The following is a 64,208-nucleotide window of genomic DNA, read 5'->3' as shown; positions in this document are numbered from 1 at the left end:
TTTGTCATTTGGATCATATATTACTTAATGCATTCTTAGAAGATGAACGGCCAAACAAAAAATACTTAGTATTTCTTCATGGATCCGCATGCCAAAAAATCTCCAAAATGCTTCTAAAGCTTTAATGTATCTTGCATCTAAACATTGTTTGATCTTGTCTTATTGGTTTTTAAATTACATTGTAATGCAATCATGGTCCTTGTAGATGTACTTGTGGATATACTTGATGGCATAAATAGATGTACATACTTGAATATTAATATGATAATTATACTTCCAAGATAGTTTTAAACAAAATAGAACAATATTCATGTTATTAACAACCATTTATTGAACTTTAATGTTCTTCTATCATTTCTTTGTTAATATTAAAGATATCCATTGATATCTATTTTTGTTTCTTCTATAATCACCTTTAGATACCTTTTTGTAAAATGACCATCTTTTATGTAAGGTGCTTGAAGATTTTGCATTCTACATAGACTATATACCATGTATTATAGAATAACTTCAAATAGCTTTCAATTATTGTCTTCATCAAGAAATTCTATAGAAACCATATGATCCATATGTTGAACACATCTAATCTTACTTTTTTTATGCAAAAAAATCAAGATGTGGATATAAAATAGATCTCTCTTTTGAAACAAAATAATATAATTATATGTAGTAACATGACCAAAGACAACTTCCTTCTTAATATCTTCCATAATTGCATATTTTTTGAGCTCAAATACTCATGCAAACAAATCTGACGAGTTATTTGTTTGTTATCCTTGAAACAATTCATTTTGGATTTTGGACCATCTTGGATTTGTTTTCATTATCATAAAAATATCAAGATACTGATAAAACTTTATAATTGCCATAGAATTTTGAAATATTTCTATTATATATCTTACATTTTCAATATGTGATGATAGAAGTAAGATTATGTATCCTAAATTATTAAATTCATATTCTCCTTCTTCAAGCCCAATACTTTGATGAGTTACAATAGCATCAACCAATCCTTGGTACAAATCAATACATAGATTACCTTAATTATATTATAGATATTAGAAATATGATTGCTTAATTGCTACCTATCTATCAACTATAAATTCTTATAATAGCTTTTTTTTCATAAAAAATTATGAAATATTTGGTAGGCCTTAAAAAAAGTTGATAAGAAAAATAATCCATTTGTATTAAACTATTGCATCTTTCAATCCTCTTATCCAGCACCTTCTCTTTCTTCAATAATATCCATCACTATATTTTGCACCCTCAAGTTAAGATGCCATATAGAAAAAAGAGAATATAATGGAAGAACAAATAAATAGGATGAACTTCATGAATCTTTTCTAATGGCCCATTACTACATAGGCAAATAATAATATCACAATGTGCATTATGCTCTAATCCATTTCTAGGCAATATAATAGCAATTTCTTCAAAAGTAATAAAAAGATTATATTGAAATCTATTGCTCTTATTCATGAAGTGCAAAGAAAGAACAAGATCAATTTCCACTACTCCTTTATTTTGTGCCTAAGATAGTATTTTATATGCATGTCTATATAATTCAATAAACGGATTATTTTTCTTCAAAAAATTTCCAATTTTCTACATAGGTTAATTCAATAAATCATAATTATGTCTCATTCTTGTATCTTATGCAAATAATATATTGTGGATATAGAATTGTGCATAAATTGGATTGATACTTTCTTTTAGTAACAATGATCTTGCTAAATAGTACAACTCTCTATTTATTCTAAAACTATATGGAGTATTTTTTTGAAGTACTGATTAATCAATATTTGTACCTAAAGATGTAAATACATATGTAGCATTGTATTGACCAATATTTTTTTTGAACTCCCTTGTTCTTGTATCCTAGTCCTTGAATAAGTATCTCAAAAGCAAAGGCAGAGAAAGTAGAGATGGTAGAGAAATTTTTCCTTGATAATAATATTGTCCAAATAATGGCAACTTCTTTGGCAATTGGACTAAATGTTCATTAAACTAATGTAATATATTACAATGAAGATACAAAACATTCATCTTCCTTAGATTATGTAATTATTATTCAAAACTTATAATTATTTTAGCTTTTCTTTGTGCTTTCTTACGTTCCTTATGTTGTTATTGAGCGATTGCTTTTTGATTTATTATTGAAGCTCGACCATTCACAATGCCATAGGTTTTACCAAACAATTGAAATAAGATTATAAGTGTCAAAGTTGTACCTCCATAAAATTCCAATAAAACCTTGTTATTTAAGTATTTTAGCAAAATTACATAGTACCTATAAAATAAAAATGAGCATATACATCTTAATTAATTAAATTATAATACCATAGTAGTTTAACAAAAATATTTTACATCGATTCATTCCTATTGATCTTGATTATATATAATTTTACAACAACTTGCTACAAAAAAAAGCTTCATTTTTCTAAAATTTTATATTTTATAAACCAAAATAAATAAAATTAATTTTATTTTATTCAAAAAATATTTATTAAAAAATATAATCTATATATATATATATATATATGTGTGTGTGTATTATGGATAAAAATTAATATATATATATATATATATATATATATACATATGAAGTTGAATATAAAAAATTTCATATAAAAGTAAGAAATAAAATTTCTACAATTAAGTTTTTGTATAACAATTCTTATTATATTTGACAATACTTCTAAAACTCCAATAAAACTTTGTTGCTTAAGAATTTTGTTTAAAATGAAGATATAATATGAAATATAATATAATAAATATAATATAAAAATTATAAATATAATAAATATAATATAAAAATTATAAATATTATAAATATAATTATAAAAATAAAAATATTAATACAAAAATATAAAATAATAAAATAAATTTATTTCTTATAAAATACCTATATAAATCCGTATTTAATAATGATATCTTAGCTTCTATTATAAAAGAGAGAAAGATAATTGTCGTAGGATGTGAAATGCGTGCAATGTAGAATCAAAAAAGTCAAGTACAAAATTCTTCTATTTATGGTTTTTTTATAGAAGGCTTGAAAAAAGTTATCATTCTCCCTTTTCAATCTTCATGCTTATATTCTAGAGTTCTAAAAAATAACAATTGCTCAAATTTCTCTTCGAATCAGATAGTAATTTAATTAACATTTCTATTACCAACAACTTATAGTTTGTAAGTTTAATTTTGATATGAATAAAAATAAATTTGATATGGTATAAAAATATCGCAAATGAATTTATTTGCTTATTTTGGTGCAAGATAGCCTAAAATATCCAATCCACAATAAAACTTAATATCAATCATAATAAAGACAATCAAATTTTAAGCTTAGTTTTTACCTATGAAATTTTTGCTAGCATAATCTTCACTCATGGTAGAATCACCGCCTTCAAACACCAATGTTCAAAGAAAAAAAAAGAAAAAAAAAGAAAAAAAAGCATTAAGTAGAAAATTTGATGAACTTTGGTATTTTCCAACTCTAAAATGGAAAACAATTGTGCTTAAGTCAAGAAGACTCACAATGTGATTGCAAGTCTACCTCTGAAATTCTAAAATATAAAACACAATGATAATTCATAATTTTTTACCATTATGTATAGAATAAATTTGACAAACTATATAATGTTTGAAGAAAGGAAAAGAATAAGAAATAAAAAGAAAATTTGATAAACTTTGATGCTATCTACAGCATTGTAATTTATGTATAGCGCAAATTCAAACAACTTACTAAACCTTTTCCGATGTATTTTCCTTTCATGTACCTATATAGTAATAAATTGATACAATATGATTACAGTATGAAGTGGATAAATCCAAAGAGGAGAAAATCAGTAAATTTAAATAAATACACTCTCAACATACTCTAGCAAAGAGTAGAGCTTGCAGAATAAAATGTCAATAGCTATGTTAATTATAACAATTGTTGAACTCTTGATAGATCTACTATACTTATATAGGCTAGATGCAAATGAAGCACACTAATTGACTCAATCATATTGTTCTTATCTAAAACATAAATCTTAAAGACATTATGAATCCACTTTGCTTTATTCACCGCAACTCAAACTTTGGTGATGTCTATAAGATTGTAATTCATGTATAGCATAAATTTGACAAACTTCAATGTTGTCCAACCAGCTATTGCTTTACCAATTTCTCTTCCACATTATCTACAAATAAGAGACTTAAAAAATTTGATAAATGCAACTATGTTTATCTAGTTGCAACCAAATTTGGATGTTGTGGTTTGGAAACATAAGTTCTAAATAATATCTACTTTAGAGCGTTCTTAAGTAAGTTTTGAACCTATTCTCTATAATAGATAGAAGCAACCATCACACATGCACCTCAATGTCTACAATATTTAATTGCTGAAATAGAATCATGGAATTGTTTTCCTTTCATAGATATCCAATAATCAATCTCAAAGTGCATTGAGATAGAGTTTGGCCACTGTTTTACTCACAATTATGACCACTCAAGTGGTGGCTACTTGCAATTTGCAAGAAGGTGGGAGCAATTGGAGAATAAAAAGAGTCCCAAAACACAATGAAAGAAAAACAAAAGAAGATCAAAATACAAGCATTTTTTTGATACAATGTAAGATGCCAAACTTTATCAATTTGATTCCATTTAAATTTAAATGCTTTAAATCTCATTGTTCATTTTGAACTTAAAAGCTTGATTGTTTATGAAGATCTAAAAAATGATTCATATATTAGGTCAAGCACACTAATTGACTCATTGATAAGGAATACACAAATGGTGAGGACTGCACATATAAGTGCTAGAGTATGATGAAAAGCTTATTTTCGATATCATTCTTGTTGTCAACCATCATGAACTTACAATTGGTGCTGGTTTTTGCTCAAAGAAATATGGATTAAGCTTTATGGTATTGCAATGATGCTGCTGAATAAATCACCATGTCCTAGAACAATTGGTCGAGTTGCCCACTCCATTTCTTTTGCTATATACAAAGCATCCAAAGCATATAAAAACCATCAAAAATTGTACTATGAGAAATATTTTATATAACCCTGAAATTGAACAAAAAAAAAAAAAAAAAAAAAAAAAAAAAAAACTTGTAAAATTGAAATAGTTGAGATGTAATCTAGAAGAAGCAAAGAAGTCAAAAGGACTCGTTTCTTTCATTACTTCGAGAGTCCAAACTTGCAAATGATGCAAAAAATCAAGAATTATTTCAATATTTAACTTTGATTCTTTTTGGTCAAGATTTTGCTTCTTTTCAATAATCTCTAGGATTCCCTACAAATTCATGCACAATAATGTCACACTACCATTAATTGTTGAATCAAGAATCTAGTGCTAATTATAAAAAAGATGCGAAGAGAAAAAGTTTCTTATCAAAAGATTTCTATTATAATTTTGTCAAACAACATTGCACATAATAGTAGGTAGATTTCTACTTACAATACATTTTTGAACAAAAACCATGATTTTATTAAGGGCATGTGAACTCTAAATAATATTAAGTTTTTTGATAAAAACTAAAAAAAGTGTATGTGGTGAATGAGAGCCACCACTTGTCTCCTTAAGCGATTTTAATATATAGATGATAGAATTATAAAAGTATAAGGGATTTTTAAAAAAATAATTAAAGTATAATTTTGTGTTCTATCTTTATATTAAATGACGTAGAAAACATCACACATATTTCTATATATATTATATGGTCTATTTATATTTATATTTTAAAATTAATATTCAAATTCATATTCTTTATTTTTATTTATTTGTTATAAAAAGGCCAAATCTTGTATAAGATTCCATAAGACATAGTTGTGATTTTGTAATTGAAATTTAAATTATAAAGAATTTTTTATATTATTTTGTGTGTTTTGGTTTAATTCTTGAATATAGAATAATGATAGTTTGTGAGGACAAATTTAACATCCTATTTTGTAGAATTTATGGTATGTCTTCTTTTTTAATGCTTCCAATATCAAACAAGTTTAAAATTCATATTATTTAAAGTTGGGCCAAAAAATAATATTTTAATATTTCAATTTTTTGGTGTACTATCTTATTGTAATAAAAATGGTATATCAAAAACATCATTGAAATATTTTTAAAAATGTGATGATTGTACATCATTTGTCAAATTTTTGCAAAAACATTGCATCCATGTATTCTTACACATCATCATAATTACAACATAAAACATTTATACAAGAAAAATATGTAAAAAAAAAAAAAAAAAAAAAAAAGAAGAAGAAGAAGATGAATCTGCATGTACTTTCCACAATGTTAATAAATATTTTTTTGATAAATTAATTATTTTTTATGTAGAGTTCTGCAATTTCACTAAAAAAATTTAAAAAACTGCACAATTTGGTGGAGATATTTCACAAACTTGAACAACTCAATTACCTTATTTTGATAACTCATGTGGCATAAATTGAAAAGCTTTGCAGACAGTCAATTTGGTAATTACAACAAGTCTCTCACTAAGCCCATTCTCATGTTCTTTTTTATGTAAATCCATCTTTTCCATGCCACCCTCGTACAAATAATTGATGAAAAATCAAATGAATTCCATTTCCTGCAAGATTAACAACAACGGAGGATTGTCTGCAGGTTTGGATGCCGACACAGTAAAGGACGCATGAAGTCGCTGGTACACATGTCGGTATACGAATTCTTCCCATGTGCTAAGACCCCTTGACCTCCACTGCAGGATGACTTCAATCGCTGATTGTATAAGGGCTGCCACTGAGTACAAGATGTCCGGCAAAACCCGTTCCAGAATTGACCGTGGATGCAACATTACCAGTGTTGTGACGATCTAGCGTGGCGTTTGCTCAATCTCGAAGTGGCTTGACCTTCTCTTTGAAACCTTGCAGGAGAGAGTCTCGATCTGCATCTTTTGTTGGAATCAAAAACTTTCCAATGCTGCATGGCCAATCGATGATTGAAGCTGATCGTACTGGTCTGAACATACTATAGGCCGATCCAAAATTAGTACAAGAGGGTAATTATAGTTGAATTCTGTCGACCACACGGTGTGTAGCTTCATCCAACTGCGCGGATTGCTCACTATTGTCGCAGGTTTCATTCCTAAAACATGGCGCTGTTTAAGGTGAATGATGTGCAGCCAGACTTGGCACAGCTCAACTATTGGATGAGTTGTGCATTAAAGATCGACGAGCAGGCGAAATTTCTGGCTGAGAGGAAGCGCATCGAGGCGTTCTCACACCCAGGTAAAATATTTGTTGATGGCTATTACTTGAAATCCAGGAATCCGCTCCTAGCGTCCGTTTATCTAGCCTTCAGGGATCACCTACCGCTCATCCTCACACCGGATGCGATCTGGAACACCATCATGCTGGGCGTGTCAGAGCATGTGAGTAAGGATCCCGAGAAGCACCGCCACGCTTTCGTGAGCCACAAGGGCAAGGAGACCCTCAAGGTGTATAGAGATGAATTCAGAAGAGGGGCCCTTGACAACGATTGGGGCGGCGTCGTCGCCGAATTCGCAGACAAGATCGCCGAAAAACTTAGTGGCAGTGCAGCACTCACTGCGTTGCACACACGCTTCACCACCATTGATGAAATCGCGCGTGTTGCACACGCCATAGTGTTCATGGATGCCGTCAAGGGCTACTTCGAATTCAAGATGTCTACCAGGTGCGGTATCCCCTCCATCGAGCTCACAGGCACAAAAGAAGACTGGCAGAAGCTCCGCGCGGCGTTGGTACTCTTGGACGACCTCGATCTCTCCGACTGGCGAGCGCAGCTTAACACAGTCCTACTCAATTTCGAGGACGCTTTCGACGACAAGGTAGACAAGTCGTTCTGGAACGACATTTTCCTAGAACATGGTGCCATGATGTCCGGAGGCGTCACAACAGTCTCTGGGTGGATTGGCACTTTATTTCTATACACCAAGAACGGATTGAACTCCGGAGCTCTAGGTATGCCCTCTGGTGCCAGAGACAATTCCAGCCGGCTGCCTCATGCATCCAGAAAATGGCGATCTCGAGTAGATGGCGGTCTCTCACCTCGTCCTATAAACCAGGCTTCAGAGAGTCGGTACCGCCAAGCAATTGATCCCGCCCATTTCCCGTCCGGATTGAGCGAGACGCCGTTCAAGTGGATCTACTTCGACGAGAAGATCGACATGTTGTTGCGAGGTGGGCTTGTCGGCGTAGTTGTGAACCAGGAAACACATGCCGTGTGTGCCCAGTTGGGCTGGCTCATCACCGACGCCAAGGCACCTGAAGGCGATCTTGACCTCGAAGTTCTACTTCAAAATCTAAGTAGTGATTTTTCAAAGTAATTCCCAAATAGAGCTGTGAATGTCTTAATATAGAATATTGAACTTATAGGATGTAAACTTGTCATATGGCTTTAAGTTTTTTATTTTATGACATTGTATATATAACAACCGATTACAATAGACTTTAACTTTAATTTTTTGATAAATAGAATATTAATAATCTTTTATAAAGACTAATAAGCTTGTTGGCATTGTTTGGCTATAATAATAGTATGTCTTAGATAGCTTGTTATTAAAAAATAGAAAATTATTGTATTTATTATACTTAATATAAATATTAATAATATTAATAAAGTATTTATTTATTTATTTATTTATTTATTTATTTATTTATTTAAATTTACTCAAATCACTATGAAGAACTTATTTGAGTAATTATATATATATATATATATATATATATATATAAAGCCAATAATGATTCAAATTTAACACTATGCAATGAAGCTTAGATTTTAAAGACTTGTAATTTAACTATTACTAGATCTTTTAACCTTTTAGAATATTTGTTTGTGAAGCCTATGCATGTAGAAACCATAGATAATTGTCTTTTGAAGATATTACCTATAAAACTATTCTTACAGAAGTAGTAATAAATGGTTATAATAATTTAGTAATATTTAATATTATTAGATCTCTTTCTAATCTAGTTATTTTAAGCTTATGATAGAAAAAAAGTATGAACTTTAGAAAGATTGGATCTCTTATAATTTTAACTTTTTCTATAGCATTATTAAGACTTTTACAAATCAAATAAAAATCACAAGTCTAGTACAACTAAATTCTTATTTGTAGTTGCAAGAGCTTTTATGCATGTTGCAAAAAAAGGGTTATCTTTTATTACTTATACAACATCTATTTCTAATAGTAGAAAGACATGAAATGTCATTTCAAAGTAGCATGAGATTTATTAAGATGTTTTTGAGAAGAAAAATATAAATATTTTTTTGAAACATTATATTTATGATTACTTAATTAATCTTTAATAATGAAATCAATTGCCATTTAGACCAATCTACAACTTATCACAATATGTGTTGGCTTCACTTCAAAAATATATTGATGAAAATTTTGCCAAAATTTTCATAAATCCTTCAAAATCTCTAATACGAGCTTCTATCTTATTTATGAAGAAAAAAACCAAATCACTACAAATATGTATAGATTATCAAAGACTCAATAGGATTATAATTAAAAATAAGTAACTTCTATCTTTGATATGAAAAATTTTTAATTAATTAAATTAAATGAAGATTTATATATAAATAAATCTATGAAGAATATATATATATATATATATATATATATATGTTTCAAATCAAATATGAACATTTTGAATAAAATATCAAGCCTTTTGGACTCACACTTATACCACATGTTTTTCAACATCTAATTAATGATATTTGTTTGAGATTTTTTAGATGATTTTTTAAATTTTTATCTACATATCAATTCAAATTATTTTTAAAATATAAAAGAGCATAAACTTTATGTTTGTTGAATTTTACAAACACTTAAAGATGCAAAATTATACATAAAAATAGAAAAGCATGTATTTCACACAATTAAACTTGATTTTTTAGGATATATCATTACAAATGATAGCCTTATGATAGATTCTAAAAAATTTTAGACTATTACAGATTAAAAGGTTATATAATAAATTGAAAAAATCTAATGTTTTAAAAAAAAAACAATTACTATTAAATCTTTATTGAGAAATTTTATCAAATTGTACCTCTACTTATATGTTTGTCTTATAAAAATAAAATTAAGTAGAATTAAGAAATCAAAATAGTATTTAAAGATTTCAAGATAACTTTCATTGTAATGTTAATCATATATTGAATTGATTTTTAAGGCATCTTTTAATAGGAAAAACCACACCAAGTTTTTTTTTAAGCTAAGATGTCATCACAAATGGCAATACATAATCATCTTCACTTTATAACTTTTTATTCAAGAAGAATTTTAACTAATAAGATCAATTACAAGATCCACAAAAAATAAATTCTTGCAATTGTAGACTCATTTTAAGAATGTCACTATTATTTGGAAGGTTCTTCTAATCTAATGATTTCTTATATAAATTATAAGAACTTTAAATATTTTACATTAGTATGTATTTTAAATTGTCTGTAAGTTCATGAGATAATGTCTCTGTGAGGATTTATGTTCAATATCACATATTGGCAAAGAAAAAAACAAGGTTTATTAAATTTTATTTTTTAATGTTTTTATCTTATATTAAAAAAAAAAAAAAAAAAAAAAAAAAAAATTGATCAGCAACAAACAATTATTTTGAAGTCAAAGTAATTTCATTTTTAAGTAATGAAATCAATATTAACAATTGTCTTAGGAGTGAATAATTTTAAAAAATAAATTAACATCCATTTTTAAGTAATAAAATCAATATTAACATTCTTACAATGGAAGATTTTATAAATTATTTATTAAAACTATATGTGATAATGAAGGCACAATTAACAAAAGCTCAATAACAACAACAAATCAACGTAGATGAATATTGCAAGAAACAACTTCAATTCCATATGGACAACAAAGTATAGTTATTTTATCATAATGTTAAGACTATTTTTTCTTGTAATAAGTTGGATTACCATAAACTTAAACTATTTTCTATCTTTGAATAAATCAATCTAATTGCATATTAATTATATCTACCAAAGTCAATGAAGATCTATTTTACATTTTATGTATATTTTTTCTAGCCATACAAGTTATTGGATAAACTAGAAAGAAGACAAATGCTACATCTTTCTATAAAAAGTGAACAACAATAAAAAATTAAAATAGAAGTAGACTTGGACTCAAAATATAATATCTTTTACATTGATACAAACATGATATTAGAGAATGTATATGGAAGCCATCAAAGAATCTTGTAAATATAATAAAGAAGGTTGATGTTTTTCACCAACAATATCCATTAAAATCAAGATGAAAAGACAAGATTTACTTTTTGCTATGATAAAAAATAATTTTAATAAAGATTCTATTCTATCTTCTATCATTATTTATGATTTTTTAGTATTTGTGGTATTAAAGAGATGAAGAATCAACAATCAAAAAATTTAATTTAAGAATTATTCTTAAAAACTTATATTAATACATATATCAAAATATAGTTTACAAAGATATAATATTTATTTTTCTATTTTTTTATTTTTATTCTATTTTATAATATTTTAAAAAAATATATTATTATGAAAATTAACATATTTTTAAAAATATCTATAAAATTTTTATATTTTATATCTTTGTAATGCCATAATGCCAAAAAATCCTCTTTTATATTTTTTTAAAAGACATGATTTGTTAACAAAATATTATATTACAAAAATTGAAATAATAAGAAATCTTGTAAAAAAAAATCAAGAATCATGGATATTTTTAAATTATTTTTATTGATTTGATAATAAAATTTTAATAAAATTTATATAACTAATTATAAATATACTAATATATATATATATACTTTAATTAATTAATATCTCTTAATCAACATTCTTAGGTTAATTAATAGTATTTGATATAATAGATGTTGTTCATAGGTTATAAGCTAATAACCTTGATTTTTTCACAATTAATTTTTAAAAATAGAATTTTCTAAATTATGTAAAAAATAAAATCTTAAATTTTCAATTCAAAGAGTGTAAGATCACATCAATCTATAGAAGAACTTTCTATACAACCATTGTCAATTTCTCAATGGATTCATCTTGTTGACAAAATCAACAAACCTTACTTTGTTTTTTATGTAAATATAATCTTTTTTTTCTCAAGTGATTAGCCACAAAATGTTATGACATTGTGTTGATTATTGCAACATGTTTTAGGTACATATCTTATTATGTTCCATGAGTTGCAATGTCCCAAATGGTTAAATCACCTCATTACTATTGCCAAATACATAATTTACTTCAATCAATCATCTTGCAATATAATACCTTGTCTTGGTTTTTTTCATTAATATCTTTACAAAAGAAGCAACATTAATAGTTTGAGATTAAAATGAGATTACAAATGATTGCAATCTCATTTCACTTCTTCTCCTTCCACCATTGTCATTGCATCTTTGTTTATCTCTATCAAATCTATAATGAGAATCTATGATATCCTCAAAATCTATTCAATTTTTTTCTCTCTAAGTATTCGAATTAGAGATAGATTTTAAGTTAGTCATAAATAAGATTACTCTGCAACACATCTTTGCTACTAACCTTTATCAATGTTGATACTTATACTGATATTGATTTTTTTTTAGCTCTTTATAATTCTATAATTTTCTTAGTTATAATACTAGTAAAGGGACATGAAGAAGGCAATAAAAAACTATAAAATTATATAATTCCACATAAATAATAAAACTTCTATCTACCAAGATTATTAATTAGGAAAGGTACCACTATATATATATATATATATATATATATAGAAAGAAAGAAAGAAAGAAAGAAAGAGATTTCAAAAATATTGTATTAGAAATAATAATAATAATAATAATAATGAAAGAAATTATTTTTTATTTAGATTACTTTTACATGATATTTTTTATTCTTATAAATCGCCATTTAAATTCTTATATTAAATTCTTTTAATAATATTTCTAAAATATATGTATGTTATTAATATAATTGTGTTTCTATAAAAGTATTATAAATTTTAATTTCCAACAAGTAATACTAGTGGAATGATATTGTTTTGCTATCATTCTTCCAAACAAAACTAAGCCTAAATAAATAAATAAATCATAAAGTCATAATAGATAGTATTTAATAAGTTAGTAATACTATTAAATCATAAGATGAGCTATTATAATTTTTAAGATGTTTTTCAAAACTACAAAAAAATAGATAATATTAAATCATAAATTATAGTATCTAATTAAATAAAAATATCTTAATAATTATATGATTGTTTGTTAACATACTATCATTTTTACTTATGGTTTTTTTATTTAGTATTTTTTTTAAAATAAATTAAGTTGGAATGATCAACAAAATGTCTCAATATATATAAACACAACTTTGTATTTTTATATCATGCATTGGATGAGGTTTTAGTAGATTTTGGTCTTGCTACAAATTATATGTTTTGTCACAATTTGCATCTTTTCATAAAATTAAAATAAGAATTACAAAATAAGTATATTTTTTGTATATCTATTGAATCAATTGTAAACAATCCAAAGAAAAATAAAGTACCAATTATATTCATAGCATATCAAGAATTAATCACAATATTGTTGCTAAACCAAATTAAATAACAAAAATAACATTTATTTATTAATTATAATATATAGCTTCTTTCCAAAACCTCTACAAATAAAATTTTGAGCAAAATATACCAATAGGATCTAAAATTTGAAACAAAAATTTTATAAAGAAAATTTTCATAGTCAAGTTGTTGTAGTAAGTAATATATTGCTTTAACAAACCATCTTCCAAATTTGAACATGTCAATAAACATTGCCTACTCTAGGATTATCCAAGGGTGACATTTAGAAAACTAATAAGTAAGCAAGCAAGGAGCAACAATTTAGAAAATTAGTAACCAAGGAGCAAGGAGTGACATATAATTTTAGATAATTTAGAATAAAATGCATAAAAAAAAACTAATAAATGTGATAGATATGCATCAATTGTACACATTAGAGTAGGAGAATGGTGTAGAGATTTTTTCTTGAGAAAATTCATGTAGACTAATGATTCAAGAGTAAAATCAAGAATTGTTGATGCCCCTTGTCAATTCCTCTACAACAGTATAAAAGAATCTAAAAATCCCTTTCAATTGCATCACTGCATGACTTCTGGGCTCACTGTTAATGCTATTATTTTGTCCTAAAATGATGGACCGTATTCCCCCTATTCCGCTAACAAATTACATACTCTAGTGATTTATGTGTTGGTTCCCTGCTGCTGACCCCTCAATTCTCTGCAAATTTTTCTCTGTTGCTATCTCTTACTCTTACACCCACTAATGTACACTGGTGTATTTTGTAATTGTAACAATATGCCTTAATTCAAGTTCAATGTCTCAAGACTACAAGGAAAGCAATCAATTCAAAAACTGGGACATCCCTAACTATTCGACAAGAATTAAATGAACCCCCCCAACAAATTTTCGTCCGTAACACATAGTTGTTGATACAATTCTCCTTAACTCTACAAGCCAAGATAGTGCAGAAATCTGGATGAGGCCACGAAGGCAAAATCTTGGACTTGGCAATCTGATCGAGTGTGAGAGAAAGAGGGGGAAAGAGACGATTACATAATTGACTACATTATTGTTCTTAGTGTACCTCTTGCTTTCTAAAGTTAAATCTGAGATCAAAAGCGCCTCAGTAAAACTCCAAGTCTCGTCAATGTGATCACAAGAAACCCCATGCTCAACGGGGTTGGGGTCTTGAAGCAGAAAACACAAGTGTCCAGATCGGAATGTCCGATTGGAACTAATGTACGTACATTCACCTAACATTGTTGGTCATAGAGATAGCAAGGAACGAACAAAACAAGCAACACATCAAAGTAGCCATAAAGATATGTATATATTTAGGTTGCATAAAGGTATTGCCAATGTTCAGTGTCTCCTCGAGAAGCCTCTACAGTGATTGCGTAGGAACTGACTAAAACTGCCTTTCCTACTGCAGTTCGCAAGGGTCCAAAAACCACCTGTATCCCGACTGCGCATCAGCTCCTCCTTCAGGAGGCACAAAATTACAAATTACCAAGCCGAACATACGTAAAGAAACTGATATCCAAGGTCAGCAGATCATACAGCTCTGAACATCCGCTCTCTTCAGATTATATGAGTGAACAGCTGCCGCCTCATTTAAACAAATAGAGATGTTAACTACGACATTACTCCAGTCACTGCACTATGTGTGGGAACGGCAACATGGGAATCTTGTAACAAAACTATGACAGTCAAAACTGGAAGTGACCTGGTATGCCGACATAGATACCACTCAAAAAAATACGCTGAAATCAAGACAAGCGAAAGCCTCCTTCGTACAAAGGAGCGTCCGAAGTCAACTACACCACATTTTAAGAACAACCAAAGAAGAAATTGGAAGGGCATCAGCAAGATCATGCACCAGGATATTAACCACCAGTGCGCATCTGAAGGTTCACTCAGATCGTCACTTGAAAGGGTCCTGACCTTGCTGCGGCCACAGTGGTGAGGTGCCTAGTCATGAAACTGTCTTTCGTTTCACAAGCTACGGCAAGCTCTAGCTTTGGGCGAAAAAGACTCAAGGCGTTCCCACCGTTCATAACCTCAGTTGAATTCTTCCCAGGCATTGCCCACGTATTCAAGTTCTTGGAGTCATCTGTCCGTAGACATTTTGAAGGCCACTCGCAACTGCCTTCCTCAAGCAAACCACGCTTGCCGAGAGTTGTTGGAGCAGCAACAGGAGCCTGCCCAACCGAGGCAGCACTAGGCACCATGGATTGACTACGAGGCCACACTGAAGCAGCCATTTGAGGAGGGTTATGCACATGACCCACATCAGCACCCCATTGTGTTGCTCCCGACTGCACAAGAGTGGGACTCCAAGACGACGTTGGGGGCAACGTCTGAATAGCATTCAAACTAGCCCTGACATCTGGAGTAGAATATGAGACACCTTGCGACGAATGAGAAATAGGGTGTTTGCCGCCCAATTCAAGATGATAACCATGAGGCCACTCACCACTGTGGAACCCTACAGATGCACCATTTCCAGCCCAACCGCTGCTGCTGGATGGGAGGACGAATCTGTACATACCAGAAGTCGCCTCGAGCTGTAACGCTGATGAATTGTAAGCAGATTGTTTTGATAACAGGCTATGAGTGTCCTGCGTTTGCCCGTTCAGTGAGGATCTACTGCAATCTTTGTCAAATCCATTTCCTGAAGGGCACCGTGCAAGCCTCTGCCCCAAACTGATGGATGCTGAATCAGAACTTCCCACTGTACTCGCTTCTACAGCTGCAAAATTGGCCAATGATGATGAGCAATAATTACTTCTACGCTTGAAAACGCATTGATGTCATTCAAAATAGTCTGCATAGTACTGCATGAGACCTCTCACAACAAAACCATAAGCACGAAGTTCCAAATGTCATGATTTGCACATGAACAACTGAAAAGAAAGTCTAGATGAAACAACGACCTGAAGGCATAAATCCTTGGCTGAGCGAGAACGACTGGAAAGGAAGGCGTGAATTTTGATGTAGCGAATATGGGGGTGAAATGCTTATCCCATTGTCTTGGCCGAACCCAGAGCTCCGCATAGGAGAGCCCTGTCCAGCCAGTCTTTTGGGCTGTGCATGCTTTAGGGATGAACCTGCTTTCTGACTCGTTGGTGATCCAAGAGCGCAGGACAGCAACTGGGAGGCAGAATCGCCGGAGTCACTTTGGATTGAGCAGTTAACAGAAGCTTCAGGACAATCCCGCTGCATTCCACCATGTTTATTCTTCCTCCTCCCGGCTCCCACCGGTACGTTCCGCAAAGTGCCTCCAGCAGTCCAGTACCGTTGGCAGTTTTTACAGAAATGACGCGGCTGGTTGATGTTGTAATTGTTATAGTAACAGAATTTCGTGTCCAGACTATCACATCGCGGGCAAGACACCACTTTGTCAGGTTTCTGAAGGTGCTTGTCATCACCCACAGATTGACTGTGATCCACTTCACCCTGGTCCTTGAGCTCATCTGAATGAGCCCCTTCACTATCACTAGGACCGAGAGAGACTCCCGTATTAAGAGATCTACTCCCTGAAACTAGTTCAGAAGACTTTAGAGGCTGCAAGAACTCGTCTCTGCTGCTACTTCTGGCAGTTCTGAGATTCTCGACAACTCCACCTTCGTTCTCATCCCTGAGGATCACACTGTCCCCTCCATCCTGAAACACGATATTCACTCAGGACATCATCAGTCAGTATCACACACTGATAAACGTACCGGTGAACAATGATACGACCAAGATCAGGAAGAGAAAGACGAGAACACAATCGCAGCGCTGGGAATACTCCCACACAGACTGACCACTCTCCTAAAGACCTAAGAATCACTTCTTTACTGAGCAGGTAACTTTAAAATCTCCTTTGTACCCTAAAACAAGGTAAATGGTTTCAAGCGTACTGAAAGTCTCACACTTGTGCCAACATGCTGACAACTCATGCTCCGAATTCACAAGCCCAAAGTCCCCGTTGCAGTACCCTAAACTCTACTCATTTCACATACAATCCCGGAGAGAAAAGAAAATGAGCTCGATCAAGAGAGGCCACATAGCAGGATATGCTTTGGCTACAGAAAAGAAACGGCATACCTGCTTGGATAACGGCGCTGTGCCTCGCGGCGGACTAGCACTCGTTGGTTTGAGAACTCCTGCATCGGCACCTGCATCAGCGCGGCTTGAAACCACGCCTATGGTCTGTCCAAAAAGTTTGATCTGGGGATCCACGGATGCCTTCGGGCAGCCTGGTTGTACACCCAGTGTCCAATCACAAGGGTGTGGCATACTTGCCTGCTCCACCACATCCAGAGCAACACCCTCACCTCCTAAAGGCAGCCTCTGGTAAACAAAGTCAGACACTGCTTGATCCTGCAAAATCCACCTACCCACTCCCTGACAAAACTTTGGATTCGCTGAAGGAAGTAGCAAACCTTCGCGTCTTTCACTAAGATTGTCGGAAGACATATATGCTTCGATTATTAGTCGTCGTCGTCGTTTTTATTCTCCAAACTCACCGTCCTAGTGAAGGGCTTCTATCAGCGGAGATCAAGAAACACGAACCAAGGTGATGTACTCAGCCAATAAGATCCTGGGGAACTTCCTTCTGAGTGATAATGGTAGCTGGCGACACAACTATATTGAAAACAACGTTACCAACAAAAGTGGTCCAGCGTCAATTCTCTAAGAAGGCAAATCTCTTCGCACATCTGCTTGTGCCTTCAAAATACTGAGGACCTGATCAGTCATTCGAATACTTGACTTCACCTTGGGCACCCATAGGAAGAAACTGAAACCTCTTGAAAGACGATCCCGAGATTACTTGTCCTTTCTGAAAAACTGTTGAATAGAGCGATTCTCCTTGGCTCTTCAAGATTTCAAGATGTCAGAGAAATCGCATTCTTCTCATTGTCTCCAATGCTCCTGGGACATAAACTCTACCTGTAATCTCGACTGAAAAGTACAGAGGGGCCAAAGAACAACTCGTACGTGTGCAAAATGAGAGCTTACAGAGATCCCCAAGGGAAAGATGGGGAGAATACAGAGTGCAAGTTCCTCTGATAAAATCAAAAAAGGGAGGGGAGCGGGGACCCAAGCAACTAAACAGCGTTGGCTTCCTCAAGCTTCAGGATTGCCAGAGACAAACCACCGCCTACACACATTAAAAAAAATAACAAATAAATAAATAAAAATCCTCGAACCACTATCCTCGGCTGCTCTAAGGGTTACCGCACCACTCCAGAAGGGCTTCTCTTTGTGCAGTCCACCATCACCACCACTTCCTCGTGCTACGTCTCCTATGCCGCCACCGCCACGGATCACCAGTGGATACTTGGGATGCTGCACCCTTGGTAGCAGGCACTGCATTCGCAAAAGAGCCACAAAACGGCCAGAATACAGCTCTTGAAACGCTTTCCCTCCACCTCACTACCTACCTGTCTTCAACAATTCCATCATCGATCTACTTACTTCGCCGTCAAGAAACATCACTTTGGCATTTCGGCGCAGCGCTCCCTGAAACGATAGCCCCCGCTCAAAGCACTACACAGGTTCCACTCCAATCCTTCACATACGCGCGGGTGCAAAGTCAACCTTGCCAACCCTAGGAAAACTACAAGCTACCGCACAAACTACAACTGGTTCACAGGAGGAGGAGAGAGAGAAGGCAAAATTCAAAAAACAAAACAAAACAAAATAAGACAAAACAAAAAGATAACAGAAATGTTGACTTGATCAGCGCTGCTTGAGGCGCTTAGAGGATGCAGATGAGGCAGGCCAGGAGGTCCATAGCTGCGAGGAGATGTGCCACTTGGTGGCCATCTTGGAAGGTGCAAACAAACCCAGCCCAACTAACGCACAATCTCCACACACAAAACAAACAATCCAAATAAACCCGATAAAGAAACGTAAAATTGAAAGAAGAAAAATAGATCGCACACCGCTCTCTCCCTCTCCTCCCACTTTCTCTCTCGCGAAATCTGTTTGTAACTCTGTTTGTGGATGAGTGATGTTGCACTTGTGCCCTGGTCTCTCAAATGATGCCCTCGTGTGAGAGAGACGGGAAGAAAGCTCTAGAGTTTCGGAGCTCCCACGCTGGAACAGCACAAGGGCAAACTTCCCAGGTCCAGACAGACCATCTCCGCTTGGCTCTTCCGGACGAATGCGGACGTTCATTGGAATAAACCTAAATGGATGTCAGACAGACAGCGCGAGGCTGGGGATAAGAATGGAGGAAGTTGGAGGCGGAGCGGCCCCACATGGGAAGTCTCCTAGGCCGATGAGTCCTATTTCAAGACTCTAGTCCCTCCGTCTTGGTGAAGTAACGCTCCCATTATTACTCCTAGTTTTTCAAATAGCACGAGTGGCTGCCTGCCGAAAGTTGCAAATATGGATCTGGATCCCCGTTTCTACTGCATCCTCTACCTTTTTCCTCCCTTTCGATGGATTCCTCTCGCAATCGCCCCCCGCGTATCCTCCTCCCCACCTCCTCACTTCCCTCCCTCAATCATAGTTGCTTTCCACACTGTTTTTACTGCTACCCTCCAGGTCATCCACGGATTCCTTTTCGTTACCCTGCACTCTCGCACTTTCTCAATTCTTCTTCTTCTTTCCTGTAGAGTATGAAACAAAAACTGAAGCATAGGACATTCACCAGATGGCCAGAAATCTCAAACGATTGTGGATGTCGCCATTGAAAGCTACAGTGTTCATTCATGTCCACGGCGCATTTGGTCCTTTGTCCTGTCAGCTTCCCCTCAACTCCCCTTCTCATGACTGGGGCTGTGTGGCGAGGAGTGAGGTGCCCTGGAAGGAATCCAGGGCACGCAACCCCATGGCAAAAGCCGCGGCAAGTGGGGTGGAGACGAGGGCTTTTCCACCCGGAGTGGGTGAATATCTGATCCTTCCGCCATTCTGAGTCAACTAATTATAAATGCCGTTCAGTGGCTTCAAAACCACAGCGGAGAAGTGTGTGCTGGACACGGCGCATGGTCTCGCAAGGCTAGATTCTGCGTGATGGGTTTCTGACACCATCGCATTATGAGCTTTTGTCTTAGAATTGAATAAATGGCCCTTGGACCCCCGAAGCTGGTGTTGGTTTCCGCACCACCACCATCTTCGCCACCCTCCCCCATCCGCTTTTTGAATGAGTGCCACCTACTTTCGAAGCTTTGCTGGTGCTTCCTATGACTTTGTCTCCCCAGCGCCATGTTCCAGCGCTGCTTCATGTAGAAAAAACCAAACCTCCTTTTCTCCTTTATTACCGCGGACATTTTCAGACGTTATGGAATCCCGGATCCCCCAGAAGTGTCTCCTTCTCATGCATTATATATATAGCCCGCTGTGTTTTTCCTTTTTCTGTTTTTTTCATAAAAATATACGTGTCAATATGGAATAGTTTTTTCATGTTTTGGGTGTGTTGTGTGACTGAACTGGAAGCCCTAAAACATTATGAGTTTGTTGTTGCGGTTACTGGCTCCTTTTTTCATGTCCCCTTGTGCTTCAAATCTATGGAGTTACCTCGTGCACAAGCTGCATCTCTTTACCATCTATCCCATTGCAGTTTCTAGTATGAGTCTTGTACTATAAAGGGAGACAAAGGCAAAGAAGAATAAAAGATCGAGAGAATGCCACCACTATTTTTTGATTGTGCCTTGATCAATTAAACTTGTTGTTGGGGTGTGGGTTGTTCCTGAAATAATGAATGTAACGATATCTAATGTTGTTGATTTATTGAATATGCCAATGAAATGTTAGTAACATGCCTGTTGTTGACTAAAGCATATAAATATAAATATAATCTGTTATCTGAAGTATATAGTGAGGCTGGAGAATATTTAACAACCTAATATTGATGTCTGATTGAAGGTAGATGCAGACAAAATGTATTGTATCCTGCTCAGAAAAACAGAACGTGGATTCTGATTCTTTCATTTGACAACAAAGACTTGCACTTAGTATTTTGTTCAATGGTAAACTTTTTGGTTTGTAAGCACTTCAAATTGGTAAACATTGGATGTTTGATTTCTGATGTCTCATCAATGCCATGCCCAATTCTGATTTTAAAGTATTAACCAACAAATGTTTCACTGTTTTAAATTATATTCAAATGGATCCAACACTGGGGCAAAAATAAAACACCCCAGATTGATAGATTGCTTATTCTGACATGAGAGGACATGTTTGAAGCTTACTCAGATGGGATTAAGTTGGATTTAAAACACCCAATTCCATATGTGTAAATATATATATATATATATATATATATTTGTATATAGGAATAGCATCATTTTGTAACATCACAGGTTTAGGTGGTTTTCCCTTTTCACCTTTTTGAGCATGTCTGCAAGCATTAAATAACACATTGAATTCTTGTCATACACTATGGGTTCAAGTAAATTGTCCAGGCATATCATCATCCAAACAGTAATTTTGACAGGTTGTGGGTGCATGAACAAAAGAGAAAGTTCAACTTTCAACCATTATATTTATTCTTTGTCCAGTTCCACCCTTGCTTTCATGGACCCTAATGGGATGAAAAAGGATGAGCATGATGTTTGTCTGACGGTCACACTGGAATTACTCTACTATGCTGGCACTTAACCTCTCATCCTCTGCTCAATACTCCATTGTTTTGTTCTACTTGGTTTGGTTTGATTTTACAAGGAAACTATGGATGAATCAATTATGGTTTGTAACTGTGTAATGAACATTCAAGACTAGATGGCAAAACACACCATTCAAAAATATATTATTAACTGGAGAGGACTACAGATGGTGAATTGATGGGATAAGGTTGTGCAAAGCCCTAGATTGATATTCTTGTTGCCATTTGTGGTAGTGATTGTATCAATAATAACACTATTATCATTTGCAACTTGATTGGGTGGCAGCTCAAACAGGCTGGTGTTTTTTTATAAAACAATTCAAGACTCTTATCTGATCAGGCACTTCATGGTATGTACATTTACTTTTAATCCTTAAGAATCAATAGCACAATCAAATCCAAAATCTCATCCACAACTCAGTCATGTGCTTGTTTGTTGAGCAGTGCATGTGGGCTTCTATATTGACTTCAATGTGTAGAATACTTACATTTTTTTATTTTTAATGTGTGCTTTTATCATGAAACATGGAGTTCAGAGGTTGATAATCAAACATAAAAGAAAACTTTGTCAATTGGAAACACACAGCATTTTCAAAGAAAATAATACTTTCCCTTAACTGGTGGTTGGATTAGGTGCCCATGTGAGAATATTGTATTGTTTTTAAGCTCTGAACACAGAGAATTGCATACTCATGTAGGGGGCAAGTATACATGACACAGCTTGTCTCAACTTTATGCACAGAAATATTGGATTTCTTGTGGATGGAATTTACAATGATAAGATAAAAAGGTTTCTTAAAACATGAGAGTTATTTATTTATTTATTACTTTTTTAATATTGTAGTGATTACTAGCATAAAATTTGTGAAAATATGCACACACACACACACACATATATATATATAACGAAAAAAAAAAAAAAAAAAAAAACATGGTTATGTGATGGATGGAATTTGGGATTTTCCTCTTATGTTTTTACTATAGAATGTGAAAATTGAAAGTGAACCAGAATGAAATGTGAAAATCCATTTGAGAACCTGTTTGTTCACTCAATCAAAGTAACACCTGGGTGATTGCAAAAGAAACAGACTACAAGGTGGGAATGTATGCATTTATACAAACATCTCTGGGTTTTATTTTACAGTGTAAATGTTGCAACTGAAGTTGTGACACAAAGAACCACAGTACTTTTATCCAAGAGCAAGAAATTTGACACAGGTAAGCATAGGGGTCCTTGGTGACAATCAAAAAATTATTCAACAATGGATGTGTGTGAATATGCATGTGTATTAATAGGACATGTTCGGGAGGAATAAAAGTGCTCTGACAGCACCCACTTTACCTCCCACGGATGAATGGACGCGCAATGCCATGTCGTAATCCTGTCAGAAGTACCATAGATAGAAATCAGGTGTTTGTTTTTGTGTTTGGAATGGGGGCAGCTTTTGAAGTGGTGAGTGTGGGGAAAAAGGTGCTGCTCTGAATGCGAAATGGGAGGGGAACCCGATGAGCCATGCCTTCATTTGTTGGCTGTGTTGTTGTTGTTGTAGTTGCTGTAGGGGCCAGCACAAGCTTTAGCGTTGGCCTCGGGTGGGACGCCCAAGCCAGCACACAGCCTGGCAGCCGTATGATAACAATGGGAACAGGCGAGGAAGAGGACGAAGAAGATGAAGAAGAAGACGCAGAAGCAGCTGCAGCAGCAGAAGAAGAAGAGGCAAAAGTACGGCCACTCTCGCCGGCATCTGATCGGAATCCATTAGCTGGGTTGCATTCGATTATTTGTGGGCAGCAGGCACCTTGTCGAGGAAGAATGCGGGAACTTATTCGCTCGTTTCTGGGACTGGCTGTGTGGTGCAAGCGCCGAAGCAGGAGGCCCGCATGCCAACCCTACACACGCACACCCACTCACGTACAAATCGGGTTGTGGAGATATATCCCACGGCGCGAGCCTGGGACGGGAGAATTTTGAAGAAAGCTTGGCTGCAGTGGGATGAGCCTCGGGGCAGAATTGGAACGCGGAGATCCTGTTTGAAGAAATGGGCTCGGGAATGGGTCTGGCCGAAAAGCATCCTGCATTTGAGCCGGATGCTCGGTGAAGATAGAAAAGCCCATCACTACTGTTTTGGCACCCCCTACCCCACCACCGCCCTTGACCTCTCCCCACCCTAAATCTTCTCCCTCTGCTTGGGCTTCCTCCTCTTGCTCTTTTTAAAACACACTCCGTCTGCTCTCGTGACGTATTTATAGCACTCCATTCATTGCTCCCATCATGTTGGCAGCTTCGATGTGTGCAGCTAAGATCCGGGAAGCGCCACACAATCTCCACAGTAAACCTCGCGCACTCGCTCTCTCTCTCTCTCTCTCTCGCCAGTTGTCGTGCGCCGCATGCTGAAGTCGTCTTGCGGTAGAGGTCGCTTGCCAGTCCGCTGAGAGACGGCATCGAAAGCGTTCAGTGTATTGATACGTGGCTGTATGTATTTGTATCTAGCTGAGATATTACAAGTGAGTATATAGATATACAAATGTAAAATATCCATGTGAAAATGAGAGTTTGAGTATTTTGCTATTCCAAGGGCTGTACAGTGAGTGCACCTCCCTCCCTGCTTCTATATTTAGAGTGAGCTTGACGTTCTTTCACCCTGCAATGATTCCTCGGCAGGATCGCCTCCTGAATGTTGAGGAAAAAATGATCCTCATCATTCCGAGTCATGCTAATTTGTCTCATCCCAGAATGCGTCACCACTTACGCAGCACCTTCTCTCCCTCAAACACACACACACAAAAACACATATTTTACACTAAAAGTACTACTTTTAACACAACTTCTGAAACAAACATGAACCTTCATCACATAATTCTCACACTACTCTTGAATCGATGCAGATGTTGCATTCGGCTTATTCTAGCCTTCCTTTGTTTTCAAACTTTTGTCCCTCCATTTTGATTCTATTTAAAGTTACAGCGTAAGTTTTGATGTTTTTCAAGTTTTTATCGTTGCTCTTTATTTTTAAGAATGAAATTCATACTGAGCAAGGAAAATAAGTTGGCAGTAGAATATACCTTATTGTTGTGATGTAAGTACAAATGCTCTTCATTATATATGTAAATACATATACGTACATTGAAAACATGTATTTTTTTGGGAACCTCTTGATATTATAGATCACTTTAAGGTTTAGAGAGAGAAAGAGATTCATAAACACAATGTTATAAAATTATTAAGTAACAAACCATTATATATATTATATTGTAAATATTTTTAGAAGTAAAGTTTCTCCTATATATATATATATATATATACACATACATAAACTACAATTTCTGCTGGTAAACCATATCAGCAATGTTGCCAATTGAATGTCAATTAAATTAGCCTTTTTTTAAATAAAAAAATTACCTTCTTTTTGTATGTATATATACACACACATATGAAATTAGGAAGTTTTTCCTTTTTCTTTTAAAAGTATATTAAGTTGTTAAGAACAGACACATTAAAAATTTGATTAAGATGCTATTTTTATTTGCTTCCAAACCAATATTAAATCAAATAACTTGTCTTTCATCTTGCACTTCTTGAAGTCCATAAAATTTCACAGAAGACTAAAGCAATACTAATGTGAGTTATTGTAGCTTTTACAAGTCTCAGTACTTTATGTATTTATTGCAATACTTATTTTAACAAAAATCTCTACAAAGATTATATACATACATACATACATAATTGTGAAAAATGAAAAAATAATGTTGAGTTTTCCTTCAGAGAAAATAATTGCTTGGTTGTTATTCACTAGATGGATATGATTGCATAATAATAATAGCAATAATATTTTAAAAGATTTTATTTTATTTTATACTTTATATCAAATTCTGAAAGTATTAAAATTGATAATGATTTTTTAAACATATTACTAAAGAATCCATAAAAAGACTTCTGAACATGAAGACATATTTACTAGTTTGAAGATTTAGATTCATGGTAACAACATACATATGATGACAAATCTTATGATGATTGCTATAGTTGGTATAATTATTGTAACAAAAAAGAATAGAATGGTAAATTATATACACATAATATTTTAAATTTGCAAAGGTAAGACAAAGAACATATTGCAAAATTTTAAAAATATAATAACCTTACGAATTATGTTTAGCAATAAAGTTGTTAATGACTTACACTTTGTTGTTTATTTATATTTTGATGGTAAATCAATTCCTTAAAACTATTTGGAATTATTTATATGGTATTATGCTTAAAGTTAGATGAATTTCATAAATTAAAAATACAAAAGTGATCATTGGTGGAATCTAAAATATCTATTTTAAGCATCAATTGATTTATTAAGAATTAGTTTTTTTATTTACATAGTAACTTTTTATCATATTTTAATTTAAATTTTATTATTTTATTATTGTAATCATAAAACTTTTATTATTATATATACTTATATATTTTTAATTTAAATTTTAAAATTAGATATTTAACAACAATCGTGATAAAAATTTAACTAAAAATATGATTAGTAAATTTGTTATACATATATATATATATATATATATATATATATATTTTTTTTTCATCAATCCTGAAAATAAGATATACAATTTCTAATTTATTTTGAATATCTAATAGTATCAATAGTTGAATTTATTAACACAAACTAAAACCATTTTATTTAGTAAATAATTGTTTAGCTTCATTTTAACAGAATGTTAAATCAACTCACATGTTCTAGGGTCTAAAATAGAGAACCCACCAATTTGTTGTTGTAAAGGTTGCATCAAATTTTAGCTTAGCTTTAGACATCTTAAACTTTTTCTACCTTTAGTTGTTCATTTTTACTAACTTAAACAAGGTCCTTATACAACATGTCAATAGATTGGCCACCTTCATTTATTAACTAACAAAGATTTTAATAAAACATAATTGCTACTTCTACCAAAAATTTTGATGTATTATCCACCATGGATCCTAGAAAAAGTGGAATAATTTAAGATTTATACAAGTTAATTATATAATAACTCATAGAAATATTAAGAAAATTACTATATAGGCCCACATTGTTGGTAAAAACATAAATTGACTAGACTACATATACTTTATTTATATATATTTATATTTATATTTAAATAAAAGACCAATTAAAGTTATCACTTATTTTAATTTCCAACTTTGATATAACATCTCAGTTTCAACTTATGTGCATTTTTATTTTTATTTTTATTTTTTTAATCTATTCACGTTATAATATAAAAAATATATTGTATTTTTTAATATTTTTTAATATTTATGCTAATTTGTTAAATATTTTTAAATAAACTTATAAAACCATATAAAGTATGCCTGATACAAAAGTTAAATTGACTCGTTAATTTGACTGTGAGTTGAATTTAGGATATGTCTAAGTTTTTCTGAAAAAATGTATATTGTTTATTTGATTTCAAGTTTATAGAAAAATTTCTCTTAAAAGAAAATGATTCCTTCTCTAATCGGAGTTAATATGATTATTAAGCAATAAGTTTTAGACCAATGTAGAATTAGGATGCTCAAATGCTACAGCCAAGAAATATTTATATGAATAATAGCTTTTTAAGATTAATTTTATATTTAAATTGATCTTTAGACTTATGTTTTTTGATAGGGTATGACTAAAAAATACTTTTAAATATTTTAGATCTAAATATAACCTTAAAAGATTTTTTTAATAGTGATATTATTTAAAAGTTTGTTTGAAAGTAAAAATAATTATTTCATTACCTTTGATACTATTTATTTTTGCTACATACATACATACATACATACATGGTTATATATAATGATTTTGAAAACCAATAATGATATTAGACATGTAAATAATATTGTTATTTCTACAAAACAACAAAATTGAAGGAATTCAAATCATGCCAAGTTCTTTTGTTGGTTGAATGAATTTAATATATATATATATATATATATATATATATTTGTTCGCTTCCCATACCCTTCGTTCATTGTGTCAATCAAACCTACTGTTACGAGTGCTACAACTGAAAAGTAAACTATATCACTTTTTTATTATTTAGTTTTTTGGGGCTCTTGCTCTGATTTTGAGGTACTTCGTAGGATGTGTGTTCTTTGTTTCCATGATGTCGAACATCAAAAGTTTCAGTGGAACTTGCTGGCTCCCAATTCCTCAAAACCCTAAACCCTAAACCTTTTGTTGCCCCGCGATCGATGTGATGGACGTGTGCAGTAGAAACTCGACGCCGGAAAGACAACAATCGTCGCCTCAAGAGCCTTCAGGGAGGCAAAAGTTTCCAACACAAAACTACCGATTCGAATGAACGTGAGGTAGGCCTCGGACTGATCTCTGCGGACCTCCACACGAGATGGAACGACATCACCACGGGTGCTGTGCGATGGGAATACAGACTGAGGGGACGGGAACAGCCGACCGGGACTATAAATGAAAACTGTGAAGGGGGGCGCGGGCGAGGCGACGAGTGGAAGAGGAAAACTGGTGATACGCTGAGTTCTAAATTAGGGTTTGGCCACGTGAAGGGGATTGTGGAGCGGCGTGGTCCATTGCGAGCGTGGGGCAGCAATTCGGAGGAATGGAGTCCAATCGTGTGCTTCGTTCGCCCTGACAGCATCGCTTCGCCACGGCCTCGATCTCTGTCTCTCGCTCGCCCCGCCGCCTCCGCCGTAGCGTCTATCTGCGCTTCTTCTGGCCTCTGGCTTTGCCATGCGTGAGACAACCTCCATCACTGTCTCTGAATCACAACTGAAACACATTTTGAAGCGGAAATAATGCGTGATTTTTTATTCTCGTGTTTTTGCAACTTCACAGGGGAAATTAAGGGGTGAACCATCTTGCTGCAGATATTTTGTTTAACTGTTTTGTGAAGAGACAGGGCTCTTTTTCAAGGTTTAGGGGTAGTGTAAGAGATACGGGTCTAAGGAAGTGGGTATTTCCATGTTCTGACAACACTATTCGTTTTTACTATTTCTATTTCTGCATCAATGATCCATATTTTAGCAAATTTGTCAAAATAAGTTTGCTTTTTGAGAGATCTTTTTATTCTTGTCTTCATTTTTTCAGAGTGGTATGCCAGCTAGCTTTTGTGTGTTTTATAAGGGAGTGTCATGTGGTTTATAATTCTTTTAGCTATATATTTATGTTCTCCTTAAAGATCTCGATATTGCATTTTGCCTGTGTTATCCAGAAGTATTATCCTACTATTAGTAGCTACAATATCTTTATATTGGTAATATGAAAAATATCTTTATCAGATATTACTTGTAATAAGCTAAAAACAAGTCAAATGCTTACTCATAGTGACTTGTTATTCAGTTGGTGTCATGGGCTAGTTCCCCACTCCTACACTCTCTAAGTTATCAAACATTTTCTTAAACACTAGATACTTCTTGTTTTGTTTTGTTGATCAAATATATCAAACACAAATACAACCAAAATAATATATCATTCAAGTATGACAAAAAAGTAATTTGAAATACTCAATACATTGACTTATTCATGAAATCAATCAATATATGTAAGGACTTGCACCAAATTTTGTTAATGAATTTCAAAATGTTCATAAATTTTATAAACAAAGGTGCATTATTTTTATATATTAACCACAAGAGTTCTGATTTTGTTGCTTCCTATATTAGTTACTTGTGTAACTGCAAATGTCATTTTGCAAGAATTGAATGTAGTACAATTAAAGGTCAACAATTGCTATTTAATGTTAGAGGATGGTTTGAGATGAATATAATAAAAATAAAATAAAATAAGATAAAAATTGAATCATTGAGATGGCATTAGTTCACCAAAGAATTTTCAAATCAACAAATATTTTCCCAACAAAATAATGAATGTGAAAATTTATGTTAATTTATGATCTTGTTGTATGGCTTACACCAATTGGGTTCAAAAATACATAGAGTTTGTACCAAAGAAGAGGTTTTTGGATCAGAAGTGTTTTCCAAGCATTTCCTCCAAAAGCACAGTTTTGGCACCCCTTCCAAGGTCGACAATTTTCAAGAAAAATAAAAAAAAATAAAAGACAATGGGTACTACCCAATGAGGAGTACCTTCAAGGAAAGTGTGGACATGCAGATTGCAATGGAAATAACATTTGAAAGGGGGGGGGAGTACTATTGGACTTTAGGGTTTAACACAAAATGATGGTTTTATTTTTAAAGCACATGTGCGTGTATGTGTGTATGAATGTGTATAAGTATGTATGAAAAGGTAACATGATGCCATGAAACATCTAAATTCTTAAATTAGATGAAAATAAGAATCTAAGTGATTATTGGAATTGAACACACTTTTTCAAGTAAATGGTATACTGCAGAACATATGACTAATCATGGTGCTTTGTATCTGAAGAAAAAATAAAACAAAACAAAACAACCATAACATAACATAAAACATAAGTGCCCAAATTTCACTCTCTTTGGATTCCCAAAATCTGTCAATTTTTTTTTGTTTTGTAGAAGTTTTTGAATTTGTTGATTTTGGTGCTAAAACTCTTGGACACCAAAATAACTAATTGGTGCTACATTGCTTTTACATTTGCCTTGATAGGTATTAGGAGTTAAGATGCTGAGTTTGTACCTTGTTTTACTGTATCAATGTATAAAGCATACCCAGTTTTTGTGTAAGAAAAAGGAATGAAAGAATAAAACCACAACACGATACCTTATTTAGGGTTTGAAGGGGCCTTTTAGTGGTAATAGTTCCAATCACCTTCTATTTTAGACTGTCAATTGAGAGAGATGCCCACTTCAAATCATCCACCGAACTCATAAAAAAATAAAATTAATTAAAAGTGAATTGCTGACCATGGGGTTTGGATGTAAGAGTAGAGATAAATGTGAAGATCTTGTTTAGACAGAATTTCATTCCACATCTTTTAAATATAGAACATGCAGGTTAAGTATTGATCATCAATATTATCTCAGATAATTGGTAAGAATTTATTCTCTTACTAAAAAAAACACATTTAAAATGTACTCAGAACATGTAGCAGAGCTTTTACAACTAAGAAATTCATATCACACAACATTAGTGGCCACTTGCTTCAAATTGAAGTAAAGCTGAATATTGAAAATTGAAAGAAATAATTGCTAATTGCACTGATGAAAAAACACATCAGCTTGCTTTAAAAGGTAATTGTACCTGACACTTAATTATATTGTTTGCAAATGGAACCTTGATAACAATGATCCAACATTGCATAACTTTTTTATATAACAATTCATATACATGAAAATAAACTTGGTTTCTTTTTGGATTATGCACATACCAAACTATCAACCCTTACTATAAAGTGTTCCCAACTTCCCACTTTACTTCTATTATCCAGTGGTTACTTCCAAACCCACAATTAACCCCCAAAAACTCTCACCATCACCACCATGTGGAAAAGCTTGAAATGATAACCCACAAATTCAACCACAGGTGCAAAGTACTAAAGTTTATTATTATTACTATTATTAACAATGTTTCTTCACCTTTCATACCTCCATACTTCTTGTGTTGTTGAACTATCAAATTATAGACCAAATTCAATATGCATGTACTTAATGACCATGTGTAGAGAACCATATAAGCACAAGTTATACATTGTTCCAAATTGGAGGCTGAGAAGAAGCATAAATTTCACATGCACAAAAAAAAACACAAAAAAAAAAAAAAAAAAAAAAACAAGAACAAAAACAAAAAAACAAACAAACAAACAGAAGAGAAGACAAGAAAAATCAATGATTCTTGTAAGCAGTTTCCTGGAACAAAGTTGAGTGATTTGACATGATATTTTATACTACAGTTGTGTTGCTAAAGGTATCCTCAATGAATGTATATCCATTTGGAATGTAGGTCTATTCACAAGACCCCAACAAGGGCAAAAAGGAATGGCTGTAGCAGAATAAGTACCCAGCTGATACAATGAGTAATAGATTGACAGAATATTTTATTGAAGCTTTAATCTTTAATATCATCAAATTGTTTATATATATATATATATATATCAAAGTGCAAGTTGGATACTTGTTATGCAAAATCAAAAAAGGCATGAACTTAAGGATTGACATATATTCATTGTCTCTATCAACATATTGGAATGGAATTCCATGTTACATTGTTTGTATTTGTATATTTTTGTATTTTCTCAGTCTATCTTTTTTAGTCAAGTTGAATTAGAATTATTTGTGGATGAAGAGCTTGCAGTTTTGTGGCTTAAAAACACAAACAAATCATAATCAGTATATATATATATATATATATATATATATCTGGAAAAACATTTTTTTTCTTTTTTGAAAATTCCAAATGGCATAGAAAACATGGAAATAGAATACAAGTCTAATGTGCAATGTTAGTCAACAAGGGCTTTAACAAAACATAAAACAAGTTGTTTATTTTTAACTTTTTAACAATTTTACTTTGCAAATGATTTTTTCTACTAATGACATGAGTAAATATGACAATTCATCTTCAAAGGACATACTTTCATAAAATTTAACTCTATACAATATTAGGTATAGAAATGGATGTTGCTAGGGCCACCACAAATTATTCTTATTAGATTTTCAATAGTTTGTTAGTGTAAATATTTTTAAACTCTATAGAATTAAAAATAGTAATGCATAATAAAATAGTAAAAATTATTTTTATTGAAAAAAATAATAATTTTAGAACAGTATTGAATGGGTGGCAAGTTGTGGTGGCAGTACCAATTTGTTTTGGTAGCAATAGCAGTATTCTAAAAAATGACTTTCTCTACTTTGTAACTAATAATTATAGAACCACACAGATGCAAAAACAACTATCACTTCAGATTACTGCAAATCATTTAGAATGAATTTTTCCAAAAAGTTATGATTCTAAAGAAGGTTCATCTTCATATTTTTATCACCCCATCATTTAAGGATTTTGAGCTCCGAAACTTATTCTTAAAGCAAGCACCCAATCTTTTATTGAATCTTGGGATGCATTTGGGATTCAAGACCCAATCTTATCTTGTTATTGCTTTTTGAACAAGAACTCCAAAATACCCTTGTGCATAGTTTAGATTTTGATAAAGAATAGCAACGCTTTGTTACTTGTCCTCACCTCTTTCATATTTGGAAGTCTCTCATCCATACGTAGGATTTTTTCACTAAACTTCAAAGGTTTGAAAACGTGTAACATGTTGAGATTTTATAAATCCTGTGAAAACTAAATAAAGAGAAAAGTTGTTGTTATTATCACAATACGTAGAAGGTAAAAATAGCAGATTACAAGTGTCGAATAGTTATTTTATGAAATGTTTTTACATGACAAGTGATTTCAAAGTACCGGCAAAAACTTTTCCCACCCTTTACAGTTCTTTCTTTTTCTTTTATGTTTTAAATTAATCATCAACTGTGAAGTTTTAAGACTGAAAGGTTGTGCCATGAAATTTCTTGAGTCACTTAAAAAAACTCCTACAAAACAAAGCAAAAAAAAATAAAGTCATTATTTGCCCATAATATCCTCTATGCAATTTGGCAAAACTTTTATCTCTTTCTTCTTCTTGCGCTATAATAATAATAATAATAATAATAATATAATAAAAATGAAAGAAATAGGATCCCCTCTCTTTTCAAGACTCGAATTACGGAGCTGTTATAAAATAAAAATGAAAATGAAAACAATAACAACACTGGCTTGTGTTTTTGCTTTCTTACTTCATTTGTTTGTTAATTGTATGTGTTTACAAACATAGATGTAAGGTAGCTGCAAAAAATTGTTTGTCAATTTTGTGACCAGCTCATTGACAAACATCCAGTCATTGAGAATTCTTAGAATATTAATAGAAGGGGTGAAAGATAAAAATAAAAGCATAGATTTTTAAAAAATTCACTAAATATTTTGTGAGTAATTAGACAAGCTTAAAGGGTTATCTTAAGATACGAAACAATGGTGATTCTTATTATTAATGAAAAAAAATGCTCGGACAATAAAAATAGCTTCATATGTAATCAATGGATATCAATTACCTCACTTGAGAAACTTAACACCTGCTCTGGATATTAATCTGTTTACAAATCAATTCTGAATCATAAACCAAAACTAGCGTTGAAGAAGGCAAGCTTAATGTTATATTTTTGTTTGAATATGAAACTATTGAAAGCTGGATGGTGAAGTCACAAGCAATCAGAATCATCAACTCAGTTTAATCACATTCTAATTTGCTGCGCATCAAAAAATGATTCACATGGAAAGTATTAATTACAATCTTAATAAGCCATTGTGCTAACAAATAGCTGATCACGGCAATTTAAAAATACATACATACATACATACATACATACTATTTGTACATATTTTGTTATAGAAATCAAATTGATATCTTCAAACAAATTATTCATAGATCTCATTCGTAACCATTTGCCTCTCAAATCATCTCGTCCTGTTCCCCTGCATGAGAATCTTGGGAACCCCATTCGAACGGAGCTCAAAAGGGAAGGATCAAAGGACTTTTCCAGGATTAGCATGGTCGAGGTTGAGGCCGTTCCCGCGTTCTCCGTTCCCACTCACGTGGTGAACGTGATCCCAAGGGGGACAAAAGGCGCTTGCGCCCGTGCATGTGGGCTAGGCGTGGGCGGGTTTCTTTATTAGTATGGGCAACGTGAAATAGTATCACCACTTTTAATTTGCATTGCCACTGTGTCACAACACAAGGCGGACTTTTTAGGGATGCTGCCAAAAACAGAATATAAGGGCGATAAACCCTCTTGCTTTGACGAAATTTGTGTTAAAACCATTGGGTTAACCAGGGAATTCTTTCGCTTCAAATCGGTCCATCAGAACTAGTTTTTGTTATTAAATCTTGAATTCCCTCTGCCTTGGAATGTCCGCCAGCGCATTAAATTGGGTCGTAGTCCATGGCCTGAAGAAACGGCGACACCAGTAGAATTTATTTGAATCTGCAGCTGGGCATGGAAGGCTTTGTAATCCCTGGAATCCTTGGGCCTTTTTCTATCACCGGATTCTCTGGACCGTGTAAATCTATAACCTTGCAAGTAAAAATAGATAAGCGAAAGAGTATATTCTGATACATAGAAAAGTGATAGAATCTAACCATCTCGCCCTTCGGCTTATCATCTTCAACAGCCTGCTATATTATCACCGAATCACAATGAATGTATAATTTGCACTCATCCATAACATGATTCTAATTACATAATTCATATTAAAGTGTTTGGCGTTTGAAGAGGTTGTCCATGTTCACAAAGGGATTATGTTACCATTGGATGAAGTTGCTGCCAACCATGTAGTTTTCTTTGTCTGCATCCAACCTGAAGATGTATTAGGGGGTTTTAAACATGGCACTTTTGCATAATCAAATAACTGGGATTCAACACCTGATATTTCTAGGATCACTCAAAATATTAAATCCAAAGTATCACTGTTCAAACTTTATTACCCTTTAGTATGGAGAGAGTTTTAGGCAAGCTATGCGATTTTTGATATTTGACTTGCCCCTCTTTTGATATTTTGATTTCAAAATATCACTGGATACTTCAAACTTGCATCTCATGTGAAATATCACCCTCAAAAATGGCCATGTCAGAAACCCCCTATTTGTGTTTCGTAAAATTGAATTTCAAAGGTGGGTATGATTTAAAACATAGTAATCACAGTTTATTGCCTTTATATTAGATTAGGATTTGTAGTTTCAGGACGAATAAACGAAGGCATCGGCTGAGGGAGGAGAGCGAGAAGTGGGAAGATAGAAAGAAAGAAAGAAGGAAACGATGCCATCTTCTGGATCGTACAAAATCAAACAATCGATCTTCCCATAAAGGTTTTAAACCCTAAAGCTTTGAGATTCCATAATGTACATTGTGCGATTCATTTGTAAGCTCTCCCGTTAGAACATAAAACAAAGAGCATATCATTGTACTGCTGTGCTAATGAAAGTGATCGCCCAAACGATTTACTCAGAGACTCGGAGTTCCTTTTTGTTGAGTATTCTTGGTGCACGAAGTTCTGCGTGTTTTTCTTCTTGGCTTTTGAGCTCGATGGCGCAGCAAGAGGTGAATTCTCAATTTGCTGGAAGTTGCAGAGAAGGGTGGGAGCAGTTTTGAGTGGGAGGGTGAAACGGGAAGTGGCACTTGTCGAAGCATCATGCTGTCGAAAGTGTGTATCTCAGCGAATAAGGTTTATTCCAATTTACACATTGGTTTCTACACCCACCAGCATCAGGGGGAATCAATCGTATGCAGAGAGCGCAGGATACTACGCAAGAGGGGGAAAATATATCCATTATTTTTCCTGGAAGTCTGCAGAACAAGACGGTTCCTGCAATCGAGTGAAAAGTGTCTCTATAATTGATGGGAAAAGTGGGCTGCGACGGATTCTTGACAGGTGCATCACCTCCACAGTGACCCCTGTTGGTACAGTTTCATTATTTATGTGTTGGAGATCCCATGAATATTGGAGCTTCCCTGTTGTCTCAATCCAAAAATTATTGCTATCCCTTGCAGTGACGAAGCGCTTGCCATTTGCCCATCATTTTTGCCTATTTTTGCCGTTTTTTTGTTTTGGGTTTTTCGGTCTCACCATCTCCATGATCTCTCCCGAAGGGAAACTCCCTGTTCAAGTCTCCCTGTAGAAGTTTCACAGAAATCTGCACGACAAACTAGGTGCTGGCAGGCTGCAACTTCACCGTTGTGTATGATCTGTAATACTGAAGGAATATCAAAGCTTAAGCAGCAAGGGATTGACAACCATCATTAAGCATAGCTGGCAACATTGTCAATCATCTTAATAGCCCCGTGAAGCATTTCGCACATGTCACGGAAATTTAATTCAAGTCTAGCTTACAAATGTGATCCAGGAAAAGTGCAAGATCTCCAGGGACACTCACTGCTTCACCCTATCAAAAATATTAGTGGGAGGAACCAACTGCACATAAACATGTCTCGCCTGCATGGGTTTCCCATCTTCCTCAAGTAATTGCTGCTAACAATCTGAAGTTTACAGTGAGGCAATATGTTTCTAACTTGCTGACAGACGTAAACGGAGCAACCGAGTTGCCTGGGAGCTGCACGCGACTCTGTCTCGATCAATCGCTGTCGAAGTACATGAAGCACATAAAGTTCAGATCCAACCGCGGCATTTTCAAAATGGAGATGGGATTTGTAGAAATGGGACTACTGAATGAAACTTCAAGTGTACTAAGAAAAAGTTTGAGAAATCCATTGGCATGATTAAACAATCACATCACTGAGTAGGGTTATTGCTGTGAACACTGGAATGCTGCATGGCTACGATTCCAAGTAGACTTCTACTGATAATATCAGTAGATCTTAAGTAGGAAAAGAATACAGCACACTCAAAAATTTTGATGTTTGTTTGTGATGAACTAGTGGATACAGAGATGGAGAAAGATCCGGCTAATGTATGGAATTCACTCAAGGAAATCTATCAGAGTGGAGATCTATCACAAATTATGTTGATAAATTCTCAGTTCTTACATTATGGTCACATGAAGAAGGAGATGTCAAAAAATATGTGAAACTAGCAAGGGAATACAAGAACAAGCTTGATATTTATGGAGAGCTACTTCCAAACAAAATGACTATGAATTTGCTCTTGAATGGATTACTAAGGAGTCACAACATGATGATTCAATTGATAATTTAATTCCTCTGCCAAGTTTTAATAAGTGTATTATCAATGTGATGAATGAAGCAAACATATTCAATATTAGAGCATAATATCTGGGCAAAGTTGGAGGCATTGATTACGTTACAGGTCCAAACCGTGGACGTGGACAAAGTCAAAGAAAAGCAGAACAATGTAGACGCAATGGCAAAGGAAGAAGACAATCAAATTCAAGAAATAACTATTTTATTGCTTTGTTTGAGAAAAACCTAGAAATATTGCGCAAGATTGTTATCGTTGCAAAGGACCAGTGTCTACAAAAAGAGTTATTAATATGATAGTTGAATCAAAAACTAAAAATTTGAATGAACCAAATAAGCTCAAAATATTTCTAGCGGAATTCCAAAAATCCGAACAGTGGTATATGGATAGTGGATGTAGCGTACATGTGGCATGAAAAAGATTTGATCACAAACATGAGAGAAATGAAAAACAAAAATCTCACTACTGTGGGTAGTGAATTGCATGGAATTGAAGGAAAATGTGATGTTAAATTACAAACCAATCATAGTGAAATAAAAGTTATAGATGTTTTGTACTCTTCATCTATAAAAAGAAATCTACTATTAATAGGTTGTTTTGCAGATGATAGAAGAGTAATTTTATTTAGAATATATATATATATATATATATATATATATATATATACTGTGGACAATATTGGAAATATGAAAATAGTTATTGTTGAGCACAAAGATTTGAGAAATGGGCTTTATAAATTTGGCAATACAATTTGCAAATAAAACAAAATAAATTTTATTTCAGGTGATATTGAGATGGAGAAGTGGCATTGTTGCTATGGACATTTGAATTAAGTCGGACTATACCATCTTTTGAAAGCAAACCGAATAAGAGGATTACTAACAATCCAAAATGTAAAACAAATCTGCAAGGCTTGTTTAGTGGGATGTTAACATAGAGTTTTTTTTATTAAAAAATATCTTTTAATAGAACAGCAAAGGTAAATCAACTTATTCATGTTGATTTGATGGGATCCAGGAGAATAACATTATTAATTGGGTTAAGATTTATTGCTATTTTTATTGATGATAGAAGCTGTAAAATTTGGGTATATTTTTTCAAAACAAACAGAAAAATTCTTGAAAAATTTCGGCAGTTCAAGGCAATAACAAAGAGTGAAACCAACAATAAAATAGAGATATTGAAGATTGATAAAAGAGAAGAATTCTTAAATGTAGAATTTACAAACTATTGCAAGGCGAATGGAATTAAAAGACAATTGACACAAGCTAGAACTCATGCTTAAAACGGTGTAACAGAAAGAAGAAACATAGCTCTTATATAAAATGCAAGAAGTTTATTATATGAAGCAAAATTACCCATATATTTTGGTCAAAAATGGTAAATACGAAAAACTATCTATTCATTTCAATCAAAAAACTTTATGGTGGGATATGATAATGAAAACAAAGTATGTATGCTGTATTATTCATTAAAATATAAATATATATATATATATATATATAGCAAAGATGTAGTATTTTATGAATCTAGAATCAGATTCAAATTTACAAAAAACAAAAATGTGTTCAACAAAAATATAAAACTATTTGTAACATCAAAGAATGATGAGCATAATCAAAATCAAGAATTGTTTCATGAGAATTATGATCAAAATCTAAGACAAGTAGATGATGACAATGCCAATTGGATCATCAAACAAAGAGAGTGTGCATTTAATTTACAAGATAATGACAATACTAATTGTGGTACCAAACATGGAGAGTGTGAATCTGCTTCACAAAAGAAAGAAAAAAATGTTAAAGCTACAAACTAAACATAATGTCTTAAATTTTTACAAGATGAAGCAATTAACAAGGAAGAAGAGGAAAATATATCCTCAACTATGGAAGGTACTTCATTCAACAATATTTTTCAAATAAAGAGAAAATCTAAATATAATGTTACTAAAACAAGTTTACTATGATCAAAAAGGCCAAAGACACAAAACACAAGACTGCATGACTATGTTTAGATAATAGAAAAATAAGAAGTATGAGAATGACTTATTTTATTTTATAAAGCAATGAATTCAAAAGAATAGAATGAAACAATCAAACAAAAGATGAATGCTATTGAAAGAAATGATACATAGAGTTTTGTAGATCAACCAAATAGAATCAAGCCACTTAATTTTAAATGGGTTTTTAATGCAAAAATAGATAATAATGGAAATGTTAAAAAATACAAAGGTAGATTAGTAGTGAGAGGATATTTTCAAAAATCTGGAATTGATTATTTTGAGACATTTTCTCACATAGTAAAATAGACAACAATAAGATGTATGGTAGCTCTTGCTACTAGAATAAAATGGAAAATTAGACATATAGATGTAAAAACTACATTTTTGATTGATATTCTTAAAGAAGAAATATTTATGAAGATTCTTGATGGTTGAAAAATGAAAGCACGAAAAGAAAAGTATGCAAAATAAAGAAAACTTTATACGGACTTAAACATGCTCTAAGAGCTTGATATTCAAGAATAGATGGTTATTGAAAGAATAAAATCTTAATAAGAGCATTAAAGATTTTAATTTGTATTAATATATTTAAAACATAAAATACATCTTATTGCTTTTAAATATTAATAACTTATTATTAACATGAGACAATTATAAAAATATTAATAGGATTTAAAAATATTTGCAAGATGAATATAAAATGACTGATTTGGGCAATGTATATTCTTATCTAGGATCTGAATTTGTATTTACTAAATAAGGAATCTGGATGCATAAGATATCATATTTTAAAAAATTACTGAAAATTTTGAAATTGAAAATTTGAACTTTGTGTCTGTACCAATGAATACACAAACTAAGCTTGAAAGAGACATGAAATCTCTACCATGCAATGCTATTTACTGTTGATCATTAAATGAAAGTTTGATTCATCTTAAAATAATCCAACATAACATAGTATTTGCTGTATATTATTATTTTTGATACATGAACCAACCACAAAAAAACACATCTTATAGTAGCTTAACATATTTTGAAGTAGGAGAATTACAAACTTTTAGTAGTGCACACTTTACTTGAGATTCAAATTCTTCAAAATCTATATTAAGTGTGTTACATAAACTTGGTTCATTACCTATCCATTGAAATAGTAATTAATAAAAAATCATAACATTGCCCACAATTAAGGACTTTCTTAGAGGCTATGAGAGAAATAAATTATTTTAGGAAATTACTTGAATAATTTGAAATATATGAAAAAAAAAAAAAAAAATTTAGCGATAATATGAGTTGTATAAAGCTAATAAATAATCTAATAATGCATTCAAGAATAAAACATATAAAATTACGACATCATTATATAAGAGAAAGAATAATTAATGAAATAATTGAAGTAGAATTTAGTCTAAGTGAATATCAGCAAATTGATAATATGAAACAAATTCATCCATGAATTTATGAAATAGATTGTAAAGGTAAAATTTACTATTCAATCCAAATTATAAGATGGCCTCAACTAAAAATTGCTTGTAATTGGTGGTATAAAGTGAGACAAGTAATTAACAAGAAAAAAAGAAAAAAGAACAAATACAAGTGAAATTAATGTATTCAAGCAAATACACACTCCAAAATTTAGTCATAGTCTATTCACTAGATTTTTATCTAGTAAAAATTAAAAAGTAAAAATTAAAAATTATATTTTTAGACATTTAATTTTATTATCTTTTTAATGATATAAGAAACATGTAAATCCAATTTATTATAAATAAGTTATGAAGGTTTAAAGATATCAAGTAAATAATTAAAAAAATTAAGTAAAAATATTTTATCTCAAGGATAATTTGTTTATAGATCAAGGGTTTGAGCCTCATCAAGGCTCACATGTAGTATATGAGGTTGATTGAGAGAGGCTACAAGGCCTTAGTCTTATCCTCCTAACTCTATTCAAAGCACTACAACCCAATGAAACTTTTACAACTCTCTTCCTACAAGAACTAGACTTGCTATTGGTCCTCCTATTTTATACTAATAAAACTAATATTTTCTAATCTTTGACTTCACCATGGTATTTTAAAAAATAAAATTAGCCTAGGAAATTTTTATGGCCTTTATATCTTGCTTCATAATAGCTCCCAAGATGGTAAAAATTTAATTTTATCAAAGTCTTGAAATTTTCTCTAAAACTTCTTAAAAAATTAAAAAAAAAAATTAAAAGATTTTTTTATATATTTTTATGATACTAAAATCAAATCAAAGACAAATTTTCCTATCTTACCAATTTTTTATGGTAATAAAATAAATTTAAATCTATTAAAAATCCTATTTCTAATATAAGTAAAAAAAATGAGGTTCTTTCTAATGCTTTTTTTTAAAATTATTGACTAGTATTTATAGGTTTTTAATAAATATTATATATATATATATATATATATATATAAAAGGTCAGTATACATATTGATTTTAATACTAATCTTTAATATTCAACAATAACTAAAAATATTAAATTAACTAAAATAATTAATTTTAAGATTTATTAATAATTATTTAATATTTTTTTTTTCTCTCTCTCTCTCTCTCTCTCTCTCTCCCTCTCTTTATATATATATATATATGTATATATATATATATTTTAATAAGACTCTTTTACCTTATAAACATTACTAAATTCTAATGAATACTTAAGTCATGAAAGACTATCTAATACTAATATTTTTATATTTAAATTAGTAAAACCTATATTTTTAATACTTCTACGAATTAAAATTTATTGGTGAGACTTACATAGTTTATTTATCAAATATTTAAAAGCAACTTGAACTTTTTAATATAATATTTTGTTTTTTAGTTAAGAACTTTGCCTTTTCATCTTCTGAAAAGTAGACTTATTGCCTCATCTTTCAACCCCCCCCCCCCATCAACCTTACAACAAAAGTCTTTCCACATTCTAAAATCAAATAACTTCAAATCTAAAACTAGACTCTATATGCTCAACATTATATTACTTTAGAATTCTATTACAACCTTCATATATATATATATATATATATATATATTTGTAATTTATATAATTTTTTAAAATTTAAAGAATAAAAATTTATTTATCTAGATTTAATATATGTATACATATATATTTTCAAAAAATAATTTAAAAAATAAAATAAAAAACTATAATAATTTAAAATATCAAATTTACTTAAGGATCAATATTTTTAACCATGATAATTCTGAAATAAAAAATTTGATTAAAGAATATATAATATTATATATTATTAGACTTTTATGACTATATTAAATTATTTTAGTAAATGAAATTTTACAAGTATGATTTTTTAAAATAAAAGATTGAATATATAAAGCTTTTGTAAGTATTTATTTGACTTTTTGTAATAATAAAATTTTATGCTATTTAGAATTTTATTATAAATTTTAATTTTATTTAAGACTTTAAAAAAACTAACAAAATAAAAGATTAATTGATTTTGTTTTCAAATTCAAACTCTAAATATGCAACAATGGATTGAAAAAATTCAAGATCCTTTGTATTTATTTGACTCAACAATTGAATTATTGATTAGATTTTAAAGTTCAAGGATTGCATGGCTTGTCATTGTAAATGAAGAGAGAATTAGAGAACTTACAATTGATTTAAAAGAAATATCAATTTTCATTCAACAAGTCCAAGTAAGATGGTCAATAACTAATGCAAGCAATTCACATTTATACACACAATTAGAAACACAACTTCTAAGCATATTCACCATTATGTAAAGGTAAAATTCACTCCTCAATTTAAATTATGAGATGGTTTTAATTGAGATTTTTTGGTAAGTATTGGTGTGAAGTAAAAAATATAGCTAATAAAAAAAATTTTAAAAAAAGAAAGAAACAAGTAAAAGAAATGTAATCAAATAATTATATACTTTAAATTTTTTTTACAATTTTTGTATTGGATTTTTATCCCATAAAAATAAAAATAAAAATAAAATTTTAAAACTATAATTATTTTTTAATAATACAGAAAATATATAAATTTACATCATTGCTAATAAGTTATGAAGGTTTAGAGATAAAATATTTAAATTAAAAATATTTAATTAAATATTTTTTGCATAAAGAAAGACTTTTTAAGAAATCAAGGATTTGAGCCTCACCATGGTTCATAAATAATGTTGTTAAGGTATAATTTACCACACTCCAAATCAAATGATTGCTTCAATTAAGAATTATTTATAATTGGTGGTATAAAGTAGAAGAAGCTATTAATAAGAATAAAAGAAGAGCAACACAAAATAAGTGAAATAAGTAAAAAAAAGAAAAAAGAAAAAAAAGAAAAAGAATTGTACATATCAAGAATACTTATCACAATCTATTCATTAGATTTTTATCAAATAAAAAATAAAAATAAAAATATATTTTAAAGTAGGTATTTTTTTCTTTTCAATGACATTAAAAATCTAAATGTAATGAATAAGTTATGATAGTTTAAAGGTAGAATGTAAGTAATAAAAAAATTAAATGAATAATTTCTACCTTAAGGATAACTTGCTTAAGATATCAAAAGTTTGAACTTCACCAAGGCTCATAAGTAGTGTATTAAGATATTCTAGAAAGGCCACAAGGCCTTAGTCTTATCGTCCTACCTACATCCAAGCTGCTACAATCCATATGAAACTAGTACACCTCCTTTCTTAGAAGGACTAGACTAACTATTGGTCTTCTTACTATCTACTGGTAAAATTAATATTTTTTTTTATTTTTGACTTCAGTATGATTTTTAAAAATACCCTATTAAGCTAGAAACTTCACATGGCCTTTAAATCTTGCTTCATTTCTTCATAATGACTTCTAAGGTGGTAAAATTCATTTTACCAAAGTCTTAAAAATTGTTGTAAAATTTTCTAATAAATTCTAAATAAATTCTAAAATTTTCTAGAATATTTTTATAATAATAATTTCAATTGAAAGCCATATTTTTTTATTTTAGTAACTTATTAGTAATAAAATTAAGTTAAATAAATTCTAAATCTTAATCTTAATATAAATAAATAAATAAACATGAAGTACTTTGTCATATCTTTTCTAAATAATGACTAACATTTATAACTATTTTATAATTAATCCATGTAGATAGAAGGCTAATGTAGATGTTGGTTTCAATAACTAAAGATTATTACCTAAAAATAGATATAAATATTAAATCAAGTAAAATAATTTTTTCTAAGACTTATTGAGACTCCATTCTTATGATTTTTTTTAATAAGATTCTTGTAACTTATAAATCCATCGAAATTCTAATAAATACTTAAACAATAAAATAAAATTTAATCCTAATATTTTATATTTAAATATTTAAAAATTATATTTGTAATAGTTTCATTAATTAAGATCCATTGGAGGGACTTACATATGGAAATTATCTAAAAATATTTATAATAATAGAAAGAATTCTACTCTTACTTTTAAGATGGTCTATAAAAAATAATAATAGAAGTTACAAAAGTAGACACTACAATCTATTTGAAGAAATAGGGTACAAGAAGAAATTCACTTGGACTTTGACCTAGAAACAAAGAAAGAAAAAAAAGGAAAAAGAAAAAAAATGTTTGATCTCAACATGTCTTCACATGTAGCAACTTTTTATTTAGTCACTAGCTCAATATTTAATTTAGTTTAAAAATATAGTTTTTATTGGTTTTTAAAAATATAGTTAGAAAATTATATAATGTAATATAATGTAATTTAATTTTTTTTTGTTTTGTTTTATTTTTTTGATAAAATCTACCATGACTTTATATTAAGGGTGTATTTAAATAAATTTTCCAAAAGTTTTTATTTAATTTATCTAACTACTTAAATTATTTTATATTTAACTTTAATTTATGATGTATAGATTAATAAATAAAATATTAAGTAAAGATTTTTTTTAATATTTCTAACTTATTAATGGTTTTATATAATTTAGTATATCTATTTTTATAATAAATTATATAATAAAAAAGAAATATATATATATATATATATATATATATATATATATATATATATATATATATATCTTTTTTATTATACAATTTTAAAAAATAAACCTAATAAATTTTAGCTTTTTGTTGTTTGTTAAAATCTAAAATGAATTTACTTTAATTTTATATAATTTTTAAGTTTAATTTTTTTTGGATTTGACAAAAAGATATCAACTTCTTTTTATAGATCTAAAAGTATTTTAAAATAATAACCAATTTGTACTACATTATTTAATAGAAAAATTTATTACTTAGATATTAATGTAATTTCTTTGATTCTATTTCAAAAAATAACTTATCTCAAAGATGCATATAATCCCAAAAATGCATTTTTATAAATTAATGCCATTTTTATAATTTTTGAAGTCTCTTATTAACTAAGATAATGTTTTTGAATTTTTTGCTCTATTGCTGTTGATTTAAGTATTTAAAGTTCAATTTTAATTTTGAAGTATACATGAAATATTCATCTTTTTTGATATTATTTTTAGTGTATATAATAGTCATTTTATTTTTATTATAAAAATAACTATAATTTTTATTTGTGTATTTTTTAACCTAGAATTTGTAATTAGGAAAAGAATAGTAAACACAAATTTTTGTACATTCATTTACAGAAATAAAATATATTGCTTCAGATACTTTTATTAAAGGTTTTTTAATTCTATAAAAAGTTATTGTTAAATTGGAGTATACTTTCAATATTTTTGGCTCATTAAGAAATTGTTATTAACGATGCTAAATAATTTTTATGCTAAATTGTTAAATTTTATTCTTTTGGTGGAGAAAATTAAATCGTTAATAACAATTTCTTAATTATCACTATGTTATTTAGCATAAAAATTTAGCATAAAAATGAATTTTACATCATTATATAAAAATTACCAACTTTTTTTTACATAATGTGCTTTTCTATATTTCTAATATGGTTTTATCTTTGTATGATATATATATATATATATAACCAATGTTAATTTCGGGTCTACATATCTGAAGAGAGTATTAAAGCAAATGAACATAATACCACATTTTGAAGATTTAATATCAATAATGTCAAAATGTAGGGCTTCAACACTTTACCAGCTAACAGGCTCCCTCAATTAGACACACATACCTCTAAAGTGGTAAGCAGTTCTTCCTCTGTTTTGTAACGATGTTCATTAGTGCAATATTTTCTCTCATTGTATCATGTTGCAAAATTTCAGAAGAGCTACAATTCCATTTTATGATCCAGCACTTCAAGGATTGGACAAAAGACGTGGACAATTTATTCACAGTTCAGATTTGAGAACAGATACTACATTATGAGAGACTTTTACTCTCTTGCAATTGCAGTAAACACTGCTCATAAATAATCACAGTTATTAAAAAAGATAACTGAGATTTTCAGCTCTTCCAATGAAGAAAATTTCCTTTCCTTTGAGCAAATTTTCCACATAATTCTTATAACTGTAGATCTGACAGGTGAGCGGCATTGACCTAAGCAGATTCAGCTGCATATAGAGCCTTAATCTCCTCAACATCATCGTAGCTTCCCAAGAAAATGGGTGATCTGTCGTGGATGTGAGCTGGGACCAGATCGAGGGACTACGAAAGCAACCGAGTAATCAGTATAATATAACCAAGTCCGAAAAGTAGAAACTAACAGTGTTCAAATTCAAAAGAACAGTACCGAGTTAATAATTCTTCGCCAACCCTTGCGAATATCATTTTCACTAAAATGTTATATTTGCCTTTAGCTCATTCACAATTGGCATGAGTGTTGTGAGAAACTTTGCAAACAATTCAATAACTGACAAAACTTAGAAACACGGATAAGTAAGAGTGTAGGTGCACTCACTCTCTGCTTGCCAGTGAAGGATTGACCTCCAGCTTGCTCTACCAAGAAAGACATGGGGAAAACTTCATACAGAACCCTGTACCACAATATTGTTACAGCATTAAAATTAAATACTATATCTGTACAGGACAAAACTTGTCGAACTCCAAAATATATCAAACCATCAAACATTAGAAGTACGTGCCAATCATCAATACTAAAGCGTAATGTGGATATTTTGATGAATGAGCAAACAAGTTGAAGTGCAGTTAGTACCTGAGCTTTCCCTTGGGGCTCTTCTTGTCACCAGGGTACATAAAGATACCTCCGTATAGAAGAGTTCTGTGAACGTCCGCTACCATACTGAAAAAATAAACCCGCAACAGAGAATCATACCGGGAAGCAATTAGATATCACGTATATGATATAAAGAGCTTTCTAGTCCCCGATCTTGATCTATGTACCCGAGTGCATTTTTGCTGTGCAATTGTAGGAAATGAGAGTTTTGTGTACACAATCGTGCTTGTACCTTCCAATGTATCTCAACGACTTCGGCGATGACCCGTCCTTGGGGAACTTTGCGTTCTCCACATACTTGGTTGTAGGACCGTCCCAGTGTTTGGCATTTCCTTCGTTAACAGAGTAAATTTTTCCCTTCTTAGGAATCTGATGAAATTAAATAAATTATCAGATTGCCAGAAGCATAGTTATAAAAGATGGCAGGTCAAAAACTATTTGAAACCCATACAAACAAAGCGTTAAACCAGACTTGCATCAAGTAAGAATTAAAATAAAACACCTGGTCGCAATCGCACTGTAAAGGAGACATGATTTCTCGCGAAATTAAAGGTTGCCGAAGAAGCGCAGTAACGGACTTGTAGGGTTTAGTTCATGCAAATGTGGGAACACTTAAATGCATTTAGGAAAATTAGAACACGAAATGTCATCAAAGGACATACAGATATAAACCTTGATGTCAGGGTGCGTCAAGATGAACTCCCCAAGTGAAGGATCGAGGGTGAAGCCATTAACCCCAGCACCTGTGCTCAGTACCAACTGCAATACAGACAACCTTGTTACTGAGACTCTAGGCAAGCACTACTAACCTCCACCAGATTAGCTGGTGCAAATTCGATAAGATGGATGACTAGGCAAAACATACGTCTACATAATAAGTGCATACTTAACTGAACCCTGAGAGCTTAAGGGAGCGTACATAACTATATGTATGCTTTTAAGAAAAAATGTACTAAGTATTCTTACGACATCCAACACCTCAATTTGGTGGCTATTCCGACATCAAGCTAAAATGAAATTTTGGGGATGATTTCCTTTCAAAAGGCTGTTCCTCCATAAGGGTAGAGTGCTTACTGTGCATGAGCTTCCATACATACAGTAGCCTGCAGCAAGCATAGCAGTGCCAGGCTGCAAAACGTCCTCAACCGTCCCTGAGGCTCCTTCCTTAAGCATGTAGATTCCAAAAATCTGGGTCCAGGCAATCAACAGTTAAGATTGACACTAAGAGTTTTCGAAACTTATCCATTTATTCTTTGACATGTTGAACTATTTCGTAAACCAGCACTTCGATGCAACATTTGAGTGGACTCGTCTACTTCTACACCAAGCCTCATAACGTACTACGTTACCATCAGAGTAAAGAAGTACGTGAAAATTTCAAATGTACGTGACACAAACATTCAACGCTATAAACGACCAAGCTGAAAAGTAAAACAAAATACAAAAATGAGAAGTTTCTAATAATTTACCGTTCCAATAGATACACCACAATCAATGTTGGAAGATCCATCAAGTGGATCAAACACGACGCAGTATCTTCCTCTTTTGGACGGCTCTACAAAAATTGCGTCTTCGTTCTCTTCAGATACGAGGACATTCTGCGACCACGTAAATGCCGTGCAGATCAGAAATAAGAAATGACAGAAACAATACACGAAAAAGTAAAAAACTAGCAGAGTAACACTAAATGCAATTATCCCATATACATACAGTAGAGACCTTTTCTCTCAGAGGAATTGTCAACAGCTCAGACTGATCTTCTTAACATCTCAACATTTGTCAAGATGCTGACATACATTAACAGATGACAACAGGAGAAGCCTGACACATCGACCTAGACGTGCAAAGCATTTGCATTAACGAAAGATGAAACCGCAAAAGAATCAGTTAAATTAATTTGTAGTGAAATATTTTTAGACTTACGGTGCGTCCACTGCTCACAAGAGCGTTGATGAAGACATCATTCGACAAAACATCCAGTTTTTTCTGCTCTTCTCCCTGAAATTTCATAGCATCCAAATCAGTTTCATCTTGTTGAATCGCTTGATTTTGAGGCTTTAATATTTTTTCGGAATCAAAAGAGACGGGTTTGTAAATAGTAAAGAAAGATGGAGGTCATCATCCACGATAATGCGAGGAGGTGTAGTTTTAGAACATTCCCCCAAAGAAAATTCTCCTACTACTACAAGAAGTAACCAAGCATTCGAGCCGTTCATGTGGCATGCAAATGCCTTCGAAAATGACCTATGTCATCGTCACAGTCCATCTTTTGAGCGGAGAACAATTCATCAACTTCCTTAAAAAAATTGACACTGCATGTGATTAACCAATGGTGCAGGAAATGACGTGCCATGGTGTGCTTCAATTACCTGTACATTCGTCTCTCCTGCCAATCCGATGAGTTTCGCCAATCCAGCCTGAGCAAATATTCATTAAACCTCTCGTTAGTTCTCAACGGAAATGTTGATAACTTAGCAGAGCCTAATGGTCGGGGTATCAGAATTAGCTAGGAAACTGCGTCAGTCAAGATTCAAAGTGCTTTTCTCAAACTCAATCACAAATGGATGATCCTGATGGCCAACCCATCACAATGATCCGCAGAAGCTGTGGTCCTATGCGGCTTTATGATGGAAATGTCATGGTAACTACCAGAAATCTGAGTTTCAGTGCATGTTACAAACACGGACAAGGCAATGTTTAAACCAAACAGCTCCGACTGAAGCCTTTGCAATCATAAGCAGGAACTTAGAAGCTTCTCCATTTGTAATTCAACTGTTCATACAACGTGCTAAAGCCGAAAAGGATCATGTGGTCCCGACGTAGGCACTAAGAAATCCCAGACGAAATTCAACATTGTAAAATTGAAAGAATCTATAGAGTACCTTGCTAACGGACGAGCAAACAAACTTGCAGCCAAGCACGATATTGTTAAGGAGAATCGTGAGATCACCACGAGCTTCTGGAAATTTGCTCTGCTCATTGAGCACGTGCCGAGTAATTGTCATCAAGTCAGTCCTCATTGCATCCGCAGCGTGGTCCATGGCTGCGAGATCTTCCCAGTTCACTTCGCAGATCTAGCTTCACGACGAACACCTCTGAACATCATGAAACCACGAAAAATTGACACGTAACGATAAATTCCAAAACGCAGGATACAAACGGAGAGTTCCAGCCAACCAATTTCGTCCTTTCACATTTTACACAGTGACGGAAACAGTCACTCCCTTCAATATGAATCATCTAGCAAGACATTCTGACAACAAATTCCAAGTCCGCAGTGAAATTCGAACTACTAAAAAAAAAAATCATCAAAATAATTCAAATAATTTTTAAAAAATCCTAAAAACGCTCGAAAGAATTATACTACCACACTCTTCCGGGCAAATGAACCCCCCGTCACAGCGCGAAAAATGTAAGTAAAATGCTCGTTCAGACAGTGATCAAGCTGACTTTCCATGCGATCGAACTTCCTCGATTCTCCGCTACAATGAGCGCTACAGCAGACGATCATGTTCCTCAATTCATGCACACAAAATCAGTGACCGACGTACCTCGGAGGCAATTGTGAACGCGAGAAAGGAAGTTCAGCGCCGCGTCAGACAGCGACCTGCCATTAGAACGCACAGACGAACTGGGGCGAGGAAGAAGGTGATCTCCGAGCCTCCAGGTTCGGTTCCCGTTCCGGGGTCGGTTTCATCGAAGGAGGTAAGGCGAGGGGAGGTTCGGGGTAGGCAAGGTGGGCCACGATGGCCGCCTCGGAAGATAAGATAGAAGGTGAAAGGTGGATGGGTTCCGGGTTCGATCCCCTTCGTTGCGGAGTTGTGTGGTGTGGGAATGGATGTCTTTGCCCTCCCTAGGTTCCAATCATTGGCACCTCGCCCGTGGCCTAGGGATCCCGTTCCTTGAGATCCGTGCCTTAAGTGGTTCACCCATTGCCAAAATCGCCCCCTATTACCGCTCCGTTACATTTGTTGAGCAAATACAAAAGTTAATAAGTGATCACTGATATCATGTGTTTAGAAATAACAATTAAAAAAAAATTACATGTTTCTAATCTTGTGGCAACTCTTTGAACGTTGTGCGATTCTTTCCTATTGAGTTTTCTTATTTATAATTTTAATTAGTGTATTAGAATTTTTGTATACATTAAATTCTCTTATGTGTACTACCAACATAGAGATGTGTGCGTGTGCATGTGATTTTTTTTTTTTTTTTTCAAACTAGCCTTTAATTATATATATATATATATATATATATATATATTAAGAAAAATCAATACTAGCCTGGATAATTGGTGGGGAACGGAGAATAAAAATAAAGAAAACATTGGGTTATGAAACAGGAAGATATTTATAGAAGGAAAGTAGTCCAAACTCTGGAACTTCTTTTTGGAGGAATTACGTTACGTACTGTAAATAATATAAAATCTAATTTATGGCTTTGTTTCTATTACGGTACAGTCTACTTTTGAAAAGCTCGAAAGTGGTTTTTAATAATATCTCGTAAAAACCTACTCAATTGGACGCAAATCGCGTGGGATCATTTATCATCCGTCATGACACGGATGATAAAAACGATGTCGTTTATTCATCCATTGTGCCTGGGACAAGTTGCGGACATGATTCAGAAACTTTATGAGTCACCCACCCACCGGGCAGTTTCCGCCCCATCGTGGTTCGTTCCGAACCTAACACATGACCAGCTCCGGAACCTGCCTCGGAAGTTTAACGCGTCGGTTCGGAAATCCGTGAGAGAGGGATCGGAAGAGCTATCATTGCAGAAAATGGGGTTATCACGGCCTGTCGAGAGCTGGCCGCACTGAATGGCGAGCAAATTCTTTCGTGTGCAATACGGAGGTGCAATATCGATATTCACGATGTAGATGTGAACACATTCGTATTAAGCACAGCAGGTGCATAAGGAGTCCTCTGAGTAAGTTTTCTCTCGACGGGTGGACAATGCTGTGAAGAAGAATGTGCCTGGAGGTCTACAATTTACAAACTAGTCTTGCAAACTAGATGTTGCAACTTTTATGTGTGGCTATGAGAAGCTCGCGATCGTGATTCAGTTCACAACAGAGCACACTCTTCGAATTTCACCTTCCGACCCCAGCTTCACTCCCACGCGGCCCATTTTGAGCATGGCTGCGGTGAAGCGCTCAAAGAATACAGATCTGTTGTTTGCGTATTCCGTTACGTACCGTCCTGTTTTCACGTTGATGAGCAATGACGAATCCGAAGTCAGAATGCCTCTGCTTTCCAGCACCGAAGTGTAGTAGTTCTCGTCGAACTGGTCTGGGGTGATGGGCTCCGTGGGGATGCGTGCTGTGTTGTCCACGGGTTGTGGACACATGCTGCGGAGCTTGATAGCGTAAGTTTCCGAGAGGAGAGGATCATACCCAGTTGTGCTGTTAAAGCCGAAGAATCGCCTTGCGACTTGCGCACAATGAACCCTTCCAAAAGTGTGTGCCCCCGACAATGTGGCCATGTCACGGGGAGTCAAGCCCATCGCAGCGAACTGTACGATCAGAGACTCGGCAGTCGATTGGGAGGAAGGCAGCATGCTTCCTGCTTGATCAGCTCTGGAGACGCGACCGTCTCTTCGCCCGAGCTCCACAGACCACGTCGGGCCTCCTGCCTAATCATGGATTCATAAGAAGAATGAGAACTCGATGAAGACAATGTGGTGCAGGAAACAAATTTTCACTGCGGGATCGACGCTGTTCATGGACTGATCCGATGGCAACGAGTTGGAATTACGAATCTATGGCTTAATTACCTGCACAACGGCGTCGCGGCTTGCAAGTGCGATGATATCGGCACAGGACACAATGCCAGGGCACATGGCCTCGACTTGGCTCTTAATGTCATCGACAATGTCGTATCCTCGCACCGTCAAGTTGGGGACAGCATCACGCTCAGCTGTGTTGTTAGGAGTTGAAGCAATCAACACTGACCCGTCACATCCCTGAAATTTTAAGTGCACCACCAAATCATCATCAAATCAATTCAGGGTCTCTCTATTCAAATTTTTACACTCTCACAGAGAGCAGCATCACTTGAATTTAACATGTGTTTTCGATTGTTCTATCGCTTTGAAGCATTACTAAACAAACTTGATGGTGAGCCTGAATATAGCATGCATGACAAAATCCAGCAAACTTTTAGTTTACTGTAGGTAGTAAGCTAGAAATTTATTAAATCATCAGGGTTGGAATGTGAGCTCACATTGACAGCGCAATCGTGGAAGAACATGCGGAGTAGAGGAGCCCCAGAAGAGATATCTTGTTGCAAGTTCCTGGCCATGGTGGACGTTACCACCTGCTGCAGTCCTGGGCAGCTATGGCTGTAAAATAGCGTGTTCAGCTTTGGTACAATTCTTGGCGTTGCAACGCCTATTTGAGCTTCAGTCCTCGCGGAAAACAAGCATAACACGAAACAACAGCATAACACAGCTCCCCAAATAAATCTTTCCTGAATCTGGAAATGTGCCATTTCAAGACAGGCCTCTTGCTTCAACACTTCTCACAAAATTATTACTCTCACGGCTCCAGCTTCTTGGTCGTTGAGTGATAATATCTCTTCAGACCTTACAGGAAGGGATGGAGTTTCCCTCTCCGCCGCCTCAAACTTCTCAGTTCAAGTCTTTGTGCCAAAATGATTGACGATAGGCAGGCTTTTTTTGTTGAACAGATCTGCTGTCAGGGCTGTAGACCTCGATCACCGAGAACCCCGATCTCATAACTCCGACAGTTCCCAAGCACTTTCGATCGATTTAGATTACAAAGGAACGCCACCCGATATTTAAAAAGAATACTGACTCTGCCAAATCCAGCAATGTTGTCCCGAAGCCATCCAATAGCTGGTCCCGCGCTTCTGCACCTTACGTAATTCTACTTCTCAACGTGCAAAGTGCTATGGACACAAAGCTGCAACCATGTAAGATCAACCACCACGGCTGCAGGCCTTATTGCACCCTCGTGAAGTCCATCGCGGGGTGAAACCGACACAATGTAATCACACCTTCCTCACTCTACTTCCGAATGCAGTTGGAGCCAATATTCTTGTTCGACTCCAGGTTATCATTTCCGGTCCAATATTCTTGTTCAGCCAGCGGAAAACTGAAACAACCTGCGGCAGCTTCACTCTCAACCTACGCCTAGTCTAGGTCATGTCTCAACCTGTTGCATGTTTCATGCAGAGAAGTGACTTGTAGACAGAGAGTGGCTGCCTGGCGGTGATTTATCCAGGGAACCAGATGGTCACTGGTGCCAGATGTTCAGCTAGAGATACGCGGCGAATCTGGGAAACTCATGGAAAAAGAGAACAATGTAGCACCGCCTCTGCAAAAGACAGATCATCGCCTCCAGCTTGATGCAGTAGCAGCAACTGAACTAGCTAGCTGGGGGTTAGAACCATGTGTAGTCATGTGCCAGGTCAAACGCCACGAAGCAATGGAATTGCAGATGACTCTACGGGGGTTGGCAGAGCTGGACCCAGCCGGACGATGAGGACGGGAGTACCATGAGCATCGCCATCGCTGCGAAGACGCGCTATTACGCCACTTAAATTGATATGGTTTATTACGTCGAACGGGCAGTTCTCATCGCTCCATGAGGAGCACAATGAAGCATCCTTGCAACCGCCGCCGACCCTCCTCCTCGTTATTTTGTTGTTCTCTTCTGCTGCTGCCTAATGATGCAGTATGCAGTTTCTCAGATGGCTCACTGTACACCGGTATCTATGTTGCCCGTAGCATTACAGATCGACACCATTATGGTATGCAGTAGAGGTGGCAAGACACACGCAGCAAATTTTGTTCAGCCTGAGGTTCTCACATGGGCCAGCTAGAAATCGGTTTTTAAACCCACCTGCAATAGCTGGTCAGTAGCAACCCACTGTTTGTACAGAGCATCCCGAATGATACCCTCGTCAGACTTGCTCTGCCATGGTTGTACGCACACAATTAATACCTCCCTGGCAAGTGATATGCATGCGCCACGGCTCTCGTAAGAATCTTCAAACGCGGTAACAAATTACTCTTCGGAGACTGAGGGGCGCATTGACCGAAGGAATACATTGGCTTGAAATCGTTTCGTTACCTGAGCAGTTATGTGGGTGTTCCTGGTGACACCCCAGTCCTGGAGTTACCATCCCCCCGGCAGATTAGCTTGCACAGTCTAGACGAGGACATAACCGTAGCTTGGTTGGCGGGTGTCGATGAAGCCCGGTACATCGGACTGTCAATGATGAGGGCTGCCTACTCAAAAGACTCTTGATCGGCTTTTTCAGGCTTCTTAGATGGGGTTTACAATCCATGCTCATCTAGCGGCTTTCGGGACATGGGACGTTGCTCAGTGTCCGGCCAGCTTTCATCCCTGCTCGAAAGGACGTCACCCATCGCTGGAGCTTCATTTGCCGATGAATTTTGCACTGAGTGCTTGTGGGATGCTTGATATCTTCATGACCAGAGTTAGCTCGTTTTGGAAGATTGTGTACTTGCCTTCTCTTGCGGTTAACGTTGCCACAAGGGACCAAGCGGAGGGTGTCAATGCAATTGACTGAAACTGCCCCTACAAAAGTACTGAGTTACATGTCAAAACATTCACTTTTGACACTTGAGGCAGATAGGTACTATCCAAGTCTTAGGGTGCCAAAAGGCTGCACTGTATTGCAGTTCTCTCTATCACATGTTGAAACTCACAACATTTGAAATTTAATATTATCACCAATATCGTTCTGGGATTGCAACATGAAAACACTCATTGAAATGTTGGTTTGATAAAGATTGTCATTGTAAAAGTATTTGAAAAATCTTATCCACAAACAAATGTTTACTTGCTCTTTTCAGTATTTTTCTTTGTTGACATATGGATTGTAATGACTGACTGTCAAGGAAGGCTCAAAGCCTGAAATTGATGTAAACATGTTTCACTTGTCAGGATTTTATTTTTTACAAATTTACAAATTTTCAAATACATTTGATGAAAAATACCTGTTACAAAGATTGCACCATTGCAAAACTCAATGAATGGGTATCCCATTGTTGTTATTCCAAATATTGGTTCATTGAATACCTTCAAATTTTTATTATTATTATAATATGCCTTTGAGGAAATTACAATTCAGTGAAACATCTTATCTTTTTTATTTAGTTGAAGGGAACTTGGTGATGAAACTAGCATTGGATTGCATCCATTTGTGTGCACATTGTTTCAATGAAAGCTACAACAACATCCATAGCATTATAATGTTTATTTATTTTTGATGTGACTATTTTAACGTCAGTCACGGTTTCTCTCCAATCATGTTGGGTATTCTTGAAAGAAACCATGGGGGTTTTTTGCTTGAAGTTAAAACTGCTGCCACCAAACAAGCAACAGGATGGAGTGAAAATGGGTAAGGTATGAACTCTAAAAGCTAGCAACGTGACTTGAAAGAAACATTGTTGAATGGGCTTCTCTTAAATGAGCTCTAGGGTCAAAATTTTGAATAAGCTTGTTATCAAACATCACACATGTTAAATACCATGTACTACCATAATCTTTATTGTGAAGTTGAGTAATTTGTACTTTCGATTACACACATGCACAGACAATCATTTTTAGAACCAATAAAGAGTACTAAGATTTGACATTATGTAACTTTGATTGAATAACTGATTTTTTATTCTGAAAATAATGCCTGTAGAAATTTGTAAGATCATGTTCTATATTTGGATACAAAAATTAGTAAAAAAAACTCTAACATTATTATTTATATTTAATGGACATATTATTAGACATTAATATTATTCATTTTCAATAATCTATGTCACTAATTTAGTCTTGGTGTTTATATGTGCTTTTTAATTGTATTTTTAGCAATTTTAATCACCTCTAAAATTAGTTCACATTCATCTTGCATATAATTCAAACTTATGACAACTTACATTATATACCATAAATGCATTAATGTTTTATGAAATTCACAGGCAGTGAAGCAATTAAGGAAATCATTATGTTAAATAATAAAGCTAGACATGCATCCACATGCCAAGTTACACTTTAATACACGAAAAATGTACTCTGTGGTTGTTAACATCCTGTTTGAAAGTAGATATATATATATATGTTCTGAAAACCCCTATTCATTTTACTTATATTTTGGTTTTGTATGATCTCTAAAGGTACTAAATCCTCCGAATGTTTACTGCTGGTTTGTGAACATTATAAATACTCTTTAACTCAGTTGAAGATAGAGAACAAATTAATTTGGTGCTCAAAGAACAGTTAGTCTCGATCGTAAACTAGTCGTCGTCGTCGTCGTTCTTGTCCTAAAGCTGTTCTCTCACAAACACCGCAGTGAAAGATCGTGCATGAAGAACTTGAACCAGAAAGTCTGCGCCAGAGCGGATCAGAATGCCATTGTCGATCTCTTGTCAAATCCGATGCTGTAATTGTGTGGCTTTCCTGAGCTTTATCTTGACCTGGATATCGATTAACTCGTTCCGTACCAATACTTCACCCAGTATTCCCTGTTTGTGTCCAGGATTGCCAACTTCACTTGAAGTACAAATTGACATCCTGTGGAAGTAATTTTCGCGTCTCTTGTAGATTTCTGCGAGGTCATACTTTGTTCACCCTCAGTATCACCGGATTCTGTATTCCATACCTGTGGTCGAACTTGTTAGCATTGTGTAGCTGACGAAAAACCGGCGCTCACACCACCCTCAACAAAACAGCTCTATTCAGGGTCCACAATTTTCAACCTGCTGATGCCTTTTTCTGCTGAAGAATCATTGAAAGCTCAACTTCAGGACGAGGCTTCACACGATACTGAAGATGTCTCATGATGAGAAGCAGTATGGAGTGATCAACCTGGACAAGACCAGGCATAGCGGGACGCTGGATCCCCTGGTAACGAGCAGCTTGATAAAAGTTGATTTGACAATATTAAGGATTATAGCTTGTTGAAGTTGTTGCTTGAAATTTAAAATTTCTTAAGGTTTGATAGGCTTTTAGAGATTTTTCATGATTTGATAAGATTTATTTATAATTTTTTATGATTTTTTAAAGATTTTTTAAAATTTTATTTATGCTTTAAGAAGTTTTACTTTAAAATCTTTATAATATGTTAAAGATTTTATTAGATTATTAAAGAGATTGTTAAATTTTGTTTAGAATTTCTTTAATAATTGTTTAAGATTATTTCTAAGATTGTTTAGAATTGGTGGATATTAAGATTTGGAGTTAATAGAATATACGAATGCCTAGACTTAGGATTTCTAAAAATATTATGGTTATTACAAAGAATATTTTTATTTATTTTTTATTATAAAAACAAATTTAGGCTTTAAAAAAAATCTCTTTCACAGACAAATTTTCAACACATTTCTGAGCTGTAATTTATATAATTAAATATTTTTTCTTTTAAAATATATTAATATCTCTTATAATAAAAAAAGTTGTATTTGAAATTAAATTTTCTAGAATTATAATAAAAGATATTTTAGACATCAAGAATAAAAAAATTATTATTATACTTATAAAACCTATAATAAGATAATAAATAACAATATATTTTTTTAATTAAATAGCTAAAAAATGTAGGTGCTTTGATTTAATAAGAACTCTCTATTTTTTTTTTATTACATATAGCCTTTCTTTTGTTTAGACCAAGATAAAAACATCTATAAAATGCATTTGACAAGCCTTATTTTTTTCAAGCCAATATATAATATTAAATACAAATCGTAACAAAGATATGTTTTAACAAGCTTGGCAATAAGTTAAGATAGGTATTCATATATAATATTCAACATTCTTATGATTAGTATAAACTATAAGTAGATTGGAAGCACCTTTTAGATGATGTTGCCATTCTTAGAATAAATCTACAATAGTACAAGGTTGTCTGTTATAGAATTTAAAGTTACTCTTAATTTCTAAGAGTTATTTTGAGTAAGTTCAATAGCATAAAGTAAATTATTTATATCTATTTGTAATAAAAATTTATTTAATAAAAAAAATAAGGCATTTCTTCTTCTAAAAAATGGATTGGAAAAAATTCGATTGCATAAAATAAGAGCTCACATAAAAACTACTTTCAAACATAAAAATACTACTTCTATATCTTGATTTTATTTTAATTTTTTATAGGTTATTTTTATAAGTGGAGAGAAACCTGAGAAAAAAATTTCATAAGTATTTAATAATATTTTAAAAATTCCAAAAAACATTAGAGACAATTTAGTTATATTATGCAAAAATCAGCTTAGAAATGGACTAGACATATGGATGTAGAAGGATTTAATATTATCTTGAAGTTGGATTTACGATCCAAAAAGATCTAAATAAATAAATAAATAAATAAAAATATTACACAAGGTCTTTAAAAACACCTTGATAATCTTAAATAATCTAAATAAATTTATCATAATATATTTAATTTTTAATAAATCTTTAAAAATTCCAAAAAAAAAGTATATTCTAAAAACATTAAAAGTAAAGACCAAATAAATAATTTATAAAAAAATAAAAATAAAAACTAAAGAAACCACAAGAAATTCTAACAAATCTTAGTCAAATCTTAAGTAAATACTACAAAAAAATTTAAATCTCAATCAATTGTATATGAACCATTGATCTTAATTAAAATTTCTCACACATCATATTTTACTAGTTAAAAATAAGCACATAATGTTTTAAAAGTATCCAATTTATAAATTTGAAAAAATGGATTATAATCCACTTAGGTATTTATGGTCCTTTTCCAACCTCAATACAAATCTTTCAACTTAAATACCTCTTTCTTAAATTATTAAATTATGTTATGATATTTAATAAAATATTTATCAAGAAAATAAAGAAAGACATTAAAATCTAACAAACAAATATATAAATGATAGGATTTTTATATCTTAAGTAAATTTGTACTAAAAATAAATAAATGGCTAAAAATACAATACACGGCCTTTATAAGATGATAAGCTACAAGAATCAAGTCACAAAATCTTTATTTTTGCAAGAAAAACTTATTCTTTGATACATTATTGTTTTTCAAAACATACATTTTATCTTATAACTTCGATTTTTTTCAAAAGAATAGTAAGTAGTATGTTTGAATTTTATATAGAACAAGCATAATATTTCTTATCAATATTAGATTTTCTAATCTAAGTCTCTTATTTTAAATTTATTAAAATTAAATTTGTGCTTAGTTAATAAATTGAAGTTGATTAAAAAATTGAAGTTTGTTTATAAATTTTATAAACTTGGATCTAATAGCATCAAACTCTTCTGAGAAAAAACATTTGATTCTCTACCTAGTGCACTTGCATGAGTTCTTTGAAATGGTGCAATTGTTGAAAAAAAAACCTTTCATCTATGTCTTTATGATTAACCACTTTTAATGTTGGTTGAGTTCATAGACATAATTAATACACAACAAGCGTCAAAGTTCATATTTTGAATCTATACTACAGCATTTTTTTTTTTACCTCTTCTAAACTTTCTGAATTTATAAAGATCTAAGAATTTTTACACAAGAGAGATAAAAAAATTCAATATTGTATCTAAATATATATATATATATATATATATATAAGTATTAATGCTACATCTCCAATTGATATTGGTATACTCTCTATAACCTTTACACAACTTAAATTGACTAAAAAGTGTGATTCTATGCTTAGGGCGTGTTTGGTAGCTCAACATTAACTCCAATATTGATTCCAAAATAGAATTTTAAAAAATTGTGTATTTAGTAACTAAATGAAAAAAATAATAATTAAATTAAATTAAATTTTTTTGAGGCACATATATATATATATATATATATATATATATTAAATAGTAATATTTTTTTTCTAAAATATTCATTGTCTTTCTTTCAACCACCACTTTTATTTAAAGCAAAGAAAGAAAAAAAAATACAAAAGAAAGAAGCATATTTTTAGCTAGTTGTCTACAAAGATGTCACGTGGAATGTAGTAACATCAATTGGTGTCACGGACCAAAAATACAAACAAGAAATCTAAACAAGAAGTTCAAGAAGAAATGACAAGAACTAGATTATCAGATGAGTACAAGAGCAACGCCAAAAGAATTGAGCTAGAGCTTCAAGAGATGCGTTGTCGAGACTGAAGAACTCTTCAGCCTCGACTCCTATATATAATACTAGCCTATGGTTCTAAGGAAGCGCATCAAGAAGCTTCCCAAGAACTATGAAGCTTCTCGAGCAACTATCCAAGAGCTAGGAAGCTTCTCAAGTAACTTCCTAGAATCTACTAGAATATTCTAAGAATCTTCTAGAGCCTTCTAAGGGAATCTTTAGAGAATCTTCAAAGAATCTTTAGAGAATCTTTGAAGAATATTCTAAGAGAATATTCAAGGAATCTTCTGGAAGTTTCTAGAGACTTCTTTCTAGAAGGTTCTAAAAACTTGTCTCTAGAAAGGTCTAAGGACTATGTTCCTAACATCACCTCCTTCTTTAGCTTCGAGGTCTCCGAGAAGTAATATTATCGTCAGTCAATACCAACGCAAGAAAATGAAGATCTATCGCATAACCTCTGCTATGAACTCCAATTATTGTTCACGAGGCAAGTGATTCAATGGTCCTTGAAGCCAACGGTAGTGGCCCACGCCTTCAACTTCTGACCAAGCATGAAGCTCCGTGTCTTCATTGTGAAATTGTCCTGCAAACATTCCTTCTGGCTGACCATTGTAGGCAGGCTCGACCTCAAATACAATCACCAACGATCTGTTGCTCGGAATCCTTCGACGTCGTCGTGGTGCAGGCGGTCGTCTTCGTGAGCTAGTTGCTTGAGATGACATGACAAGTGTAGTATCTTGGCTATCCATATTCAAAGGCTAAAACAATAAGAACAAACTTGGGCTACTAACAAAGTTCTACGCTATCTTGGAGAGAATGACTACATCAACTATGGATTTTGGTGGTGCTCTCTCCTCTTTTCTGTTTTCTAGATGAGCAAGCTTCAGTAAGAAGCTATCGTCGAACCGGCTTGGGTTTCTCAGGATATCGTCGATGAAACTCCTGTATCTTTTGCGACGCATTCGCGAGATTTTCGACCGGCTCCCATGTTTGTTCATTAATATCGTAACCGCTCCAATGCACAAAGTATTCTAATTTATCCCGTCTTTGCCGTGAATCAAGGACCTTTTTCACCTCGTATTCTTCGTGGTTCTCTATTTCTATGCTAGGTGGTGGATATTATACTCTTCCAAGAAAAGACGATTCTCGATAAGGCTCCAACAAAGAAACATGAAAGACAGGATGTACCTTCATAGTAGCTGGTAACTCCAGACGATATGCTACAGGATTGATCTGCTTCTGGATAATAAATGGTCCCAATCTCCGATAGTCCAATTTGTCACATGGCCGCTTGGTCTTAATATTTCGTCGAAGCAGCCAAACTTTGTCTCCAATCGTGAATTTAGGTGCCTGATTTCGAAATTTGTCCGCGGACGCCTTATAAGATTCTTGGGCAGTTTGCAATTGAAGCTTCAATGTAGTTTGAAGCTGCGAAAGCTCCTTCACCAATCCTTCAGCTGCCAGATTGTTAATCGTTGACGAACTCCATAAGTCAAGCTTCGGATGGTATCCATAATTGGAAAAGAATGGCATTTGTTGAGTTAACGCATGAAAGGTGTTGTTATATGCGAACTCGGCTAGCGGTAGATATGCGGCCCAATCATCTTGTTGATAGTTGATGATGCAACGTAAATATTGCTCTAAAACTTGATTCACCCGTTCTGTTTGGCCGTCCGTTTAAGGATGAAATGCCGAAGAAAGCTTGATATCCACCTTCAATATCTCAAAAAGAGATTTCCAAAACTTTGACACAAACTAGGTTCCTCGATCCGATACGATATCATCTGGTAGACCATGATATCGATACACATTATCAAGAAAGAGTCTTGCTATGTCTTCGCTTGACGATGTCTTCTTGCAAGGGACAAAATGCGCCATCTTTGTAAGCCGGTCTACGACAACAAAAATGCTGTCAAATGAATTCGATGGTGGTAGATCCGTAATAAAGTCCATGGAAACCGAAGACCATGGTCGGCGCGGAATATGCAATGGCTGTAGAAGTCCATAAGGCTGATGTCGAGGGTTTTTGGATCTTGAACAAATGTCACAAGATACAACAAAATCTTTCACATCCTTCCACATTTGAGGCCACCAAAAATCACGGGAAATAAGTTCCAAGGTCTTATTGAATCCA

The 64,208-nt window shown here is 33.2% G+C and overlaps 4 protein-coding genes across 5 annotated transcripts; 1 reads left to right on the top strand and 3 right to left on the bottom strand.

The window, feature by feature from the left end:
• Positions 1 to 14,875: 14,875 nt before the first annotated feature.
• LOC112290699 (uncharacterized) lies at positions 14,876 to 19,810 on the bottom strand. Its single transcript, XM_024537290.3, has 3 exons — positions 17,657 to 19,810; positions 16,501 to 17,230; positions 14,876 to 16,316 (listed from the first exon to the last, which is right to left on the bottom strand). Exons 1-3 carry the CDS (start codon positions 18,026 to 18,028, stop codon positions 15,481 to 15,483), a joined length of 1,938 nt encoding a protein of 645 aa, XP_024393058.1. The 5' UTR covers positions 18,029 to 19,810; the 3' UTR covers positions 14,876 to 15,480.
• Positions 19,811 to 34,678: 14,868 nt separating this feature from the next.
• LOC141046124 (uncharacterized) lies at positions 34,679 to 41,910 on the top strand. Its single transcript, XM_073538351.2, has 3 exons — positions 34,679 to 34,772; positions 36,052 to 36,556; positions 37,205 to 41,910. The coding sequence occupies exons 1-3, from the start codon at positions 34,679 to 34,681 to the stop codon at positions 37,353 to 37,355; spliced, it is 750 nt and encodes a 249-aa protein (XP_073394452.1). The 3' UTR covers positions 37,356 to 41,910.
• Positions 41,911 to 47,107: 5,197 nt separating this feature from the next.
• Positions 47,108 to 51,580, bottom strand: LOC112290176 (fructose-1,6-bisphosphatase, cytosolic). 2 transcript variants are annotated; one of them, XM_024536198.3, is made up of 11 exons: positions 51,346 to 51,580; positions 50,861 to 51,073; positions 50,348 to 50,395; positions 49,902 to 49,976; positions 49,448 to 49,576; positions 49,053 to 49,166; positions 48,651 to 48,737; positions 48,211 to 48,347; positions 47,958 to 48,044; positions 47,703 to 47,778; positions 47,108 to 47,449 (listed from the first exon to the last, which is right to left on the bottom strand). In XM_024536198.3, exons 2-11 carry the CDS (start codon positions 51,017 to 51,019, stop codon positions 47,342 to 47,344), a joined length of 1,020 nt encoding a protein of 339 aa, XP_024391966.1. In that variant the 5' UTR covers positions 51,020 to 51,073; positions 51,346 to 51,580; the 3' UTR covers positions 47,108 to 47,341. The 2 variants fall into 2 exon arrangements, with proteins under 2 accessions (XP_024391966.1, XP_024391965.1); XM_024536197.3 differs by having other exon boundaries at positions 51,530 to 51,580.
• A 1,232-nt stretch (positions 51,581 to 52,812) lies between these two features.
• Positions 52,813 to 55,428, bottom strand: LOC112290278 (peroxidase 3). Its single transcript, XM_024536404.3, has 3 exons — positions 54,206 to 55,428; positions 53,757 to 53,945; positions 52,813 to 53,615 (listed from the first exon to the last, which is right to left on the bottom strand). The coding sequence occupies exons 1-3, from the start codon at positions 54,470 to 54,472 to the stop codon at positions 53,043 to 53,045; spliced, it is 1,029 nt and encodes a 342-aa protein (XP_024392172.1). The 5' UTR covers positions 54,473 to 55,428; the 3' UTR covers positions 52,813 to 53,042.
• Positions 55,429 to 64,208: the final 8,780 nt, after the last annotated feature.

This window comes from Physcomitrium patens, chromosome 13 (assembly GCF_059467195.1).
Source record: "Physcomitrium patens ecotype Gransden chromosome 13, ASM5946719v1, whole genome shotgun sequence".
In the NCBI taxonomy this organism is placed as follows: Eukaryota; Viridiplantae; Streptophyta; class Bryopsida; order Funariales; family Funariaceae; genus Physcomitrium; species Physcomitrium patens.
The sequence above is the reverse complement of the archived record's forward strand: the minus strand, read 5'-3'. Positions and strand labels throughout refer to the sequence as shown.

Excerpts from the sequence above, each read along its gene's own strand:
- LOC112290278 (XM_024536404.3), bottom strand. The coding sequence starts at position 54,472 with ATGGCACATTTCCAGATTCAGGAAAGATTTATTTGGGGAGCTGTGTTA. Across the intron at positions 53,946-54,205 it reads TCCACGATTGCGCTGTCAAT|GGATGTGACGGGTCAGTGTT; the intron begins GTGAGCTCACAT and ends TTAAAATTTCAG. Across the intron at positions 53,616-53,756 it reads GCCGCGACGCCGTTGTGCAG|GCAGGAGGCCCGACGTGGTC; the intron begins GTAATTAAGCCA and ends ATCCATGATTAG.
- LOC141046124 (XM_073538351.2), top strand. The coding sequence starts at position 34,679 with ATGGTCGAGGTTGAGGCCGTTCCCGCGTTCTCCGTTCCCACTCACGTG. Across the intron at positions 34,773-36,051 it reads AGGCGCTTGCGCCCGTGCAT|CTCTCCCGTTAGAACATAAA; the intron begins GTGGGCTAGGCG and ends TTCATTTGTAAG. Across the intron at positions 36,557-37,204 it reads CTGCGACGGATTCTTGACAG|ACGTAAACGGAGCAACCGAG; the intron begins GTGCATCACCTC and ends ACTTGCTGACAG.
- LOC112290699 (XM_024537290.3), bottom strand. The coding sequence starts at position 18,028 with ATGTCTTCCGACAATCTTAGTGAAAGACGCGAAGGTTTGCTACTTCCT. Across the intron at positions 17,231-17,656 it reads CAGCGCCGTTATCCAAGCAG|GATGGAGGGGACAGTGTGAT; the intron begins GTATGCCGTTTC and ends ATCGTGTTTCAG. Across the intron at positions 16,317-16,500 it reads CCAAGGATTTATGCCTTCAG|CTGTAGAAGCGAGTACAGTG; the intron begins GTCGTTGTTTCA and ends CCAATTTTGCAG.
- LOC112290176 (XM_024536198.3), bottom strand. The coding sequence starts at position 51,019 with ATGGACCACGCTGCGGATGCAATGAGGACTGACTTGATGACAATTACT. Across the intron at positions 48,738-49,052 it reads TGTATGGAAGCTCATGCACA|TTGGTACTGAGCACAGGTGC; the intron begins GTAAGCACTCTA and ends TCTGTATTGCAG. Across the intron at positions 47,779-47,957 it reads AGCCCCAAGGGAAAGCTCAG|GGTTCTGTATGAAGTTTTCC; the intron begins GTACTAACTGCA and ends ATTGTGGTACAG.